General features: G+C 30.8%; 3 protein-coding genes across 10 annotated transcripts in view; all 3 read left to right on the top strand.

The window, feature by feature from the left end:
• The first annotated feature begins 39,221 nt into the window (after positions 1 to 39,221).
• Positions 39,222 to 42,696, top strand: LOC139905363 (uncharacterized). Its single transcript, XM_071888336.1, has 2 exons — positions 39,222 to 39,391; positions 41,971 to 42,696. The coding sequence occupies exons 1-2, from the start codon at positions 39,371 to 39,373 to the stop codon at positions 42,694 to 42,696; spliced, it is 747 nt and encodes a 248-aa protein (XP_071744437.1). The 5' UTR covers positions 39,222 to 39,370.
• Positions 42,697 to 43,297: 601 nt separating this feature from the next.
• On the top strand, positions 43,298 to 59,795 carry tau (microtubule-associated protein tau). Of its 6 annotated transcripts, none has more exons than XM_040713267.2 (12): positions 43,298 to 43,522; positions 43,574 to 44,075; positions 45,184 to 45,300; positions 45,490 to 45,744; positions 48,950 to 49,152; positions 49,201 to 49,273; positions 49,332 to 49,438; positions 54,155 to 54,325; positions 56,981 to 57,130; positions 57,207 to 57,392; positions 58,629 to 59,168; positions 59,343 to 59,795. In XM_040713267.2, exons 1-10 carry the CDS (start codon positions 43,298 to 43,300, stop codon positions 57,228 to 57,230), a joined length of 1,827 nt encoding a protein of 608 aa, XP_040569201.2. In that variant the 3' UTR covers positions 57,231 to 57,392; positions 58,629 to 59,168; positions 59,343 to 59,795. The 6 variants fall into 6 exon arrangements, with proteins under 6 accessions (XP_040569201.2, XP_071744424.1, XP_040569192.2 ...); XM_071888323.1 differs by having other exon boundaries at positions 43,571 to 44,075; XM_040713258.2 differs by lacking the exons at positions 56,981 to 57,130; positions 57,207 to 57,392.
• Positions 59,796 to 70,295: 10,500 nt separating this feature from the next.
• LOC121118632 (WD repeat domain phosphoinositide-interacting protein 2) overlaps positions 70,296 to 72,089 on the top strand; it is a 4,813-nt gene continuing 3,019 nt past the window's right edge. For 2 of the 3 annotated variants that reach the window (XM_040713237.2, XM_040713229.2), the window contains exon 1: positions 70,296 to 70,820. In XM_040713237.2, the coding sequence (XP_040569171.1) occupies positions 70,750 to 70,820 (71 nt within the window). In that variant the 5' untranslated portion in view covers positions 70,296 to 70,749. The remainder of the gene's footprint in view (positions 70,821 to 72,089) is intronic. The other variant, XM_040713223.2, reaches the window with a different exon arrangement.

The raw sequence follows: 72,089 nt of genomic DNA, 5'->3' as shown, positions 1-72,089 counted from the left end.
TTACTGTTAGCTAGAAAAAAAAGTAATCGTAATTAAATGTTTATCAGACATCCTTAACTATGGAAACCATGTTGAAATTGTATAAAAGTTAAGTTTTGTTGAAATATGGGCGAATTATCTAAATGTATTTACTTGATAATCTCACGCACAAAACATCCTGCAAGGGCCATAATGATTAGAATTGTGGCTTCAGATGGAAAGAAGATGCCACCCATCTGGTTCCTCACTGGTACCAGGTTTGATACTGATATACTGAGAGTACATCTATGACAGAAGGATAGAACACTAAGCCACACAGCTATTAAGATATAAAAGTGGCTCTTTGAAAACTTAGCCGACTTCTGGGAGAGTAAAATGTGGCCTTCATCTTCCCACAATCACAACTCTTTTGACTATGGCACCAGGAGAGCTATTAAATGAAAGGCTAGACGGGTCTCCTACTTATCTAAAAAAGCAGTCAAGCTTCCGTGGACCTTCGTGCTCTGTCTTCAGGAGGAGGTTGAAGCTTTGTGAGAAGGTCAATTGTAGCCATTTTGAGAAATAATATGTAAAAATCCTATGTAAATTTAAATTTGTAGTAAAACATACCAAGATTCATTTTGTGACAGTTAGGGTTCACTATATTGGAGGTTAGTGTAGGCCAACAAAAAAGGAAGCTATAATGATTTTTTTCAATATTGAATTTGTGTTATATTTGTATTTTTCGACGAATTGTTTTCAATTTTGATAAAAAAATTATCGCACTTAAATAAACAAAAAATTCAATGAAATCATTAAAATAGATGTATACCTTGGATGAAATGATCAATTTCGGGACCAAAGTAAGTTTCATAACTCAACTAAAGGTTTTAATATATAGTTGTCATTCTTGAATATCTCAACTCATTCCAGAAATTTAAAAATATGGTCTATATTTGACCTAAATATGAAATATTTGACTGTACATATAATATGTACATTTTTTTTTTAGGTGGAAGATTTTTTTTACCACATTTGTAATTAAAATTTGCCTCATTTATTCCTATCCAATTTTGAAAGTATGTTTTTGTTTTTTTATATAAATCCCAAATTTGGGCAAAAATCTTTTTTGGAAAATTTAGAATAAATAACTTTTTTATAAAAGACAAATGGGGGGGAATGGAAAATGGAGCATTAGCGTGTTCTTTAATTTTATTAGTTTGTAAAAAAAGAAACAGAGGGTGACGCTGTCTTGCCGTAAAATAATACAACTCCCTGAATAATAATATTGCAGAAAAAAATAAAATGCGTATGTTATCTACATAGAGGGCACTATGTGAAAATTATGTTCAACATGAGCTAATTTCTTTAAAATACTAGTTTAAACAAAAAGCTACAGACTGTCACACCACCTGGCGAATAATATATTTTATATAGTTTGCTCATGAAATTGCTATTATGAAATTCAAAATTATTTAGACAGGGTGAAACTTTTTTACTGCTATACAAATTCCTCCTCAAAAGTGGGGGGGGGCAATGGCTCCTTGACCCCAATGGTTCTGGTGCCATTTATTGGATATTCTTTTTGATATTAATGAGAACATTAACATTAATTAACAGTCCGTATTTTGCTGCCCATATCTGTCTACGTATACATTACTATTCAAAGAATAAAGATCCATTCATCATTCATAATATGAACATGACGCTCAAGGGAAGTTAACGACTGAATTAGTTTTTTTAATAATACAAGAAACTTAGACTAAGTCTAAAATCCAGGGTCATTTCTTTTGTGATTCTACGTAGATATGATATTGAGGGAAGACAATACAATCTTGACGTAATCAATTCTCTATATTTTAAGGTTGATAGCCTTTGCCAAACTAATAATGTTGCAAGAAGAAATGACGAATAGCGACGACTACTTGGACCTATTTAAGACCTAATGAAAAGAAATCAAATAGAATCAATACGCCTCTTAATAGTTACTCCCCATCCATCTGTAGTTAAAGGGTTGTTCGTGCTAAATTTATAACTCTTATAAGCATTAAATATTAATAACTCCCAAAATAGTTGTGGTAGATTAAGGATGATTTCATTTAACAAAAATGGTCCCATGGGACATCTTTTGCATACGGTTTAGTACCGGATAGACGTAATAAAGTGGAACCAATAGGTTACGCTTTGAATATAACAATTTAATATAATTTTATTAGTACAAAATGTATGCCCCATCCTCGCATATTCATACATTTTTTTGGCATTAGGGCATGTCTTGCAAACTAACATGTTAAAATATTATTACTTTCAAGATCAAGAAGCTCTTTCAATTATTGATCATTTGAAAAGCTGTAAGTTCTTTCAAAATCTGTCAGTAAAATTTGTACATTTGAATGTTGAGTAACTAGAGATCAAAGTATGTAATTAAAAATAATAGATTCTTGAGTTGTATTAAGATAATTAAAAAATAAAATGAAATTGAACTTTCGTGAGTTTAAAAGATGATGGTTACAAAGTCATATACCCACATTTACAAGGTTGGGTCAACCGTCGACTTATTTATGGGATTATTACTTGAAGAAAATACTTAATGATTCAAACTCAAATTGTTACCCAACATACATTGGAATCTATTACGGGAAGACCTGGGTTCAAGGTGCCGTCTTTGATAGCTTTTATTCACTTTCCACGCTTTATCATATTTATTGTTGTTTTTCTAGTGGTTTAATTTTACTAACAACGTCGTTTTACAAATTAATTTCGTGATTCTTCTTTGTGAAGTGATTACTTTATATACTCCATTAAACCATGAGGACATAACATATTCATAAAAAAACATTCATTAGCCCATTATAATCTTCCATTTTGAGTGGAGAGTTCTTATATACGTATAATATAGGGGTAATTACCTTGATTAAGGTCTAGGTATGTAGGTACATGCTTAATCATTAGTTAAAGGCTTATAAACTAATGTATAAACATAAATATGCTGTTTACAAGTTGTAATTTTGTACAAGTTACATTATTATTATTCTTTCATGTAGGACACAAAATCTGTAGCATAACTATTTGTTGAATTATTTGCAAACATTTTTTTTTTTGCAAATTTCAAATTATGTAAAATATTCTGTAAAATGATTTTTTTGTAATATTTATAGTCAACGAAAAACGCATGTTCCTCACTACTTAACCGTATAATAGTTAATGATTATATTTGTTAAGAAAATGTTAGAATCTCACCTCTAGAATAAAACAATTCCTAGCCAGCTAATACTTGCACCATCGGATTGCTTTTGAATCCTGTATTATTGTAAATTTTAAATAATAACCAAGAATCGAAAATGAATTATAGTAAATAAAATTATCGTGATAATTTGCTTGGTAAATAAACTAATACAATTAAGCAACGTTCATGTCCCATTAAAATAAGTTTAAGTTATTTTTAATATAGTGTAAATAGACGTATAAATATGTACTTGTAGAACATTCTTAAACAAATTGTAACTTGTACAAAATTACAACTTGTACACAACATTTACAATACGTGGGTACGTAATATATTAAGATTGAATGTTGAAATTCGGTACGAATCCGATTAATTTTTCGGTTCAGTCTTTAATGATTTTTTCTAGATTGATTTCGGTCCAGGCTATAGATCGAAATTAAAATTGTAGACAAAAATTTCTTTTTTTTTAAAGAGTAATTTTTTCAAAAAAAAAAAAAAAAAATGACGGTTTTTTGGAAGAAAAATGCCCCGGACCAAATTTGAACCGAATTAGTTAAAATTATAACTTTCTTATACTGGTTCGTATGTCAGATCAAAACCTAATTCTATTATGTGGGTATTAAATATTAATTTAATACCCACATTTCAAATTATATCAAAGTTGTAAATTTATAAAACATTGTGTCTAGTTTACCCATTTTTTTTCTTCAAACTGGATTTAGGTACATATTTAGTAGCAGGAAGATTTCTTTAAAATGCATTGCAAACATGCATTAATTAATGGAATGACCTAACTTCGCCCACAACCCTTTTCCTCTTGGCTTCTCAACATTTCCGCGTAGTGGGTTTTAAGCCCATTCCATAAATATTTTTTTTAACTTTGTTCATTTGCCTTGCATATCTTCTATTTACGTACATTATTTATTACTTCATATATACATTTATATTTATTTTTCAAGGATTTGACAAATTTATTTATTTGTTCGTATGTAAAAAAAAAACGCCCCATTTAATTAGAACAGAATATCCTTAATTAAAATAACTTTCTCTTCGAATGGACTATATAAATGCTATGTAAATATATATCAATTCTAAGATATATGGTATTTATAGCGGATGTGACGTTGAAATCTAAACTCTAGGTTATTGGGAGATTGAGAGGTTCTTGTGGGTTTTTCACGTTGAACATTTTATAAGAACACTGCGAAGAAATTTGATTTATTTGTCTCTTTTTAAGTTATCAAGAAAATGGCATTTGAACATGATGCTCGCTTAAAGATCCGCGCAGTTCTTCATGCAGGAAATAAATGATGGAGACTTACTCCGTCCTGTGGGTTCAGGCTAACTTCCCAGATAAGAATGTGGTCCTGCAACAAGATAACGCTCCTACCCACACTGCCAAAGATGCTCAAAGATGTTGAGCAATAACATCAATTTATGTCCAAAGGAAATTTGGCCCTCATATTGAACCGACGCGAACCCTTTGGACTACGTCTTTTGGAGAGTCCAGGGCCTTACCCTTAGGCACGAAAATATAATTAGCCCATCTTGAATGCTAGTGGAGGCTACATCAAAGATTATAGAAAATAATACAGCTGTTCTCTATTTTTTTTTTTTACATGTCTAGTGGCTATGGAAATATATTTGGGTCAGGTTAAAAATATTGATTGTTCAGATTTCAACGTCGTCCCGGTAGAGAGGGTTGAAACCTCTGTCACCTTCAAAATATGTCTAATGGTTTGCACATTCGAATGTACCTTATATAAATACCAAGTATATGCCTTGTGGTCTAATTAGTTATGTACTTCATTCTTTCTTTTTTAATTATATGTTACTCTAATTACGTTATTAAATCATTAGGGATTTAATATAGGATGTAGAAGATTTGTATAATTTCAGAATACTTTGGTATATTGAAAGGCTCCATTGATTGTATTGTAAGAGGCAGGGATTCAAATAATATGAAACAGCAGTGTGTAAAAAAACAAAACAATAATCAACGTGGCCAACCTGAAAATATGGAGAATGTTTGGCAGTAGAGCAGCTTAGCCGTCATGCCCATGACCTGAGAGAAATTAATACAAACACCACTTTATATCTTATATCATATATGTAGGAATTACATCAATGTTAATCCTCAATTCTACTCCGAGTCCAACATTCTTCAAATTGTCAGTATTACCACATCACGCCCCTTCCGGAGACTTTTTTATATGCCTATGAAATGCCCATTTTTATTTGAGAAATTGTCAAAAATCTACTATAAATAAAAATTTAATAAAAATAAACAAAAATCAAAAGTGTTGTATTGAAAAATTAAAATAAACAGGATACCAAAACTGATCAAGCCATAAGCCCTCTTTTCCAAAAATAAAATTAGGGTCAATATATTTGACGGCGTTAGTTCGATAGCACAAAAATATAGAGTGTGTTTTGTTTGCAGTTGTCGATGTTTCTACTTCTTTTCTCCTAACTAGTAATCTGAACGTTAATTAGAATTAATTCTTGTTAAACTGTTAGCAATCCTATATAATTATTGGTAAATATATCAGATTTAGGACCTTTTTTCCCAGTTTATATATATTTACATTTTCTCGACGGACTCTACTTCAAACATAATAATTTACAGACCAGAAATGAAAATTCATTATTCTTCATTGCTATAATTTTTGATATCTAATATATTTTCCCTAATTTTACAGCAATACTTATAGTTGTGTTAAATATGTCCTAGAGAGCGGGAGCAGCTTTTTCTAGTTGGCAATCTGAATAGGTTTTTTTTATTTTTCAAGTATGTATAAAGGGATGGAGTATAAAGTAGAGGGGACAGAAGGGATACCTTTTCCCCTAAATGACACTAGTCAAAAAGCATCAGTCCTCAATGAAAATGGTCAAAAATCATCATTATTGATCAATATTTACTTATAGGCGATCCTTACGAGGGCAGTCTAAAAAGTTTTCACTGTAACAAAGATAAAATGCAATTTTTTAGAATTTTTATTTTATTTTTCGACATAGTCTCTTTTTAACCCCTCCAATACTACTGGCGTTTTTCTCTCCAAAATAATTCTTCACGAAAGTGATTGCCTCTTCCATTGACGAAAATTGGCCTTGAGCTTTTTGTGTAATGATGCATAGTATGGTCCTATAATGGTTTTTCCTTTTTGAAAATAATCGACTAATATAAATCCATCACTCTTCAAAAAAAAAAAAGTTGTCATCACTTTTTCGGCTGAAAAAAAAACACAGTTTTTCTCCTTTTTGACAAAAACACTCAAATCAACTCACTCAAACGACTGTTACATAACTGCACCTCCAAAATGGCTGATACTTTTCAGAAAATCCTCGTATTCACATATTGCGTTAAAATTGCACTTTAATCAACAGTATTTTCAAAAATTCATCGGGAGAGATACCCCCAATAATCAGAATCAATCGCTGGCCAACCTTCCTGGTTTTATTTTACAACTCTACCCCTGGTATAGGCCTTTCTTGGACTCAGAGTAGAATCGAGGATCAACATTGGGGTAATTCCATCCTACATCTGTTCTTGCTATATAATAAAAGTGGGATTTGTTTTTATTGTAAATTATCGAAAAGTGGGGTCGTCATGGCCCTCCAAATGCGCAGCCCCTGAGGGATTATCTTACAAAATGTAGTGTTTAAGCCTCCGACGACGCCTTTTCCCCATCCTTATTGTAAAAAAAAAAAAGGGGGGGGGAATAATAGGTTATCTCCATATTACATTTGCCAAAAAATATAAAATAAATACATTGGGCCTTCAATGTATGTGTACGTACTCAAGAACTCTACTCTTCCGCCTTCACTCTTATCCCTCTTAGATACTAACTTTAAGAGGCACGCCTCCTCCTTCTCCTCCTTTTGTGGAGCTACACATTGGAATTGAGAATCTTATATATAATTATAGTGTATGATAACTAGAGAGAGAGAGACATCTAGGAGTTTTAACGGGCATTAAAATATAGGAATAATTTAACGCAGAAAAAGTTATCGAGACTGCTTTACAATGTTTATGTAATACTATTACAGTAATTCTTTGGATAACGAGCAACATTAGTGTACGTTAATTGCTCGTTAATAAACCTGATCTAGAACTTAATACTCCATAATAATATAAACTAAATAAGCTAAGAATTCGTACCATATAATCCAACTTGAACCATATTCAAATAACTCAAAACATCTTTTTTCGATAATTTGGAGTTGATATTATTAACCTCCTTGTACAATATGCATACTTGGTGTACCTACATGATGGTCATTAAAAATATGCGTAAGCTTTTTGGTTAGAATGACTAAAGTAAAGAAACTTGCTTTTACATATTCCAAGCCTTCATCCAAATTGATAATAGCGGCTCATTTATTATAAGACTCGTTAACCCAAATTTCATAAAATTTCTAATGTTAATGTATAATTATTACACGAGTCATGTTATCCCTGAAAATTTAATATCATATTTCATTAAGAAAACATTTTCTCACGCAAAATTACTAAGAACTATTTGATTTCGTAATAAGATTTCAGCTTTATGAAAAACACTTAATAAATATTGTTATTATTTTTTAAAAGACATTTGATAAAAAAAAAATGATTGGCTATTGTTGGGGATATTGAAAAGATTTCTTATGAATAATCGTGAGTGACTAGTTGATTATTACTTGATATAGTCTAAAAGTGTAAGCTTAACCATTTAAATCAACATAAATAATTAACTATATAAAAGTAAGTGTAACTTCAATCTTTGTAGTTCCATTATTTGACCCATAAATTTTGATTGACTTATTTTATTTATAAAAAAAATTGTTTATTGAGCTATTAATCAAGAGGAGTGTTAAATATACGAAATGTACTTGTTGGTAAAGAAACAAAAGATATCTCTTCTTGATGAAATTATTCGTTGATATTATGCACAGAGAAGGCTCATATAATATTCTTGGGATTTCATTTGATCACTTAGATATTGAATAGGAGATAAGTAATCTATGGAGCTCTTAATTGACAATCATAATTATAATCAGATATAAATTTAAAAGAATAAACATTTAACCAAATAAATATACTAGGGTAAGTTTTTACCATTTGATTATGTTTTCTGCAAGGGGCATACCTTTTTATGACTAGTTTGAACTGGTTGGATCAAATAGTTTGTTTAGACACAGCAACTGTTTCAGCAAACATCTTTAGTATTTTTTTTTTTAAATTGAATATCGTTTGGTTATAAAATTCATCAGAAGTTGGCAATAGTTTACGGAAACTCTGCTTCTTCCTTGTCAAATGTTAAAAAGTGGGCATCAAAATTCAAATGTGGTTGCACCTTCTTTGTAGATGACCCACACGAAAGACAGCCAAAAACTGCACCAACACTGGAAATTATCTTGAAAATTACAAAACAATTATAGGCAATTATTACTCCTACCTTCTTGACTAGCTGGATGGTAAAATTTACAAAAAGTGGCCTGACTTTAAAAAAATCAAAGTTCACAAGAACAACGCATTTGCACCCAAAAATGCGTTGGCAATGAAAAACTGCGGGATTTGTTGTATTATTTGCTCGGCCATCCCCCTTATTTTGCACCCTCAAACTTCCATCTATTGACAAACCTACATAAATTTGTTTCCGAGAATATTTCCATAATTATCATCCAGACTTTCACTGTCGGGAAGGAATTATGATGTTGGAGAGGCGCAGGATCAGTGTGTGGAAGTCAAAAGAGATCATGGATTAAAATAAAATAATATTCTAATTAAAAGTAGCAGTTTCTCATTGTCAAGGTGAGATCTTATCACCTTACCCTCGTATTTTTATATTTTCTTCTTGATGTAATTATTTATTAGGCGAGGCATAATGTAACTAAACAAGGACAAAATGAGTTGAAAAACTGATGTAAAAATGAGGAATGATCAGTGTATAATTAATTGTCTTAGAAACCTGATGATTTACATCATGTACAAAATTATTTTTATTATACCTTTTCTTTAAATCCATAATCAAATATAGAAACGTATATTATATTTGAATCATGGTAATCTAGAGTTAAATTTATATTTGAATAAAAGTTTGATAAATCTATTTATTCAAAAATAGTATTGAGATATGAATTTTATGATAATGATTAGAAGCAGGATATACAAACATATGTATGTTTTATTATTAAAAAAAATAATTTATTCTAGTTTCCATATAACCCCCTATTAATTTCTTTATCATCATCATAAATTACACTTTCATTGTTATTCAACATATAAGTAGGACATTAAAATAAGTACATTACATCTAAATCGTAAAACTTATAATCGTATTCTATTATAAAGATACGGAATAAACCTTTTGACTATTTATTCACGCAACCTATGTATATAATATTCAATTTAAGTAATGAGACATCATAGTCAATTATTATTGTCAATCCTACTGCTCTTTAATCTTAGGAAATGTCAATTTTATAAGAAGATTTTATGAAAAAATCTCCGTGTATTGTCATTTGACGTCATTATTATTGATGTTACCATGTTGGGGACTAAAGAATTAAGTTTTATACGAATAAAAATCTCTTTTTCATCGATAATTATTTGGTAAATAATGAAACATTATTTTTTTTTGTAATGTTGAAATGGGATTACTCAAAATATCAGTTAAATTTTACTAATGTCTATCAAAAATATATATTTTTAAAGTATAGCTTTATTATAAATATTTAACTATTATCTTTGAAAGTATAAGATATTTTTCTCTAATCGTTCTACTTTTATTCCCCCTAATCGATCCAAAAACAACATTATTTGTACGAAATTAATCATTTCATACCGATTTTTAGTTCATTAACTCAAATATCACTGTCTATCTTTGGCAATAAGATGTATTCAATGCAAGTTTCACGTCATTCTTTTATTCATAAAGAATAATGGAGTTTAATAAAGATTTTATGGAAATATGTTCATTTTATGTTTTAAAAATATGAAATTTAGCCCCCCAGAATCCCTCATTGTATCACACAACCTTCAGGACCAATATCAGTTGTTAGTTAGCCAATTCTTACCAAATATAGAATTATTATTCAATAATTGTTGGGAATTATTCACTACTTAAAAGGAGATCATTATAATTGAACGCAACGATCAGAATACTGATTAGAGGGGGGAAAAAGTAAGAACATCGAACGCAAACAACAAAATACACTGTACATTTTAGAATTTGTGAAGTATGAGCGTGTTAAGTCATTTGATGAGATTTTTTGGGAAATTTGTTTTTTTCATTTAGTAAAAGCATCAACTATGAGACCCAAAATGGCGTTGCCTTCCATTTTGATTTAAATTATGGCCTCAAGGAAAAAGATCTATATAATATTAAGACTTTGGAGGAAACCAACTTCATGATAACGTTTAAGTAGTGACAATCTCTGAAGTCTTTTATTAGAGTTAAATTGCCACAAAATTCCATGGATTTTTGTACCAAATATTTTCTTAGAATAGACATTTTTAAGCATCTCAGTAGAAAACTTTGTAATTGTTTCTCATAACTTAATGGACTTATAAATGATCACAATTACTTTTGTGTAAGTCAAATTACATTTGATTTAATAACTATGGATTTATGCATATGTATTATGTATAACATATAAGTTAATGTAGAATGATAATTAATGATCTAAATTATAATTAATGAGTTATTTAAAAAGAATAATTCATTCAGTATTTGTTATTTTAGATCTTGGATACATTATGGATTATTTTGCAGTTATATACTACAGGGAGGAATAGTATAATTATAATGTATATTATATACTGCGTTTATAAGTAAAAAAGTACGGGTTTTTTTCTGCAAATATTGTATCTAAAGTAAGGACCAATATACAACATAAAATGACGTCAATAGATGCGTAATGTTGGTTTATTTTGAAGAATTCAAAAGATTCAGGGATATATAAAACCGAGTTTACAGCTAACTTTTTAGTCTTGGGTGTCAGCGTCTGATGGAAACGCCATGTCTCTACATTTCTTCCTAGGGGGTGGAGTTATTTTGGATAGATACATCCAGATTCTACAGGACATTGAAAAACTCTGGATAATTGAGAATTAACCAAATTGGAACTATATTTGTCAGCAAGACAGAGTTCCATCACATACTAGCAATGTTTCAAAAATTGTGTTTTAAAAATTTGGGGAGATTCTGGTCTAAGGAGAAATGCCCGCCATCACCAACAGATTTAAATACACTGGATTATTATATTGGGCGTCGACATTGAGAGAAAATCCTCTTGGACTTAACACAAAAATTTCAACAATTTAAAAGCATCCATTGCCCAGGAATGGGTATTTGTTGATTCTGCCGAAATTGGCAATGCATGCAAAAGCTTTTAACTTCGTTTTTAGGCATTTGTAGCTGCAGATATTTTGTTTCTAAAATAAAATTACCAAAATCAAATATGTCTAAAGAACAGAAAAAAATTTCTTCATAGAAATATTTCTCCGCGTGGTAACAATTCTTTGATAGACTTTTTGTTCTTGATATATCTAGTAAAGTGTGTACATTTTTTTATTACACCTGGTACTGATACTCAGTTGGTTCATTTTTAAATCAGTAAATGAAATCACTTTTTAAAATCTATTTTTGTTTTTTTTATTATTGCATTTGAATCACTATCTAACGGAAATTTGTATTTAACTTTGTCGTTGAATACAAAAAATGAGAGGATTCAAATTTATAATCCAGATTTTGCGTAAAGTAGTATGCATAGTGTTTGTTATTTATCCGCAATTGTTTATTTCATATCAAGTTTATTTTACAGCAGAGGTTGGGGAAAAGTGGGGTAAATTACCCCCAATGGTGTGATTTAGAAAATTTTGGGGTTAATGTTTAAAATGAGGGAAACGAATTGGAAAGTTGGAGAAAAAAATCATGCCACAAGTTTGGAGTAAATTAATTTTAGAACAATTTTTTTTTATGGGGGGGAACGCTAAAATAAAGTTACCCACCCTTTTTCTAGACCAATTTCATTGAAAATAATTATAGGTATGAAAAGATAGGGAAAAAATCAGATTTAAAGACATGACTTTCCTTTTTTAAATGTAGAAAGATTCATTTGAAATATGGACTACTAGAGGAAGTACTCGCCATTGCACCGTATAACTAGTGTGAATTTTTCGAATTTTGTAGCTAAAAATTTAATATTTTAAATTACTTCCGAAAAAATTTTTTGTATGGCTATGGATTTTTTTAAATTTTCTTACAAAAAGATTCCAAACCCAAAAAAACCAAAAAACATATATATAATTAATTCTGATAGCGTCTAGAACGATAAATATTTTCTACTGATTTTCTTCGATGATGCACCTCGACTAATAAAAAAAACTTTAATCGCATTCGTGTTATAGTAGAAGAGAAAAATTTAACTTAGATTAGGTTCCAATCAATCAAATTGCAAATAAGACACTTTGCCGCCAAAATATTATGTGCCAGATCTGACAGGCTTAAGACTTTTAGACAACCCTATATATATATTTTTTTAAATCTTGGAAAAAAAATAGCAGTTAGTATAATTGACTTATTTGGCTAGCTACCGAATGATTCAATGCCTTTTTGTTCATTCTTTTCGGAAGAAAGGCTGCGTTATACAATAAAGTTAACAAAGTGGTTTTTTTTAATACAATTCCCTCTAGTTCAGGTTGAGTGACTGAGAGCCTAGTTCCACTCCTGATATTTCTAGAACTTATGGGTACAATATACATAATATACAAGGGTGGTCTCAAAATTTCCCGACCTCAACGTTAAGATGGCAACAATTATAAATTAGTCATTTTGGAGAAACAGTTATTATGCAATAGTAGTTTGAATGTAACTTGTAAATAAATTCAAATAATAACAGACAAATAAATGTTTGTTGTGTTAAAATTTGACACGTACAAGTCGATTCAACTCGGAGTAATTGAACCAAAAACAAAAGCTGTCTTTTGAACAGTTATTTTCCAGGGAAAAAACGCTGAGTACTATTTGAACAGGGTAAAGAGATGAAAGCATTCCTTGGAGAAATGTGTAGAGTACAAGGAGACTATGCAGGGGCGTCTCTAAGTGTCGCTGGTGGGGTTGTAGAATTTTGATCGTTATTCGAGCAAATTATGATTAGCAAAGCAAAGAAAAAAATTTCAAAAAGCCATAGCTATTCACAAAAAATTAAATTTTAGAAATTTTTTTCCAAAAAATTAAATTTTTGAAATTTTTTTCCAAAAAAAAAATATAATATTCTGTGAGTGCCTATGGATTTTTGAAATTTTTTGTAAAATGCTATGCATTTTTGAAAAAAATTTCAATATTTTTTGATTTTTTTTCTAAAAAAATCAAGCATCTTCCAAAATACAACCCTCTTTTGTTGAAAAATAAATTAAAAATTTAGAAAAAATATCTCGCATCTTTGTAAGGTTGGATACTTTTCAGATCACCTACGTAAAAAATAATGTATTAAAATAAGTTGATATCTTTTTATGAAAGACTAAGACTTCATTATATGTTTTCTCTTTATTAGCATTTCAATGGAAAACAAGTTTTATTGTCCATCCATGCATAATACATATATATATAGATTGAGGGGCTATTTATCATTGTTATGATCATAATTTCCAATACAAATTTTTCGATCTATAACTTAAATGCATTGAAAATACAGTTCAGTGATGATAAGTTTTTGATACGTGAGAAGTAGAAAGTAATTGAATAATTTGTTCTGATGGATTTTATATATTTAAAAGAGTGTCAAACGAGTATATAGTAGGGATCATAACGTTTGATATTTGCATCATGAGAAGTAACAATATTTTGTATCTTTGGAGTGAGAATATTTTACTATATACCACTCAGATAATGCGTGGGTTGAGATGGAAAAAGGTCAAAACATTATTAATTTATTTATTGTAGAAATTATTCGAGGTTCCGTGCAAAATATCAAAATCATTCCGTAGAAATTATTTTTTATTATAATTTATATTTAAAAAGGAAATTAGTGAGTACTTATTCAATTGAATTACTATATTATATTAAAGCAACCTCACGGTATTTTTGGCTCACGTTTTGAAAACCAAATATCTGTATATTTATATCGTGGTACTTTAATTGTCTTTCTTTTACCCTCTCAACACGTCGTTAACTTTAATGTATAACGCAACCTTTCTTTAAAATAAAAAAGGAAAAAAACTTGAAATATGTGGGTGTTAGCCAAATAAGTAAATCATTCCATATGATTATGTAATTCTAGCCTATATGTCCTGGATATATACGGAGTGAAATTTTTATTCATTTTCTTCCTCTCACGACTACTTGTTGCGATCCGATAAAAAGGTCATGAAAGCTAAGCTGTTTTCCTCCCCAAACTTATTCAAATTGTCAGGATTACCACGTTCATTTTCTGTCTCTTTTATTTTTGAATACCTGGCAGATATATATTATGCATCACTCGTAATTGTTTTTTTCAAATGTTGTTATAAGTATTCGAACGATCTTTAAAAAGTAAACATTTATTCATTTTTAAAAAGTAAACATTTATTCATTTGTGTATTTTAGCAATTTAAAAAAAAAAAACTCATTATTGGCAATTGCATATGATCTGAAATTATTTATCCTAAGTATACATAATTCAGGGGCGTCTTCAGGATTTTATTATCAAAAATTAAATTTTTTTGGAAAAAAAATTTAAAAGTCCACAGATATTCGCAAAAAATTAAATTTTTGGGGAAAAAAATTCAAATGTCTATAAGTATACAAAAACATTAAATTTAAAAAAAAAAAAAGTCAAAAATTAAATATAAAATATTTTTAAAAAATTCAAAAATTGAATATCAAATATGAAATGTTTTAAAAAAAATTCACAGCTATTCACAAATAATTAATTTTTTCTTTTTTTTTTAATTTCAACGATTAAATTTTCTAGTAATAAGTAAAAATTCCTTAATTTGGAGATGGATTCAGCCCCTCAAACCACCTCATGCAGACACCCCTGTAATTTTATATCCTTTTTTTTGTCGTACTGTCCAGGAGAGTATAAATATTCTGTATTAATTAATTAATCTAACTTCTTTTAAGATTTCAAATGTCTTATTTAATCCAATTAGTATAACTTTCAAGTCTTTGTTATAAAATGATAAGGTATTTTCTTTCTTATAAAGTGTATACCTATATTGATCTTTTTCTTCATTTGTATTTAAGTCACAAGTGAAAGTTTTTATTTATTTTTTTTAATATAAAAATATGATAGAGGCAAATTATATTTTTATTATAATAGGTTAGTTCGTATAAGTTCATGTCTATTTATGTAGAAACATCATATAAGTAAAGAAAAGACGGGTCTTGGGCACGGATACGATTACCTGGGTACGGTATACGTAACGTGTATGCTTTGAAAAGATCCGAGCCACTAAAAAGATATATATCTATAGCTCCTATAACTATTAATGTCCATGTTAAAAATCATCCACTAGTCGAATAAATTTAACTGTACATTTAAAAATATTTTTATGTTTCAAATTATAATTTTTCATTGTTAGTACACAATGCATTTAAAATCTGGCATTTTTTACCCTTATAGGTTTATCTAGATAGAGGTTCAAAATAAATATTATGTATCTTCCAAACTTATATCTTTTAAAAAATATCCTGTGGGCAAGGTTTTTTAAATGATAATATGGATAAAAAATGAATTTTTAGTAATACAACTTCTTACATGTTTGTCAAATAATAAATATCCTACTATGATTGGTATATAATACAACCAAACAGAATAAATTCATTTTATTGGTCAGAAAATGACCTAACTACTCCATAGTGGACTCTTTTATTTAAATTACCTGAGAGCAGCTATGAGATGAAGGACATTAATACCAATCACACTCCGTATATAACAAGAATAAATAAGCTGGCATTATGAATTATGAAAAATGGCCTAAACCCCATTACAAGCTAGAGTTGGGTAGACGAACAAACAAATTTTGCTTTAAAAATATACAAGATATTACTCTGTTATTATTATTTTATTCATAATAGGAGAGAACATCAACAAAGTGGAAGGAAATTAGGGTAATCCAGAAAAACTTAAATAGCAAGTTTATCTTTGAATTGAAGACATTTAAACATTGTCCATATCATTTCTATTAAATTTTCTGTAAAATATCAAAAAAATTATTAAAAATGGCCACCCTCAGCATTCAAAGTTGCCGTGAGAAGGCCTTGACGGCGCGGGTGTACGAACAACTTCATGAGCGATTTGTTCCCATGTCTTAACCAGCAAAACTTTCAGGCTCTAAAAATTCTTATGAGGTTTCACACATTCTTTTGCTAAAGAATGGACCACAATGACTAAACCATAGGATGAAAGATTGGGTGGTTTTGAGACGATTCTTCCTTGGGATTTTTGATTATTTTCTTCCTCTAACGACTGATTGATTAAAATGTCAAGACAGGTATGCTTCTCTACTCCCAAACATTCTTGAAATTAACAGGGTGACAATGTTCCTATTCGGTTTCTTTTATTTCTATATACCGTCGTCATGCTATTTTACGTCAATAATTAACGGAACAATCACTTTCCGCTAGCTTTCAGTCAGGATCATGTTGGTGAAATAATGTTTTCATGGTGTAAATAGATCAACTGGTCAGTATAAATGAGTATGCAGAAGATTACCCTCATATCACAAAACCCCGACGAGCTAGATAAAAACATATTTAAGATTATCCTAATTTATGTACACCCTGTAAGAATGGAGTAACTATGTACGTGTGAGTGCTCTCATGGAAAAAAGGAGAAGAATTGTTCATTTATATTGGTCATCAACTAGATAGTTGTGAATTAATACTTTTTCATTTCATCAATGCAAATGGGTATATTATATTATGCCTGAATAAACAATTATAATCAAGGCAGGGTCTTGAAGTATTATTAATGTTTATGTACAAAGGTAAAATTATAGGGAATACAAATAAATGTTAAGGGTTTTTGGCAGGATTTATTATGATTTTTTGAATTTTTTCTTGTTAGACGTCATTTCTTCCTATTTTTCCATTATACATAATTTTTTTACGTATCTAGTACTATCTACCCACAGACATATGCACTTATGTAGATATGTATTGAAACACAATATTTATAGGTATATTTTCTGTGTTCAATGTAGTGTAATAATGGGAAGAAAAATAAAAAGATTTTTTATTGCTTCTGAACAGATTTTACTTTTTTTGCAAAAGACGTGATATCTAGTCTTAAAAAGAAAATTTTGGTACTTGTATAAGAAGGGGCATTTTAGAGAGGTTAGAGTCAATTTAACTCTCCCTGAATGCAAATTTGTTTTTAAATTAGTTTGAAACATGATCAAAATATGGAAATATAGTTTGGTAAACAATCTGACAAAAATGAGTATTTAAATAAATTAAATATATTTATAAATACGTTTGAATCTATGCATTCTTGGCTTTAATAAACGATAAAAAAGCTTTGTGATATTCATAATACATAAATGACTTATTTTTGTTATGTTTATAAGAAAACATTTCATCCCATACGTGTTGTTTTCTCTCTGGAATAACTAAATATTCTTAGTTGACTTTTTAAGATAAATGATGTATCTACCTTTTTCTCTAATAAGATTTATCCGTGTATAATAGGTCACATTGAACAGTAAAACTTCAGTTCACGAGTGATTTACGCTTGACTAGTTATATTGCAGGGTATGTTTGTAATAAATAACAGGTTTTCTCAACGTAAGTTACTCATTCAAGAAGGCCAGACCATACTGTTTCAACATAGGAATTACTCGGATGTCGATCTTCAATTCTAATTCGATTCTAGCAGGGACTTGTAACCAGGGGGCAACGGCAGTTAAAATTATTATTATTAAAACAGAAGTTAAAAGATATTGTCTGGAGATCCTAGTTCTTCATTAGAGTAATATCCCAATATGGGTACAATCAATTTAGTTGCTTAGAACTGGATTCCAGACTCAATACCAACAAGGCTAATCAATTATTTATTTAGTAGTCTTGTGTTTACTTGACCAGAATATCACAAAATTTGAACTACTTATGTACTTAGTACATTTATGGAGATATTTGATTGGCCAAGATTCGAAGGCAAACCTATATGCTATATCATTTGTCCAATCAGAAACAAGGATAGAAAGAGTTATACGGAATATGTTAAATAAATCGGTTGGTTTTGGAATTAAAATTTACAAAGTGTTCCATGCTTAAAAATGTTTTCAGTTTTGTAAATAAATAAAAAATTTCCAAACTACACAAGCAGTGAAATATAGCAAAATTTGTCTTTTAAGAAAATTATTTCTTAAAAATCTCATATAATATTTGTTTTCAATGTCTAATCGACTTATGAGACGTTGAAATAAGATAATAATTATGATTTGAAACCAAATTTGCCTGTGTATATGGGGTATTTAAGGTACTCCATTACGTACTCAAATGGGTTATATACAGGCCATCCTCCACCATCCCAACTGGTTTTTACTGGCACGGACTAGTGAGTTAGCGTTTCTATCTAGCCCTACTTATATCTTCTCAGCGTCACTTTTGTGTTCAGCTATGCCTATATGTTTTAAAACAGTGGTTTTCAAACTTTAGTTTGCGTGCTCCCTCAAGTGATACATAAAATAAAGTCATAATTAGGCTAATCTTTCGCTATTGCGCCTATATTAAACATATCATAATATGGATATATGGAAATCTTAATCCTTTCTTAGGTGGCACAAGATTTAAAATTTTGACAATCATTGTTTTAAAACTTGTGTTGATGTAAAGTCAGAATTAAAAAAAAATATATATTAAAGAAAAGACATCATTACAAAGAAGTAAGTTATCAGTTCCGGTTTAGAATAACTACATTGCCAGGAATTTTGCTCACAATCCAAGGTATTACAGTACACTTTACTTCAGCTATTACAATAACTAAGTAAGTAAAATTATTTTCCCCCTCAAGTACAACAGTTTGATTTTTAAAATGACACCCATAAAAAATGACATTCGTTTCCATTTTACATGCACATATATTGAAGGCCTTCACCACATGAAGTCAAATTTATGTGTATGGTTGTATCTACTGATAGTTACAATCATACCTAAAAAAAGAATAATAAATCCACCATTTTTTAGAAAATATTATCACCTGAAACCTACTTTTGCAAAATTTAATATTTCTAAAAATATACTTCGAATATTTATTTATCTTCTATAAAATATCATTAATTCTATCAAATAACTATGGATTTTTTTTTACAAATATACATTTTCTTTCCGAAAAATGTATAATTTAATATTTTAAAATAGATCCGGAATGAGACATTCTCCACTGTTAAACCCCAAAAAGTTTGAGTAATGGACCTTTTTTATGATAAAAGTGTAGATCAATCTAGGAAGTAAGTGCTGTTATTATTTTAAATATCAGCAGTTGTATACATTAGTCATGATAAATGGATACAACGTCGTTTTCAAATCCATGACAACGGAAGGTTAACTTTATAAGTAAACTAACGGTAGTATTGCTTAACAATATTCACAAATCCTTGAGTTTGTCTACAAAACAAAAATGTATCTTTGTAAGCTCTCAAATAAACCATACAAATAGGGCATTGCTAAATATTATCTAAAGTCACGTTCATTTATATATATAAAGTACTTCCTTTTTTTAATATTTTAATGAGTTAGTTAAACTCTGCAAAATTTAATTTATTTTATACAATGCTCCTTGTATATCATACTCCCCTTTTTTTCAAACTGTATTGATATACATCTGGGCGCACTAAATACAGTAAACGTTGTGCCTGATTTTCGTTCATACATACAGTTAAACTTTCTGGTTTTTTTTTTAAATATTGATTAGGAAATATCAAAATGTCACCATGGATCCAAAATGTTAATAAGATGATGCATTTCTATATTATATACATTGAACTCATTACCAGTTAGAGTAGTGGCTCCCAACTAGGACTATGCAGTGATCAAAAAGTTTGGGAATAACTGAATTGGAGGCAGAATTGTTTTTTTTTTGTTTTTTCATCATTGTTTAGTACCTTTACATTATTATCGACGACGTATTGTTAACTAGAATCAATATGTTTAAATATATAAAATAAAAATAAGCAGTGTTATTGAGGCAACGTTATTTTTTCTAGGTAATTGGCTACAACCTGCACAATCCGTGGGCTAGAATTTACAATAGAATATAAGAAGGATTCCTTCATGCCTAGAAGCACTAAGGTAGTAGATTTTAAAGTGTGTTTTTGCCCTGCATTTCACCTGTACCACTTGATAGCTGGGGTGTATTTTTGGATATTAGGTGTGTTTCTCTATGCTCAGAGAAGTGGCGGCGGGTAAATTGATCTTGACTTGGTCCCATCTGTGCATCTACACAGCCCGTGGGCTGGAGTATATTAGAAGGGTTCATTGGCGCCTATAATCGTGGGTATGGTAGATTTTAAACTGTATTTTAGCCCAGTACTGCACGTGTATAATCTGAGGGTGTATTTTGGGTATTAGAAGGGTTCTTTGATGCAGTGGTGGAAGAATTCAGGGAACACCAGCTCATATGCACAACCTGTGGTCGCGGATGTATTTTTAGCATATTAGAAGGGTTTTTGATATTTAGAAATGCTGTAGTGGTCCAGTTTAAACTGCTTTGAGGCCCAGTACTTCACTTGTACAACTTGAGAGCCATAGTTTATTTTGGGATATTAAAAGGTTCTTTGGTGCTCAAAGAAGGGGTGGGGGAGAAATTCAACTTGTTCCGGGCCCAGCAGTTCACCTACACAACCTGTGGCTTGAGGTGTACTATAGATTATTAGAAGGGTTCCTTGGTGCCCGGAAACACGGTGGTGGTAGAGTTTAGACTGTATTTTGGCCCAGACTTATTTGGCAAGACTCCGCCTCAGGCTACAGTATTAAAAAAAAACATAAAAACCTCAAAATTGGAATGAAGACAACTCGGTGAATTCTTGCTCCGGTTAACGTGGCCTCTGTCCTCACTAGACTGCAACCCTCTTTACTATGGGATTTGGGGCGCCATTGAGGGGAAGGACTGTGTCACTTCCTATGTGGATTGCTTAAAGGATGCTCATATATCAAAGAAGACATGTAAGGCCAATGATCGAGGACTGGTAGAGGGCAAGAGTTGCCACTTAGTGATTATATTCTCATTGACTTACTACCAGTACTTTTTGAGAATCTTGATAAAGTAAAATTTGTTCACGAGGGCACACTGCATATAAAAAGTATGTAAATAAATGTTATTTCCCCCCCACCCCCACCCCCATACAAATTTCAAACTATTACCCACTCCCCCATATAAATTTAAAACTATACTTATGGTGTTAATGTCTTAGAGTAGTGTTTTGTCGATCCTTATTTAGGGCTGAAGAATGCAGTCCTGTCCTAAAACTAATAAAGTTTGGTCCTTGATAACGTCCATCAACTTCATTTATTATTTTTTAAAACACTTCTACTAGTGACTGTCCTAAAACGGATGAACTTCAGTACTTTATGACGTCACTCAACTTTATTTATTCTTTTTTAAATCATTTCTAGTACTGACAGTCCCAAAGACATAGTGAACAGTCCTTGAGACCGGTCCTTAAGACAGTCATTACTTCGGAATGTCTTTCCTAAAACTGATACAGTTAAGTTCTTGATGACGTCACTCAACTTCCTTTTTTTTTTTTAAATCAGTACTGAAAGTCCGAAGTCCTTGAGACAGATCCCAAGGAGTAAGAGGACCGGTCCTAATACTGGAATTGCCCGAACAAATAAGCAATTATACAGAACTATCTCTGAACATTCTATCTAAGAAGTTTGACTCTAAAATATTTTTGTATACCTTATTTTGTTAAATAATAACATTTATTCATCATTTACAAATATATTTTTTAAATCTATCTTTTATTTATTCTTTAGGTAAGAAAATGCATCAAGTATAATTGGGCTTTTCGTGTGTCGTTTGTTCCGTACATTTAATACACATAGACTCATACATACACACACCGGCAGATCGCGTACTTAATAATCAAGAGTCTTGATACGTAAGTAAACCAACAGGCTGCACACAAGGTCTTCTTGGGTTCACCGCTCGCCTAAAAATACTTTTATAAAGAAGTGTTGTGTGTAGTTGTTGTTTTTTTTTGTTATTTTTTAATACCCAAGATGATGATTATTTCATTTAGTTGATTTCATATTCCTTGTGCTGCCGTGGTGACTCATGTGGCGTATAGTATCATTACTATTTCCCTCATCCATGTTGTTCTAGTAAAAACTATTCTGATTAAAATTTCACATGGATTATAGTTCGTTGATATTTAAAACGAGTGAATCACTGGCTGTACTTATTTTACTCATATCCTTTCTATGCTTTACACTTAAACAAGAGACTTTAGCCTCCCCCTCACAATCCCTACAAAATGAGGAGGATAAGAAGAAGAGGGAAAGGAGGAGCTGTTGTGGGTGTTCTGAGGATGATCACGACGATACGGAAACGGAAGAAAAAGACTGCGGAGATGAAATGATTGGTAAGAACGGTTAAGGTACACAGTGTTCCTTTTAAAAGCTGTTTAGAAATATTTTTATCTGAGATTTATAGCTATTTTTCTGATAGAATGTACGGACATCCAAAGGTTATTTTGTTTTGTTTTTTAAAGACACTTGCGGGGTGAGGGTTGGAAGAGACTGGGTGTTTGAAAAGTCTTGGAATGTTATTAAAATGAAAATCTAAAAAATTTCGTAGGCATTTCTATGTAAAACCTGCGCTCTAAACTTTTTGCTGATATAGTTTTAGAAGTAAAGTAAGCTATTTAGGTCAAATTAAATACTTTAAAGTGGATAATGGAAGCCAAAAATAGTGAGGTTGCCGTTCTAGCCCATGCTGGTCACTAGTATTATGATGGGTATTATTTATTCGGTTCATTCCTGTGTTAGGACCGGCCCTATCGGTGCTTGAGACAAGTTTTTAGCTGTTGGCCCTTAGAATTTTTCATAAACATGTCCATGAGTTATTTACGTAAATAAGATATTTGAAATATATGAAGTAGATTGGGCATATCCCGTAAAAAAAAAAAAAAAAAAAAAAAAAGATTAATTTTTCATTATAATTCATCACAAAACGAAGATATTATATTTTTTACGTAGTTATATAATTTATTCTTTTATATAAGAAAGCAATTAAAAAATTAAAAAACACCCTCGTTGACGTCACAAGAGATCGATTTTACGTTCTTTAAGGCCGAAAAGTGGATCTGGGCTGAACTGCAATTATAAATAAAGAAATACTCAACACTACCGTCACGTGAAAATCAAAAGAAGTTAATGTCGTGTATTTTAATTAAATGACTGGTAAATCTAAACCCGTGTTTACCCGATGTATGAATGCAATAATTTTAGTAATCTAGCTTTTATTGCTCTACCTTTTTGTGTATGTACACGTTTGTGTTAAAACAGTGTCTATTAGAGCTCAAGAGCATATAGTCACATTTTATCTTTATTCCTTGTCTAGTGGCTCCTTTACTCCTCACTGCCATCTCATCTAGGCGACGAGACATAATAGTAACAGTATTCTAATTAAGTTAATGGTAATACACCACCTGTTAATTTCAAGAATCTATACTTTAACTAATATCCTCTAAATTCAATTTGATCAAAGTCCCATGATTGTGAGAAGAATCGATACATGACAACATCATGAACATACTCTCTGTCAGCAACGGTCTAGAGGGTCAGGAACCGATTTGAAGATGGATATCATACTGAAGACAACCCTCATAGCATTCATATAACCAAACTAACTTCGGAAGCTCCTTGAGAGGCCTTTGAAGCCAAAATGACAGAACTGAACAAGAAAAAGTCATTGCCAAGTTCGTAATATCAAGAGCCGTAGAAATAGCTGGTGTTAAGCTCTTAAGGCTTCAGAAACGACCTCTACATAATTTTTTATTTGAATAGCATACCATGACTTTTCTAAGGCCCAATATATCTCTGAATATTAGTCGATTTAAAAATCTTTGAATCTTTTGTACATGGCAGGAAACATTAATTGCAACTGTTAGAGGAGATAATTTCAACCTAGTGCTATATACAGTCAAATCTGAATCAAGGAACCTGCTATTTTTCAGAGGAATAGTTGACTATATCCGGATTTTCTTATTTTATTTTATTTTGATTTTGACGGATCATCAAATATCTTTATCTTATCTTGCAGCAAAAGTGTTATTTATTTATTTTGGGGGTGAGGGGTCACTCATGATATGTATCCATATTGATTGAAAATCAATTTGAAATCAATTGAAAAGAAACATAAAGAAAAAAATGCTGGTGCCAGCTTTCTATTTGTTCCTTTCAAAAAGAAATTCTCCTCATGGGAGATCTTCATTCTTATTAATTTCTATGAAATTAATACTCAAAAAGGGAAAAAAAGTTGACTTAATATGGATTTTTTATTTTATGTTTTTTTTTTTTGCGAGTATCTCCTGTATTAAAAAATTGGTCGTAGATTTCAAAAAAAGAGGACAGGTGGTTTCATGAGTTTTAGTGTTTTTTTTATATTTTGACATTAATAAAATTTATGAAAACCTAAAATGTTTATAAAATTTAAAAAACCTAAATTATTCATATATTTAAAAAATATTTTCTTTTGGACTTCGTCAAATAAAACAAGCTTTTATCTTGGTCTTTTAATCTAAGTCGAATTAAAATTGGATGAGCTTAATAAAACTAAAGTCTCTAGACGCTTCGTTGACATCAACATGTAAAAATATGACATGCCTAGAGGATGGAGGGCCACCTTATTGTAGACCGAGATGGAACAGATTGTTTCGTACATTTTCCACTTATTGTTGTCATATTTTATTTATGATAGATTTATCAAACATATGTAATTTTTTTCTCAAAAATTTGATAAGTAATTATAATTAATACGTAAAAAGCAAAAGTTTTGACTAAGGACTCAATCAAGCCATTCAAAGAGCCTGAATTAGTGTGATAAAATCCTCTCTTTTTTAATCATTATTTAGAGTGGTCATGATTTTTGTATGACTTTTTGATAAGAAACGTTTAAACATTGGATTTTCATGTTATTTAATATCAGTATGATGGGATGTTAACACAAAAACCAGCTATAATGATTTCCCACAAAATTGAGCCGGAATTGTATTTGTATTATTTGACAAATTATTGTCAAATTATATCAACAAGTTATTATGATTAATCTTTTGAAAACGTCGCGAATTGGAATCAAAGAAATCATCGTTACAATGAAATAATTAAAATGGACAGATTTTTAATTGTATAAGGACCATATCGGTTCCAAAGTAAGAGATATGGATCAAATGAAGGTTTAGCACTAGAGGGTACTTCATTAAGTATAGTAGCTTATGCCAGTAATATGAATACAAGGCCTATAATCGATCGAAATATGTCTATGAAATATTGGCTGCATGTTGTACATGAAAGATTAAATTAGATTTTCTTGATTTTTTTTAAAGTTTGTTTTCTGTTGACTCATTACATAAGTATTACTCCATTCATGAAATGGAGTATTTTAGCCTCTTTGATGTAAAAGCCTATAAAATTACTTTTAATGTAACGTGAGTCTTTTTATTGTGTTTTTGCACAATGTAAGGTAGTATGGAGCAGTTGTACAAAGCCCTCATGAAGCCTTGAAAGTTGCATTGTAATACACAAGGCACAGAAAAACAGCCAGATGTATGCATTTATTACAAGAAAACTATCAACTACATACTTTTTCTGTTTGCATTGGGTATCTAGAATGTATATATGAGCCATGACGTCTCCCCCATGTGTCGCATACCTCGTCTCTTACTCATCCCCATTATTTTTAGGAAAAAAGACCTTAGGATTTAAAAAAAATGTATTATAGATAATAAGGGTTCTTTTGGTTGAGTACTCTACGTAAACATACCGGTTTTTTTTGTTGGTTTTTTTGCAAGTATTTCCTTATAGGTCTATTAATTCTAAAATATATATTTATGGAAGAATAATTATTTTTGTTACGTAAATCCCAGTAGAATTTATATTACAATATGTATTTAAAGAGGATTTGAGTAATCACTTCTTCAGCTAAAGAATCCGTTATATGTGAAATAAATATATACATATTTTACTTTAACCAATTAACAAACTGTAAACTATTTAAAAGAGGGGAGAAAAAATCCTTACACTCTAACCTGAGTCTCAATTTTTTCCTTACTTCAGTTTTTGTCAAACCAAGGATTCACGACGTCCCAAAGCACACGGATATATCCATCTATGTTGCCTTTCATGCCATTCTCAGGGAGAAATAGGGAGGCCCGGCTTTCCCATAGCCGGAATTGACTCCAAGGATCATTATTGAGGCTACAAATTTCGTCTTCGTGACTGGGATGACGTCATCCTTTTTTGGGCTAAGAAACAATCGTTTCGACGGTTATCATACGGGTCGACTCTAAAGAGCTTCTTGTCTGAGATTATTTTGACGATCGAGCCATTTTGTTTCGTCAATTTCTAAAGTTATTTAGATCTTTCAAGACGTTTATCTCTCATGACTTGATAGAAAAGATGATCTTTCGTCTTGACAAACATTTTGAATCATATGACGACATACATAAATCAAATATTTATCGTCCAATGGATTTGTTCGATCTTATGCAATCAAAATAAACGATTTTGGCGATAATAAAGTGAAGTAGCAAGTAGCTCAGCTCTGTCATTAAATTAAAGGTTTAGTTAAAAATATTCCTGTGGTATATTTATAAATATAGATAATCCAATTATCTATTTATTTTTGGGCCCCTATTTATTTGTGTTTTAGTAAATTTAGTAAAATTTAAACCTTAGTTAATAAAATAAAGTTTCACACCTGGGTGTTGATAATAAGATCAACTCTTGCTTTCCTTCAAGCTAAAAGGATAATCCATTTTGGGAATTAAGGCGTTTCATTATGTGACCATGAGATCCAATTAGAGCATTCAATGAGTTGATACAATTTGAGTAAATTGAGTGACACATCTGTTCATTTGGGGAAAAATCTTCATAACTGTAGTAAAAAAGTCTTTAAAAAGGGGCATTTATTCAACTTAAGAGCCATGAGCGAGTTAAAAATAGTGTTTATGTTTGAATAAAAATATTTTATAATCATATACATATTTTTGATCGATAAAATAAGAACGTAGTCATATTAATGAAATCTTGCAGGCGTTTTGCATGTAGGATCGAGTGTGTAGACGGTATAAGGTTATCCCTGATGTATATCATATACATATTTTTGATCTAATAAATAACAATGTAGTCATATTAATGAAATATCGCAAGCGTTTTGAATGTATCATCGAGCGTATGTAGCTAAGGCTTTGCCATTTGCGCTCTGGCTCATCAGTCATATAAATGTCTTTCCCTCAAAATTATTATTCTCCCATTCTTGAGGAGAAAACATCTTTCATCTATGTATTGAGTAACTACGTGTGAGTGTGCTCATGAAAAACCGTGATTAATGCAGAGGATTTCTTTGGTAGTTATCTTCTATATTTTTTAAGCAGAGTTTGTCTTTTCGACAACGCTTAATAACTCCGGGTAATGCTGGTTACTACGACTACTACTAAATATTTGCATTAGATTCACACATACATAGATTTTTTTTTCTCTCGATCATGACTACAAAATTTATTAGTGAACCTTAAAAATGATTGTCTTTACTTCTATCAAATGTATTAAGAATGTAATATTAAATAGAAAATAAATTATTTAACGATATTAATGTTTTCAAGTACCTATACATACATATATATTTTTATTTATGACGAAAAAATTATCAGATAATGGTGAAAGAATCATTGTTGAATAAAATTATATTTTGTACGTAGGGGTTTAAATGTAATAACATATGAGTTTTTTATACTTTCTTTATTCATGATAAGTCCTTGGTCTATAAGATTTCATTTGGACCTTACTTTTTTTAGTTAGTATAGAAGTTATTAAGCAAGATTAAAGTGGGTTTCAGAAAATATCCAATATACAAGGATGTTCAAGCTAAAAAACTTCGAAATAATATCTTCATTTTCCGTATTTTAAATCATAGATATGTACATTAGTAATAATATCATTGTTTATTAGTAGTGATGCATTAAGGTCCAAATGCATATCCTGTCGGTATGTAAAAATAAAAGAAGCCGAAAATGAACGTGGTAATCCTTATAATTTGAATAAGGTTTGGGAGTAGAGCAGCTTAGCTGGGATGACGGCCTAGTAGTCCTAAAAGGAAGGAAATAAACACAAATCGCACTCCGTTTATAGGCTTGAATTACTTTGATGCCGATCCTCAATTCTACTCTGAGTCCAACAATGATTTACACTTATAACTCACGAGGAGCAAATCCTCGTTCTTCATGAGCATAAGCACTTGTTATTACTTTATACTTGGATATTCTGCTTCAAGAATTAAATAAACACTTTAGAATATATAAAGTTTCTTTTCAGATTAACAACTAGGAAAAGCCGATCCTGCATTATTTTTATATACCTCATCTATTAGTAATTTTTTTTCAGAGAAAACTCTCATTTTTTTTTATGACTAAAAGAAATAAATAGATAAATATAAACATTTTTTCAGTGATCAGAAAAATTAGTTCATAGTCTTCTTATATGTAAAGTTGTTTTTTTTTAATTAATCTCATTCTTTTTTGTTCTATACCACCACGTTTAAATATTTTTTAGTGTTGGGTATCAGTCTGGGAATCCTAGATCAGTCTAAGGCCTTTATAATTTTAATTAAATCAGCCAACTTCGATTTAGAACAGAGCATCATAAAAATTGGTCTTGATCCAGTTCCACAAAAAAAAAAAATGACTAATAGGAAATTTTGGTCTATACCAGAATATTGGGCTATAAAAGATACCCAACAAAAAAAAATTGGTTTCTGACAGAGAATAAACACCAATATCTATGTAGTTGTTTTTTACCAAAATGGATCACTCTGTTAATGACTTTTCCACTCATATCTAGATCTTCAAAGGAAGAGTATCTCTAGAGATCTCCTTTACAGAAATTGAATGTTTTTAATGATAAAACAGGATTGCTATCAATTTTTACATTAGTTTTTGTGAATGAAATTGAATTTCTTCATGATATTTCCATTTAATTTGGACCTTAGAAAAAGGGTTTTTTAAAGTTATAATATATTCATTTTTATATGTATGTCATCGTTTTTCTGTTTTCTTTCATTCGAATAAAATTAACTTTTTAGGGATAATTTATATTAACGTCTTCATATGGGTTAGAAACGTGGTATTAAATTTAATTATGCAAGGTCTTTTGAAAGTCTATAGGGTATATTTATATTTATACAGTAATATCTTGACATACGAGTTTAATCAGTTGCTGGACGGAGCTCGTAAGTCAAAGGAATTTATCCCCTAATAAATAAGCAGTAAGTGGTTCTTGTATCCTGTCGCCAACTCATGACTAGAGATAGTTATTTTCTAACAACCAGCTCTTATCTATAAAACTCGTATGTCAATGCAATTTGTTTCTCATATCTCAAATTACAGCATACAAGGTAAAATATTTGTGATAACGAGCAAATAGGGTAAACTTTTGCAAGAATGAAAAGGAGTACAAAAATGAGTCTTTATCACAGACTTATTTATTGATCTATCTTTCTATTTTTCAAAATGATTTCCTTTGACTGCTACCATGGTTCCAACCTGGAGTTAAAGGCAGAGCAGCACTTCTTTATGAAGCCCTTTGGACATGGCCACCCACTGCTGCAAAACGGAGTCCTTAAGGTCCTCCAAATTTTGTTGAGGTATAGAACAGGCTTTATTTTTTGACTACTTTTTTAAGGACATAGTTGAAGGGGAACATTCTGGGGAGAACTTCTGGTGATTTCAGTGCCAATGTCCTCCATGACCCCGATTTTTTGGCGTCTGCCACTTCCAATGGACCTTTTAAGGCTCTGACCCAAGCCACCATATTTTTAACCTTGTAAACAAGAAACCGGGAACACCCTACGACCTTCAATATCTCCTCGACACTCCCTTGGGTCTTGAGCAAATGAGACACCCTTTGCCTTTTTGCCGCCATGCAGACAAATGTTGATTTTTGAAAGTTTTTTTTACTGTTTATTAACCGAAATAGTCCTTACTTTAAATAACGCAGCCTAGTATTTTAAAATATTCACCCACAAGTAATGCAGATTGATATGTATATGTACAATGTATTCGTATTTTGAGCCACTCGTATCTCAAAGTACTACTGTATGTAGGGATATTAAACATGAAATTCTACTATGGTTATAAAAGTGGATTTTGGGATGGTTTTGGTGCGATAAGAAAAAAATATTTTGTCCATACGTCATATATATTTGATCAGGAAGCAAACTCCTTTCAGACAAATATTTTGGCAAATAATATGCAATGCTTCTCCTTTGATAATGTGAAAAATAAATAAAACTTTATGTCTTTGATTTCTGATTTGGCACACATTATATCTGTGTTGTAAGGGCGTGCAATTTATTTGCAAATATCCTTTTGAATAAGTAAATATATTCATTGTGAGACAAAAACAAGGCATGGGTTCAATAAAATACTAATTCCTTGTGACTCATTTTATTATTGTCTATCGTTTTTGTTTGTTTTATGTGTTACAACGTGAATTTGTGTAGCAAGTCAATACTATATAATTGAGTAACTTGCGCTTTTTGACAGAACGAGTTCTAATATTTACATTGTACATGATAATATAGATAAATCCATTCCATAGCTTATCATTTGAACGGATTTCAGCGTGACGATTACATATTATCAAAATTTGGCCTTTCTTTAATAGAAGAAAGTATCATGAGTTATACAGGGTGCAGCAATGTAACACCCTTCTATTTCATGCGTGGCAATCAGGCAGTAGGAGCATGATGGGTGAGACTATATTGTAGATACGAAATTCTAAAGTTTTATTGGAAATACAGTCAATTCATTACCTGCGTTGGACTAGTGAGGAATAGTCATTCGTTTACAGTTTGAATAAATATCAATAAAAAATGGTTTGGTATAATATTTTATAAAATCAAAGTAACTACCAATTAGCTGTTGAGTTTTTATTAGTGATATTTATAGAAATATATTAATTGCCTCAAAATTATAATGTTCAAAAACGATTTTTTAATTCATTTTCATTATTTGAAATTTGCAACATTCTTTGAATACAAATAACTCCAGGAATAATAATGGTAGAGAGCTAAAAATCATTGTATTAGATTTAATATCATAGAATGATTCTAAATTGAGTCAATTGATTCAAATCAAGTAATTAAACCCATATTAATTAAGGAACAACCAACATTTGTAACACCTTTGCGAAATCGACAATAACTAATTACTCAATCAATACACAATTATAACATAACATATTGTGTGCTTATTTTTGTATAAAAACATCTTACTTTCTAAAGCCTATTAATCACAAGTTATTTAAAGAGAAAAAATAAATGAAAAATTACTCGTACTCTGTATTAAAGTATTAAAGGTTCGGTTTATCCAGCGATGGGACACATACCTTGTCTTGTGTTGGATCAGTCTAAAAAAACTAAAATAAACAGCAGTCCTATTAATCCGGTCCTAATAAAGTTTGTGAGTTTTAGGACCGATCCTTATCGGTCTATTGTAGAAACTACATTACCTGAAATGAAGTAGTTAGTACTAACTATGTCATTTAAGTCACTGAGGTTATATCATAATTGCAAACCTCTTTTCTCATTCCTAGGAATGATCCGATACTAACCCGATCTAAAATGATTCTTAAAACTATGTTAAATGTTATAAATGTGTACTATCAATATGAAACAAAAATAACAAAATTATCATTAATAAACTTGTTTTTTTTTTGCCTTTTGGAAAAATAAAGTAATTGTGTTACATCCTGTTAAGGCAGTACTCTTGTTGCTCATGATTCTCATGGAATTATCTCACGCCTATACGTGCAAAATCAAGATGTATATCATGTCTCTAAATCATATTTAAATGTACTACATATTATAATATTTTGCTGTAGAGAAACAAATTGGAAGAATGAATGATCATTATCATAAAGATATGGAAAAGTAAATCTTTATTAAGATAAATGAGACTAATTATGGCATTTATCTCCAGATCCCGTGCACGCTTGAAATTCACATATTATGTGAAATGAAACTCTGGTAGTCATAAATTTCCCCTAATAAATAAGGTTTCAAATATCTTATAAAATATATTTCATGATGAAAATGTAATGAATAGAGAGTCGACTCATAGATTCATTACATTCGTACGATCATTAACAAAAGATGAATAGTCTGCATTGAATTTTATTTTATATACAGGGCGTGTCAAAACTATTTACTTAACTTAATCCAGAACTACAGGGTGCATAAGTTATCTGTGCCGCGAAAATAATTTTTTTAAACACAATTTGCTCTCCCAGAAATAAATCAGATTAAAAAAAATAATTATAAAAGCTTGATGAGTTATTTTATTGAATAAAATCACCTCCAGTCTCTATACGAAGACGAAGGAGTGAGTAGGCCTTTTTGATCCGAGTTATAAGTTCATATTTAGTATTGCAGAGGGTTCCATTTGTTTTTCGTTTGATCGCACCCCATGCAGAAGAAAAAAATCCCTTGGATTCCAATCTGGTGGTTTTAAGGCTAAAAGTTGGGCGAGATGAAGTGCCTTGGAACCACATGATACTTTTATTGGAGGTGTGGTAGGGAACTGAGTCTTGCTGCCACATGCAAGCCCCCTATTGCCAACCATCTGGATCCAGGGCTTCACCTTAGTATCAGTGCTGCCCCCGAGGTCTTGGGGGAGTATATGAGTAGGCATGACCTCAGCCCGCATTGTAATTGCCTCAAAATCACATTTAAAGGCCTCAAATTCCTCCTAACCTTTCGGACAAACATCTTACTGAATCCCAGAGTTTGAGCAATTTCTATGTTTTGGGGAAGCTGGCCTTAACCTATAGAATTAGCTTTAACCTCAACTGGATGATGTAGTTGGCCGCTGTAAGCCACTACCCGGCAGGAAACCAAATCATGATTGGCTCTTTTATCACAGATGGTGAATTTTTAAGGGGCTTGTTGTCTAGCTATTCTTCAACTTAAATTTGTTTTTGACGCTGTAGACGGTCTGCTTGATAATGCTCTTTTTTCGTAATCCTGGAAGGAGAAAAGTGGTAACTTTAACGCAATTTACTGGCTCCATAGTTGTAGAATAGCAAAACAAGTAAGATCAACAGCTTAGACTATTAGCTATCATCTTCCGTCGAAAGTTCTAAAATCAGTCAATACAACCTCGAGATATTAGTATTTAAAATAATTGAGAAATAGTTTTTATACACCCTGTACCTTTACTACAAATAAGGGGCATTAAACTCTAGGCTACAAATTAAATAAATATTGAGTTCCAATTTAATTAGCCCATGAGTTAGTCATTTAATTCTCTTTTTCTTTTATAGATATATATATTTACACAGTGGAGCGTGTACTCATTTGATTATATTTTTGAGCCTTACTTTTATCAGTTAACTTTCTATCAAAGTGATTCTTGATAATGTTGGCGTCACTTTAAAAATAAATGAAAGGGATCTTTTTAAATCAATATTGAAGAGGAGATGCATTTGAAACTTTATATATATGATAAACTAACAAGTTACCTTGTACCTGCTTTGAACGACATTTATGTGTATGTGCTTGCACTGTCTACAGAATAATATTCAGATAGGTATGTGTATACAGGGGTGTCTGCAGGACTATATTTTGGGGAGTAGGGCTTGGTATTCGGAATTTTTTTGAAAAAAAAAAATAAAGTTTTCTGAACAAAAAAATTCAAAAATCTTTTTTGAGAAAAAATTTCTTTTAAAAATAAAAAAAATCTTTGATTTGGGGGAGGGGGCTACGGCTCCTCCAGCCCACCCCCTGTGAACGCCCATGATATATACTGAAGGTAAATGTACATTAAGGTGAGACTAGTACCTAACTTATTATTACATTTTAACGCATAACGGTTAATCCAAGATTAATAGAAATAAAAGGTTAGACAATAACGTAATCGGGCTGGCTAGAATTTTCAATTTGATGTATCCTACCGATTGCTGGGCAAGACAGGTAGATTTTGGCAAAACACTTAACCAATCATAGTCGATGACGTCACGGCTGCTAGAATTGTCAAATTGATGTATCATACCGACTGCTGAGGAAGAAAACAGATTTTGACAAACATGCAACCACTCATTCACAATGACATCAATATTAAAAAGGGTGATGGAAGTCAAACATCAGTCGTACACGTGCTATGGGATAAGCTTGTACTTTTATAAACCTTGGGTTAACCTTTTTGTGGGTACTGTCTATGAACCTCTTAATGAACATATCTCTGCAATTTAATTGAAATGCAAAGTGGGAACCCCAGACTTGCCGTAACATGACTATGTTACATAGAACGTAATTTTGATGGAATCAAGAAAATACAACTCCAACCCAATTATGAACATATTTTTTACAATCCTATTCATAAAATCGCAGAAGAACATCATTCTTCCTTCATTGAACTCCATTTGTTGAACATTGTTTTACCATTTGTGAGCTTACAAGCTATATATATTTTTATAATGATATGGTGATTGTAGGACTATATAATTAATTCCAAATTAATGGCTTTGTGAACAGTTGAATGGTTGTAATAGCATATTTTTCCCCAAGGTACTGATAGGATTCCAGGATTTGACCTAATGGATCGTTTTAGGCCAGAAACAAAGACAATTAGTAAACTTATAGCATGAACTGAATCTGTGATATCATTTTTGGAAATGTTGGAAGATCATAGCTCAAAAATTTTCTTTTTGATTTTGGCTCCCTCAATAACAAACTTGTAAGACAAAAAATTATATTCTTAAAAGAATTGTTGAAAATCCTTTTTTATGAAACATCATGAAAACTAAGCTGTTTTCCTCTCAAGCGTTCTTTAAATTGGCAGGATGACCACATTCATTTTCAGTCTTTTTTAACATTCTTATGGATAGTATTTTGTTCATCTATGGGAGTATTGATTAGTGAAGAAAATCGAGTACATTTTTTTAACTTGTCCTTTTTTTGGAGTTACCAAACTTAGAAGTAAGTGTATTTTCTTTTCCTACACTGTTTTCATTATTATTTAAATTCCTAACGAGTGAGCATTCTTTTCTATTACATATTATAATATTCAATCCCGGATTAAGCATTCCTGTAGATTAGTTACAGAGTTCCAATTGTAAGTACTTGTTGGAAACCGAGTTAGAATTGGGTATCGACATCGGAGTAATTCTTTCCACTGTACCTGTTTATTTCATTCTCCCCTTCCTCCCTTGTCACAGCTGACTAGTTGATCTAATGAAGCGCCAAAACAGCTAAGCTACACTCCTCCCTAATATTCTTCAAATGAGGGTTACCATTTTAACATTTGTAATTTTAACATGACCCAAATACACGCAATTATCATCACTACTAATAACTCCTTTTTCCACAGACCATGTCAATAGTATAAATGAGATATATATAGCTTTTTATATGCACATTATTCACTAATCAATAGTCACACAATTTAATTAATAATGAGGGCCTGGAGAAAGAGGTGTAGAAAACCATTTGCTTCTCTTTTAAACCTTTAAAAGGTAGGTATGTGTCATTACAAATTCCTTTTCCGATTGAAAATACATACATTCGTATGTGTTTGTACCAATGGATATGAAGGGGTAGTCACTCCTTCGAACAAACATAATTTATTATTTATTGCACTGACATTCATTTCTTGGATGATTTATACTTAAAATAATAGTAGAGCATTATGTAGGAATGTTACTCACATAGAGGGCGCTTTAAACATTATTCTCATCGAGTGGTATTCATTTCTAGACACAACTTCAAATAGCTATATTAGATAACATTTTTTTAAGAAAAATGATATATAAATTTTAAAATACCCAGTAATTACAAAAAAAAAAAATAATCCTTCAAGTTTTGAATTCGATTTAATTGAAATCGTCTACTTAACTACTGAAGATTATACTTCTTAGTTAATCGCTCATTACTACTGACTGAAGCTTCAAACAAAAAAAATAATTAAACTTTTGTTTAGTTTTATTAAATTAAATTGAATATTTAGACATTTGTATGATTCTACAAATATATTATAAAAACCATAACTGATGAGTAAAATAATAAATAATAAGACTGAGGTCTTGAATACAATTATTTTTCTATCAAAGGAAGACAAAGTTAATAACATTTATTTACTAAAATATTAATGGCGTCATTTACATTAAATATGATTGAGTTTTACATTAATACTAATAAGAACGTTTGTCGGACAGGTGGTATACTGCCTGAACGGAGAGGCAGTCCAAATTAATGCAAATTCAGCTCATTTTGAATAGTTGTGTTATTATATTATCATTGGATTCTGTTTTATTTGAACAACCACTATTTATATAGAATTTGAGCAATATAAATTTTGAATATCATTTGGCATATGTTGACAGATATTCAATTGTAAACTACAATGAAGATCGATCATATATGTAAATATTTGAAGCACCACCCTCTATGTTACTAATATATATTTGAATACTTTTCTCAAAAAAATGGTGTCAATTTTTCTTCACATTATCACTCTATATTTTTATCTCTCTATGCTCAGTCCTTGCATTGAAAATTAGGGGAGTCCAAGAAATGAAAGGAACGACTTTTAAAGCAAAACAATTTATTAAATTAACTAAACCTTCGATTAAAAGTTACTATTTTTATCAATATAACTAAAGAATTGTATATAATCAGATTTAATGTTTTAGGAACATACTAAAAAGTATTGGTGAATAAATGTAGATTCAAAGGAATAAGAACAATTTTTATAAGTCTTGAGCTTGAGTAATATCGCAGCTCCCTAAAGAAGGGTTGTTAAGAACCTTTCTTCCTTAATTTGACAGTCTTTAATCTGCAAAAAATCCCAGTTGTAATATTAATTTATTTGGGAAAATAAATAAAACCATGTTGTGAAGCAATAAGTCCATGTTGAACATTCTCCCGATAAATCAATTAATTTCCATGCGCTATATATTTCTTCTTTTTCATGACTTGAAATAGTAAAACAAAAGTACATATGAGAGCTTAGAGCAATAACAATAATGGATTCTAAATTATTCAAAGCCATAAATTGTGATCAAAATTTTCTAGAAAAGTATGACGCTTGTTTTTTTTCTAAAAAGGAGAAAAGCATGTTTGAAAACAATTACAAGAAACCCAGAACTAGTAAACATAATTTTTTATTATTAAATTCAGGACTCGACGATTAAATCCGCGCCCTCTCTCGTATTTAAATATAGATATATATATATATCAATTGGTAATTTTAAATTCTTTTTTTCAAATATAAAACAAAGTCAATGGAGGTCATGTGTCTTCAGACTTACTCAATATGATTGCACTCACCCTCGACCTTGGTATCGATACAGCTTATGAAGTGGGAGCAGGCTTTGATAACAAGGTCCCTGGGGTACCAACCTTGCCTCAATTGTGTAAAGGCGTATATTGGTGTAAGCCTCAAGGTAGCCACTGACAACAAATTAGATTCAGATCAAAGCTACGGGGGAGGGGGCACTGGCCCTTGGTCACGGAATCGTATTTTTTTTTTTTTTTTAAATATACAATTATATATTTCAATACTTTTAAAATGACATACTTTTGAAAATAAAGAAAAAATTGCGTTAATACTCACCACTGAACAAAAAACAATACTATATAATACGAACTTAATAATTTGTAAAAAAACAACTGCTAAAACCTACGCCCCTAAGTAGGAGGGATGACTATGCAGCAAGTGGATCATTGAGTCTATCCATAGAGAAAACAAGGGTTCCTTTTCCTAAAAGATGAGGTACTTTTCCTACCAACTTTTCGAGACCTGTATGAATCATGAACTTATTTGAACGTACACCATAGAGGACAAGTAGGAATTTTGAAATGATTAGTTCCATTTTGTTGATGTTTGTATAGGAAGGGGATGACATCCCCAAGCAATCAGTCTTGAAGATCTATGTTTGAAACGAAACCTCCAAGAGCTCGATAGTCATGCTTACCATGTGGCTTACTTTTGGACTTTCGTAAAATAAATGAAAAGAGGTTTCCTCCTCAAAGCCAGAGAAGGAATAATTTTTCTTCAAATCCTCGAGTTTCTTCCTGGTTTCCTGCATATATCGTATTGTCAGCCCAGTGTTATTAAAGATGTCACGGCTCCTGATTTGTCCTTGATTATTAATTAGACACATAACTATGTACAGTGCATCTTTCTTCTTCCACCTGAGCTGAATCTCCGGTAGCTCCAAGTATAGTTCTTCTAATTTGACGAAATTAGACTGAATGAATGTGTTGTGTCTGTATATTACTCAGGATTTTTAAAAAAATGATATGAAGTCTTCATTTGGAACTAAGGCGACACAAACAGGTAGCAGATTTCGTTTTCGAGCCTTTTATATGCAACTATTACAACAATTGGTTGAAGAAAGGCTTTGTTGACTCCTTAGACTCAATTTATGTACATATACCATCAATAAATAATAATATCATTTATATAAATTCATGTAGAAAAAATCTTGTGGTTATTTTTTTTTATGTTTTTATGTTCACAAAACACACGCGTTTCAATCGATTTGATTATAAATAATTAATAAAAGTACGTAAAGGGATACATCAGGAGAGAAATGAGAGTCATAAAGTGTGTTCAATAGGATTGGCACCTCTCATAATTTAGCCATTAAGTTAAAATATAATTATAAGTGTATTATTTTATTTTAAGGTAGTTTATGTACTATATATATATATTGCATGATTAATCTCCCAACCTCCAAAATTAATTTTTGTATCATCTCTACAGTGATTAGACAATGGTTCATACTGTACACAAAGTAGACAAGAGATGACTTATATAATATCTTCTTTTCAAATACCAATCAGAGTAAAGATTGGCTCCTTTCATGTTTATAAAGAACAGAACATTTATTGATAATTATATTTTAAGAATTAGTTTATCTTTCCGGAAGCATCGGATATCTACTTTACCTGTTAGATTAGATTAAAGATAGATACTTGATTTGCTTAACAATGAGTGGGCAGGAGATTGAGGTAATGTAATTTGCTCTATTTTTTGTTTTTGTTCAGCTCTAAGAAGTTCTCTTGAGATTTTCCTCGATTTTGAAACTTTTATTCTATTTTTGATGAATCATTTATAGATTATATTTTTATATAGAATTCTGTAAATGAGTCATCTTTATCAGATTTAAAATTAAAGAGAGTCTTTGATTGAAATGTTACATATCAAAAACTCCAACCCCCCGGGGGGGGCCTGTGGACTCCCTTTATGCATTATGTATAGGCCTTAGCCCATTAGTTCTTGATTTTAGATATTCTGAGGGGCATTGAAGAAATAATATTGAAACGAATATGATTTTTTCGAAAAATATCATAATTATAACAAGATCATTTTTGTTTTAAATATTAGGCTTTTATTTAAAAAGATCATTCAATTTCGCAGTAAGAAATTGAAATTCTGAAATTGAATAATTTAGGTTGAATAATCTTTGTCCCAGTACGGGCATAATCCAGATTTAAAGTGACAGTAGTTCAAATTAATGACACTAGGATGTATCTCTACATCTGTGGTATATTTCATAGATTCATAGATACATTCATATTTATATATACATGATTCAAGGCATATAATATCTAATTAGAATAATTAGTTGGCATGTCAGAATGTCATTATATAAGAACCACTTTTTCATCTCCTTTAATTGGATATCTCTCTTAACTACTTAGGTTTTAAGAAAGGTTTTGAAATTATGTACTTATATATGCTAAAGGCCTATTGATTTACATCTTATTCTGAGCTTACAATGTTAAATACTAAATTACATACCACATTCAAATATAACTAATTTTGTACATACATAATGCGTCAACTTTAATCCAATAATGAAAACAAATCAAGAAAATGGAGAAATTTTTTGGGTATTGTTTCAATCCTTTATTTGATTTAAGGGACTAATTTAGGCCCTTATAGGGCCTTTTAAACAAAATATGTCAATTTATCATTATTTTATTGTGACCATCTATTTTGACTACTTTATTTGTAATTTATATGCCTCAAAAAGATATATTCCGAAATATATGAATGGCATTAATTTTATAATTCCTTGAATAATAGGTATTACTGGATACCTCCACTAAACGGGTACTTTTTGACATATATGAGATAAATACAAATTATATTTTAAAAATTCAAATGGATATTAAAAGTTGAAATTTGATCACAGTTCAGCATTTTTTTAATCATACTTTCAATAAAGCATAATTAAATGTAGTTATGGCTAAAATTGTCTAATATTTTATAAATTAGTGTGCATTCATCTACAAATATGAAAATGAAGCTTGAATTCTGGTTCTGATTGTAAATTGAATATTTTAGATTTTTTTTTTTTTTTTCATAAATCGTTTTAAAAAAAAACAAATAGACACACTTTTTGTCAAATAAACCTACTACAACACTTAGTTAGAAAAGAAAAGCCTCTTAATATTTGAAACTTTCCAGTCACTAAAAATTACACATTTTTAGTGGGAGAAAGCTGTATACTTTAACCACAAAATATCGAATATTCAAAAAAAAAATCTATTTTTTTCGTTTGTAATATTATCAATTGAAAAAAATTTTAATTTTTAAATATATGATTTCCCCGAGATTTGACTCCATAGTCTAAAATAGAAATAACCAGTTTCTTACTCCCGTGATATGGGCTATAAATTAAACATACCAATATGAATATCTGATTGATCTCTATTTGTTTAGTCTTAGAATATTATGCAGACACATAGTGTTGTGCCGATACTTATTTAGGACTGAAGACTACAGCCCCGTCCAGTTTAGCTTTGGTCTGGTACAGTTCAGTTCTGCATATCAGCCCTTAAACTGATATAGTTTGGTCTTCCATTACATATCTCTACTATATTTCTTCTATTTTTAAATCAGTTCTAGTAATGACTGTCCAAAAGACTGAGTTTATTAAGGACCGTTTCCAAGGACTCTTAGAACCCGTGCTAAGAATGGTCTGGGGCGAATAAATGAGGACTGACACAACATTACTTATAAATCTATAGGACTAAATAATTGATTGTATAGACATTTACAATCTTGTTGATTGCTGTTTCAGGATTCTTCATGATGTAATTTACTTTATTATTCATTCAGTTCAATTTAATTTTTGAATCTACTTTTATTATATTTGTGAATTAATTAATAACCTAGAATGCACACACTTGTATCAACTTTGGACATGGTTATATGTGTCTTCCTAAAAATTCGTTGAGAGAAGGAGAAAAAAAGGAGATGAATAATTTATGAAACGTAAGTCTCTAAGTTGTCGGTTTATTTTATATCTACAATGAAAGTTAGTACGGGTTTCTGGCACTGAGAAGGCTCGAAAAACTTTGAGAGAAACAGAGAAGAGAGCCCCCGGCCCCCCTCCCTTTTCGTATTTATTCATATTAATAAACCTAATCATTAAAGTAATGAAATATCGATTCTTAGAGAGCCGTATTTTATTTTAGTGCTATTCCTGAGCTACTACTAGTTAGATGTTCCCAAAGAAAGAGGATAAAAAACTCATTGTTTTTTATAATAAATTAACCTCTATTTTTTACTCATATAGAATTCCCATTCCAACCCCGAAGAGGCCAGTGATTTCTCGAATAACGTAAGTTTAAACGATTTTATACGAAAGGAAGAGAAATACAGCACACTTCGTCATAATATAATAGCCAAGGAAATGAGTAATGAGAGCATCAAACGACGGGAGTCATCCCTCTCCGTTGCAAGCTATAAGCCCCCAAATAGTGATGACTATGAAAACGGGGATTGGAGAAAGGATAATGATTCTGTGAAGACTTTGAGAGGAGAATCTCCCGTTTCCATCAAATATACAAGAAATGGGGATGCGGATTCACTCAAGTCAGCAGATAGTGGAAGACCACCATCTAAAAATGAAAATGAATTGGAGTCTAGACCCAATTCCAAATCCTCTACTCAGTCTCATGATTCGAAAAATCAAAATAATTTACGTCTTAATTCAAGAGACAACTCTGTCGCCTCGTTAGAAATAAATGCCATAGCAAGTTTACCGGATAATGAAAATGTGCAAACAGATATTGAAGATCATCATTCTCATTCGGATAAAGTATCTCGATCATCCTCCGTTAAATCACAGGAAAGTCGACCAGGGTCTACAGATTCTAAAGTTGTATCAAGGCCACTCTCTGCCAGTTCTAAAAAGTCATTAGAAAGCAATAAGGTAGAAAATGAAGGGTCACTCCACGAAGAAGTTTCATTAGATGGAGGATCTATGAAATCCCTTTCAGAGAAGCAAAGGGAAGTTTAATTCAATGACTAATGTCTGAAATGACCAAGTTCTGCTTAACAAAATTTACTTTTTTATTCGGAAAAATCAAAAACAAAAGAAAACTGTGCGTTAACTTTTTATCAATAAGAGCAGGACTTAAGTATTTGGGCATTAGTCAGTATCACTAAATATATAACACAGATCTTCGTCTGTAAATGAAGAGGTAGTTAGTCCAGAACATATTGACGAAATAGATCATGAATCTGCATCCATAAAATCCAATGCACCCTCCTCTCTTTTGAGAAATGACTCGAACATCTCTAAAGCATCATCAAGAGTAGACTCTGCCCAAGAGTCTCATACAAATGTTGAAAATAGTTCCTCACGACCGCAATCCCCTCAAGGAGATTCGAAACATTCTTCACGACCGCCATCCTCTCAAGGAGGTTCGAAACATTCTTCACGACCGCCATCCTCTCAAGGAGGTTCGAAACATTCTTCACGACCACCCTCCTCTCAAGGAGGTTCGAAGCATTCATCAAGGCCCACATCAAATACATCTCTGGCTGAATATCATCGTCCTGACTCTGTAATATCCAAACAAAGTTTAAAGGATACCACATCCAATGGTTCAAGACCCATGTCTTCAAAATCAAATGTTTCCATCCAATCTAAGCATTCGACAAAAAGCTCGAATTCAGTCATTGGAGAGGTAGACGCAGATGAAAATGATCTTGTGGATGAATCCAACGACGTCAACGAAGAACTTATAGATCAACAGGCTGAAGGAGCCCCACATAGCGACATGGAAACGAATGATAATGATCCCGAAATAAATACCGATATTCATGAGGGAGAAGAAAAGGTAAATTTAGGGTAGTTACTTTTAATTAAAAGGTTAATCATAATTAAGCAGGCGGAAGAAGTAGAGGAACCGCTGATTGAAGAATCTAAAGCCATTGAGTTAGGTTCAGAAAAGGATGACAAAGAGGAGGATGATGATGATATTGGGAGTGTCCACTCAGAAAAAGTAAGTGGAGATGCCACAACAGGTGTTACTGATACAGGACCTCAATCAACGACTCAAGAGCAGGATGATGAAATGGCTTTAGGTAATACAAATGAAAAAGAGGGAGAAGAATTTCCCAGCCCTGAAGAGGAACGAAATGAGATGGAGGAAACAGAGGTTGAAAATTTAGAGAGAGATAACTTAGATTTAGAGGAGGATGAGGAAGAGCATGAGATAATTCCGTCCTTGGAACATAGTTTATCCATACCCGACGAAGATAAAGCCGAATATACCGTTTCAGCTCCTGAATCAAGAAGAAATTCATTGGCTGAAGAATCTAATACGTTTAAACCACATTTAAGTCTCGCAGAGAAAATGGTTCCTGCAAAGTCATTAGTTTATAAAAAAGGTATTTTTGTTTTCTTTTTCTGCAATATACAATTAATGGGTAGTTGAGACAATTAAGAAAATATAGTTATCCAGGGTTTTTTATTAAGATATTTAAATTAAATTATGTTTGAAAAAAATTTAAAACAAATCTATTTATGTACTAATGTTGAATAAGTTCGTGAAGATTTGTTTTAGCTTATAAATTTATTAATTATCATAAAATCTTGTGAAAATGATCAAATTGTAATATAAATTCATTTTAAATTTTATATTCGAAATAGCCACCATTTGCTTATATTACATGGCAAAGACGAAGAGACGGAATAGATAGTTTCTTCAGAGATATTAGCTAATTTCCTGGATGAGAGCACGCTTTAGAGTATCTTTGGTGAGATGGTGCAAGCCCTGGCCTTAAGGATGAATCGTATAGAAAAGTACATGGGATTCAGGTCAGGGCTGCTAGGAGACCCACAAATTGTTGCTCTAAGAGGCCTTGAAATTTGTTTTCAACAGTTACACGTTTTTTGCAGTGCTAGAGGGTGCCCCGTGTTTGTGAAAAATGTATGGGACATCATCGGGGAAAGTACTTTTAAGGTTTTTGTCAACCAACATGGCCTTGTATACGTGTGGGTTGATCTTCACACCCATCTCAATGTAAATGAGGGGCATTTTCATTCCGTCTGACATAATAGGCCATCACACTGTGCGGCTTCTAGTACCTGCTACTGATGTGGTGCTCCTAAGGGATGCTGTCAATGGTCAGACCAAAAAACACAGTAATTTTTGGAGTTGTGGATGTCCTCAACAGAGAACAACTTTATCCTTACTATCTCACCCCAAGTGTCTCTTCGTCTCCGCTATTTAGTCCAAGCAAAAAAGTTTTTTTCATAATCAATTTATACTAAAATTTGATCACTTTCACAAAAGTTTATGTTAATTCATATATTTATATTGAATTTATAAACTAACACATATTTTCCCAAACTTATTCATCTCCCTGTATGTACATTGTACACTATGACACCAATCCAATCTTTTAAAGTTCTTAATCTCTTACTCCTGCCTTTGTATTATCTTAATAAAGTATTCCATCCATGGATAATCGTAATAACTAAAGCGAATTTCAGTTCACCGAGGAAAAACTCCTTATTACTTAAAGAATATCCGTTCTACTATTCATCAAACCTTTACGTCCAATCTTAACTACGATAAAATATGTTTACCTAAACTTCGAAATGATTCAAGTACGTAACCCCTACACAGAACACGAGTTTTTTGACACTCTCCTTTAGATATCAACGATCTATTTCCCTATATGTTGTTCCTATTATAAGATTATTGTTCGTGTACAATTGCCTGTGTGTATGTGTGTGTTGTAACTCTAAGGTCAATGGAAAATATTCCATTTGAGAACATCTAAATAATTATTTCAGAAGGTGACAATGATAGTGGTGTGGATGAAAGCACTCAAAACTCTGGGATATCTTCTTCACCGAAGAAAAATCTCTCCGGAGGTGCAAATAAATCAACTTTTTCTCCCAATGGATCTCCTTTAAAAAACCGTAGCGGGCGCACGACATTAAAGCCGCTAAGTCATGCCCCACGTTTTGCAAGGAGTAAGTCGGTTCCTAAGCCATTAAGTAGCTTTAGCTTCTCTCAACAACAGACTCCTGAGCCCATCAAGAAAGGTAAAAAGTGTTTCATCTTTGCAAATTGCATGCATGTTTTTCAAATCTTTAGTACCTATAAATATATATTGTGTCGTTTCAGTCCCTATTTATTCGGTCCAATCCAGTGTTAGGATCGGTCCTATCAGTCCTTATACTGGTCCTTCAGACCCTTGGTCCGTTGGCTTGTCAGTGCTAGAACTGATATAAAAAAGAAAATAATCTAGGACCAAACTTTTTAAGTATTAGGACTGAACTGGACTGGACCGAGACTGAACTGGACGGAACTCCAGTCTTCAATCTTAACAGGATTGACACAACACTAAATATCGAATAATCTGCTTTGATATTCTTAACCTGAGTCTGTACTGGTGTTCAAATTATGTAGTTGAAATCCCTTAGTTTGTTTTCAGGCTCGTCATTTCTACATAGTATTGCGTTGTAACTTTTGGAAGCTATCCCAGAGACATAATGTAAAGATTAAAATCGTCATTGATTTTGCAGAAATAAAAGTCAACTCAAGAAGGACAATTTTGAAAACACTCTTTGCAAAATTTCCTTACATAAACCATTGACTTTTTTTTTACTCAAAAACCTATTTGTGTTGAATGATTCTGATTTTTAAAACTATGTCCCCATGATAGTTTGCCAATAAATTTACAACACAACACTCAAAGATACATAAATGAGACTTATGTACCTTGCACAATTTTTTTTTTTTTTTTTTTTTTTTTTTTTTTGCATGAAATTGTATGACATATGTGGTGAGTTAACACAGAAACAATCTTGAACAATAATTAAGAAACAAGGTAATGCCCTAAAAAAATCATCTTTTTACATACACGCATACAGTCTAATATTTATTAGATCTATTTGGGCTTTATATTGAAATTTCTGGGACGAGTTGAGGCACCCAACAATTTTAAATATTGTTAAAAACCCTCCTTTGATGAATGATACTTACTTCGGCTCCAAAATAGTATTTCTTATAAAATCTATTAAGTTCTAATTCTTTTATTGTGACAACGAATCCTTGATACTTTAAGTTTAATTTGGGGAGCTTCCAAAGGATTAATTTAAATAGGTTATTGATATAAATTAACGATAATTCATCTATAAATACAAATGTATTCCCAGCTCCATTTTGAAAAACAAAAAAATTACTAGCTTGTTTTTTTGTTAATGACCCACATAACCTTTATTTTGTTATAGAACACTTAGACCCGAAAGTACGACCTCGACTTAAATTCAAGAGACCTGAAATACAGTGGTGCCATAAGTTTCTACCTTAAATTTTAATTTTTAAGTAGATTTGGTGCAATTGGGCCCAATTGGAGTGACTAACGTCCTGTTATTTACAAATTTGTATGTAATTTAATAAAATGTTGGGACTTAACCATATTTTTTCAAATTGTAAAAGTTTGTTCGATAGGCGAATTCACAATTTGATTTGCCTATGTTGCAAAAAAAATAGATAACCGTATGAATTTGAGATTTGTATATTTTTGACGAAAACGAAAAGTTATTTTCTGAAATGTAATAGGGCACAATTAGTGTTGTGTCAATTATTATATATTTTTGGTTCAGAATATTCTTAAGATCGGTCCTTTCAGTTCTTGGGAACGGTTCTTAATGCACTCAGTCTTTCGGACTGTCAGTACTTGAACTGATTAAATAAAGAATAAATAAAGTTGATTGACGTCATGAAAGACCGAATTTTTTAAGTTTTAGGACTGGACTGAGACTGAATTGGACGAGACTGCAGTCTTTAGTCCTAAATAAGAGCTGCCACAACACTGACCACAATGTTCCTAAAAATGAATCGCCCTTACAACACTTTTAGATTATGGTTTTGATATTCGAAATATCAAACAATGCATATGTTTATCAACTCAACCTACAAAACAATATATGTATAGGTTATTCAATTATTTTAGTTTCAAAGAGAAAAACAATATATTGAAAAATTATACCCTTTTTTTTTTTTAAATTCCAAACAAGTTTCATATTCTTTAGTAACGCCATTATTCTTTTTTTTTTTTGCCCAGCTGAATGCCTTGGCTTGGAAATTTAGCCCAATTTCATATGTTATTGAATTGTTCTGATTTGTAGATGATATTATTTACCAGCTAGTTTATCAAAAGATATATAAAGTCCCTCTTTTAAGAGATTACATCTCTTTATACTATTGTCAGAGGGATATTTGAGTTTTTCACCCTTTTGCTAGGTTCTTTAATTATATAATAGCTATATAACGAATGATTACAGGTAAGAGTTGAACCTTAAGTTATTTTAAGAGTATATAGATGACTGCATGGTATTCAGATGCGACCTGTATCTCTTTAAATGTTTTATAAACCATTGGTATTTGTCTAATACTTGATTCACTGTTTGGGTCATTTTGATGCTATGAATTTAATTTAATGTGTTGTTGCATAGTCCAAGCAAGAGTTAGAATTGTATTTAATCCTGCATGAAGTTAAATAATTAACAGCAAGGCTCGACGGTCGTTAAAATTAGCCATAAGCCAACAGTGAAAAATTGTCTTGCCCAGAATACTACAAATATTGATTTATTTTTAGATTAGTATAGATGTACTTTTGTTTTAAAATAAGGTAAGTTTAGGAAGTACAAAAAATAAAGTCATATATTTTCTGGGAAACACAATTTATATTAAAATAAAAGTACAACCAAAAAATTGAAGTTGTAACCTAACAATTATTATTCATGTTACATAAAATGAGATTCTTTCTTAAAACTAGCATGAGCTTTATGTTCTTCATTTCAAAGTAAGTAAGCTACTCTGTTTGTCTCATCTTTATCAGAATAGCCATTTAAATTCTCTAATACTGGTTGTTCAGGTTGCACCAATGGATCTTCTGCAGAGGTTCGTTAAAAAAAATATCCGAACAACAAAGGAAGTGAAATATTACGAAATTTGTCTTTTTAAAACATATTTTACATAAACTCACTTATAATATTTTTTTTTTTTTTTCAATGTCTATTCGACGTATGAGACGTTGCCCCAAGGTAGTACATATGATGGAACCCCAAAATATGTGGTATTTAAGATAAGGCTAGATACATGCCACCATGAACTAGTCCAACTGTTTTTAATAGCCACGGGCTAGTGTGGCTGTCGAGTCCTGTTACTGATAACTATTCTCCAATTTATCAGTTTTCAATCCGAATAAATCATCTAACTTTTTTTAAATTTTACTTTCAGTCTCCATGAATAAGATCAAAGTTGGAATGACATCCTCACCCAATTTAAAACAAATTCATAGTAAAATTGGAAGCTTAGAAAAGGCTCATCATCGTCCAGGTGGTGGAAATTTCAAAGTAGAGAGTCGCAAATTGGATTGGAACAGCTCATCAAAAACTAACGCCTATAATAAAGGATATGTTCCCTCTGGCGGAGAAAAAAAAGTAAGGGATTGGGTTTTCATACATTTCTGATTCATTTATTCCTAACAGATTGAGGTCCAAAAACTGGAATGGAAAGCACAGTCGAGGATCCGATCTTTGGATAATGCTGCTCATAGGCCTGGTATTCTTTTTTCTTTTCGCTGTATTTAACATAGGTCTTATTTTTTTTTATTACTTAGGTGGAGGTAGCAAAAAAATTCAAGTGCATAAAGTGGAATGGAACGCCAATTCTAAAGTTGGTTCAAATGATAACGTTAAACATAGACCTGGTGGCGGAAATGTTAAGGTAATTTTATCTTACTTAATGTAAAAATATTTACTTATCTTCATGATATGTTATATAAATATAATTCATGTTACATATTGCAGCAATATTTCAAATTAAGAATTTTTTTAGATATTGATTTTCATATGAAGTAATTCGTCAATAATCCGATTAGAGGATTAGTAAAATTTATGATGGTATGTGGATATAAATTCATACACGAATTAAACGCTCAATAATGCATTCAGTTTTTATAACAAAAGAGATAATTAATTTAAATATTAATTATCTTATTTTTGGTCAAATGACGAATTTATGGTTTAATTTATTATTTAAAAGTTATCGAACTGTGGATTTGTTGAAGGTCGAACATTCTTTCCATAAATATAAAAAATCAATTAAAAAGATAAATTATTAATCAATTTTTACTTATTATTTTTGATATTAATAGTTTCCAGCAATTTATCCATAAATAAAGGGATTCTATTTCTACTCCGTATTTCTGTGTAAGGCCTCATATTTACTAATTTTATATGATTGAAGTAGATGATAGACTTTTTTTATGATTAATTAACAAGTGATTGGCTTCTAAACATAAATAAATTTAAAGTATTGCACTCTGCCTTCTCTTCAAAAAAAAAAAAAAAAAAAAAAAATCAGTAGCTGCCGTTCGTGTGTGTTATTTGTAGTTTTTTAAATGGACCTTAATTATAAATTAATCCATCACCAAATAGGTTGAATGCAAAGTATTAGTGTGTGTGGCTCAGAGTTTATGGGTGAAAGTGCGCTCATTGATTTAAAAAAATTAGCAAAAAAGGGGCTCACGGATTTATAAGGTGAGCCAAAAAAAATTGCTCCTTCGCTCATTACAATTTTGAAGAAAATTTATTTTCTAAAAAAGTAATTGCAAAAATAATTTGAGTGCCCGATTGATTTGGAGCGCAAACATTGATTCTAAAAATTTCTTGAGTAGCACTAATGCTTTTCAAAAATGTAAATCGACTTTTTTGATGTCTTTGAGTGCATCTGATGTATAATTTTGCTTACATAAATTGTTTATTTAGAGCTTATATATAACTAAAAAGCCATTCACCTCATTCCTGACTAAAATAAATGGGACTATTGATTTTCTTGATTTTAATCATCAATTATTTGCTGAAACAAAGTGGGTTGTTTCCATGTTAACAAAATATTTATTACAATATGATATATATTAATTGTGCCTTCCCGTAATCGTAAGTACAATAACTTTTGCGATATAAATAGGAATAATGGAGGGGTCATTTTTGCAAGTCTATAAATAAGTTCTAAATTTATGGATATAAGGATTGCTAATCGATGAAAGTTGGGATATGCAAAGTATCTTAAGATAACAAGATATTGATTTAGATTGCAAAAACATGTTGCACCAGATTTAACCCCTGTTTATTGAAAGGAGCTAGGGTTACACCCCATCCCCCTCAAACGACTTGAGGTATCATTCTTGTCTAGGGCCATAAATGGGATGAAAATAGGTTCATAATAGCAAATACTAGGGTCATCACGATATCAAAATTTGAGGGTTTTTTTAAAGGTTGAAATTTGTAAATCTTGTTTTGAACGAAGTTCCTAATTCTTGAGTTACTAGTACCTAGTTTGTGTGTAATTACCTAGTAGGGTGGCCCAAAAACTAAAAAGTTGGAAAATCGAATATGGCTAGTTATATTTCAATGTTATGCATAAAAATAAGCATACATACCAAATTTCATGTGCATGGGGAAACGTTTTTAGCTCCCGAAACAGGATTCAAATATTAATGTCCCATATTATTTTATCATACTTCATTTTTTAGTAATCATTGCATAGTTATTCGAAAAATTTAAGTTTAATAGTGAATAAATTATCATATTTTAAATTGGTATCATGTTTAGAAGAGTTTCTTAATTATAGACCAATGGTTCTCAAACTTTTTTTCATTGGCTTACCCCCTTCGTTTTTTTAATTTTTTTGTTTGTAGTAAATAAATATGAACAAATCAAAGCGAGATTATTCATTTACTAATGTAAAATTAACTGATAAGCTCTACAGAATCTTAATTTCGGAACCAAGTAACAAGTATTTGGGACATTTTACACCAAATACTCGAACAGCTCGTTGCTTGTGTGATGGAATTATCAGCTTTTTAAGAAAAAAAACCATTAGATTGACTTCTATTGTAGCAACTGGATATGATGGAGTTATAAGGTTTTTGGAAGAATAACTTCAAAAACCTCATTACTGGTTTATTTGTATGCTGCATCCGAACAAACTTCCTCTGCGCCATTTAATTACAGAGATAGATGCAAAAATAGCTAGCCCTCGTGGATTTTCTGGACCCATAGATAAAAGGCTTGCAATATGTTAAATTTTGCCAATCGTTGCCTTTGTTCCAATTTCAGTTTCTCTTGCATTAAAAAATTATAAAGAATTGAGTATAAATCAAAAATATTTATATTAAATTCATCATGCTATATCGAAAGGACATATAAATCACGCAAGATAGCTTACTACTGCCAATAGGATTTTACGTCTGTATGTTTCTGAAGAAAATGCTTCTGATAACTTTGTCTGTCTAGTAAATTTTGTAAGGTTTGTTTCACCATAAATAAGAGTTCATTTGTAAAAGATGGGGCAAAGTATATACTTCAAGCAATAAAATTGATTACAAATCAAGAAGAAAGAGTTCAAATAATTGATATACCAGTTATACAAGGAAATGCTCATTTTTTTTCATTCAGAAAATATCTTTTTCAAGGTATGATTTGTGATGATAGACCTAAGATTTGAAAAACTGCACGGAAAAGAATTCGATCTTCACGAGCTAGTCCTTCAAAATCGTGCCCTAGTGTTTTTAAAATATCTGGGTTAAATTTTAATTGCAGTCAATATTATGGAATTATTGACTGGAGCAAAGTAGAGGGGACTGAATCCCCCTTTACAAAATATTTATCCAGTGAGCAAATTGGTAACTATATCAATGAGGAATGATGCTCATTCTAGAAAAATATCCATTATCTACTCAAGCTGTCTAAATAGAAGTTAAAAATGTGAAAGAAGCATAATCAAAAGATTTCCACGACGTGACAAGAGATGGTGATATATTTGCAAAACTTGTATCAAGTTTTGCGTATATCTCTGTTTGATTTAAAAAAAAGACTATCTTTAAGTTTTCAGTAAGTTATGTTTATCGTAATTAGATTTTTTCTTGTATATACTATATAATCGTTTATTTAGATATTGGTATAAGTACTATATATGAATCGTATATATGTATGTGTTATTGGAATTAATCAAAATTCTGAATATTAGTATTACTTAGACTGATAAGTTATTGTTATTCTTCATATTGGGAAAAATGTACGAATAATAAGTTTACTTTGATTGATTCTCATGAAAAGAGCTGTCGTCAGGCCAATTCGTCTCAATGCTATTGGTTACTCAAATAAAAAATATTTTTTTCTGTAACTACCTATTAATATGATTAGAAATAACTATAAAAATATAACTAATTTTTTTTAATAGATTATTTTTGGATATAATAAAAATCAACATTTTAGCAAAATTATAACATAGAAAATTTTAATCGAGTGTCAGCAGCTAAAAAAAATATTTTTCAGAGCTGAAATTATGCATACTGTTTTTCAACAGTACGTATCAACTTTTTATCACTAGCCATTCATCAATTTCCAAAAAAGTGGTTTTACGCTCTTAAAATGGCCCGCCCTATTACCCAGTGGCTTTTTAATCTTTTTATTTACATCTTCATCAAATAGAAAGAAAATTAAGCTGCTGATAATAAGAGTTTTCAAACTTTAAGAAAAGTACCAAAAAGTTGAGAGCCACTTTATTGATGAGTAAATATCATTATTTTGAAATTAATAATTTATGTATATATAAAATGATTAATGAAAATTTCGCCCACTTAGGTTGATAATCAATTATAATGTTGTAAATTATATGATATATTTTATAAATAAAGTTATAATTATTGTACTATTGCAATCTGTTTTGAATGTTGAATTGGGTAACATGGAGCTTACATGCAATCCAGTTTTTTAAATATAAGTTCTTTAAGTTGGGAAACATGCTTTTTAATATATGCCATAACCTTGTTCATTGAAACTTGGAGGACTGTTTCATGCTTTAAAGTGACTTGAGTGACTGACGAAAGTCCCACCTTTTCTAATCATAGGGTTTTGCCAGGTTCTGATTAAAATGACGTACAGTCTTTTTCTTAAATTTGGACTATAGAAATTCCACGAAACCACCATCATCTAATCTCTCAAATTAAAAAAAAATCAGGTCTTTGACCCAATTTGGGATTTCGCTTAAAGATTAAAAAAAATGAATTATATGTATTTTCAATTTATAATAATTTATTGTAATATTTATTAATCAATATGCTAAATGCAATACTCTATATTAATAATGACCGCTCTTAAAAATAGCACAAAGTGTGTTGATGTTAGAATTTAATTGTTATTTTTACAAGGCTTTCAACACTCTGCATATTTCACAATTTTTTAAATAATAAATGGTTTGATTAAACATCACTTTGCACGTTTTTAAATCCATGAGGATCATGGCTTTTCCTTATTTCTCTGTTAATCTCATTTACTTACCTGTATAGGTAGGAATTCCATCAAATCATTGACTTTTTTCTTTCGTTGTTTTTTTCTCTCTACCTATTTTGGATTTTTTTTTTATTTCTTTTTATAGATCATCAATCAAAAGTTAGATATCAATGTAAAACAAGGTAAAGTTGGAAGTCTGGAAAATGTGAAACACAAGCCTGGAGGTGGAGAAAAGAAGGTTTTTAATGATGTCGAGTATTTAAAACAAATGAGCGAACATTCTAATATGTCCTCTCGAGTGCATTCTAATACAAACGTAAGTCTATTTGTTTTATTATTATTTGCATTTTTTTGTTGTTTTATTTATATTGTAGAGATCTACAAATTTGAGTACTTGAATTTTTGAATATAACACAGAGGCTGAAAAGTTCCCAGGCTCAACAAAAAAAACACTTTTTTTTTCGTTCAAAATTGAGTGGAGTCCCCATTATAACACTTTTCAAGCCATTGCATAGCTTGAACAGATTTTTCCCCCGTCAAGAAACATTGTAAAATTAAGATAAGATTTTTTTTTATCCATTGTTTTGGAAATAACAAAATTAGCGTCACAATTAGCACAATAACTCAAAAACTGAAGAACAGATTGTCGTGAAATTTTGACAGTTGTCTTTTGAAGGTCGGTGTAACTGAAAATGAGCTGAATAAAAAAACGCCCCCTATAAGTGAAAAACGGGACTTTTTAGCCAATGTGTTATACATAGATGCATGATGTGTAATTTTTCATTTCAGTTACCCTATGATGTTTACAAAAATACATATAGGACTGTAATTTTTGGACTATAGGTTTGATATGCGCACTTTAAATGTACACTCACTTCAACCAACTAATGGGGCGTAACCATATATACTTCTATTAAATTATTTCAACCCAATATACGATTTTTTTAATAAGCCAAAAAACATATAAGAAAGCAAAATAATCAAGTTACTAAAATGATATTCTAACTTTTCATCAGGTATTTACATTGCTAACACAAAAATATCATATATGTGTTGTTGCCTGCTGTTGATTCTTTCGTCTCACTTGTGATGAATTGGCTTTTTTAATAAAAAGACGAAGTAATTAATTATGTTTAAAGAAGGGATGTGTGTAAAGAAAAAACTATCTGAAGATGGGGGGAAAAGGAGAAACGGTTGATGCACGTGATCTTTCTTCTTTTTTATTCATCATTCAATCAGTTGTTAATGTGTTAAAATCTCCTTCTAAAAGAAGAATTATAACCTATTTTTGGTGTAAATTCATTTAAAAAGGCATAATAAAGTAAATACAAATGAATTTAAATATAATTATAATATTTTCCAAGCACTATTGTTATTTTAAATGTGAAGGTTTTGCTCTTTATAGTAGTAATTCATTTTCTTCCCCACTAATCATAGAACAGGCAGCTGTTGTTATCAATGGTTCTAAATCAGTCATTCCTTTAAGTCTCCCTCCTGCCTTCTCCTCGTACTCAAACAAAAAAAAACTATCTCTAGATAAATTATACTTATGATCCGGTTCCAAAAGGACAGGAATACAATTTTGTAGTACATAAAAATATAGATTTGTCTTCTTATTATTTCCATACAGTAATTTTTGGTATCATATACAAATGTATAGATATATAGCTACGCTTTTTATAAAAATTTACTAAGTAATAGTATGATACAGTATCGAATAAAATACCATGTAGGATTTTAATATTATGAAATGTATATATAGGGTGGGGATTATAAATCCGGAACAAGCTTAGACCTCAATTCCTTGGCAACCCTGAGATCTATGCTTATAAAAGTGTGCTCATTAGATTTAACTGACAAAACTGTCTAAGGAAAAATACAAAAATCCTTGAGATCCACTCTGAACACGAATATCATGCAGCCATTATTGTGTGCCTCCATGCTAGGTGCACGTTAAAGAAGGCAAATATCTCCATAGATAATGTGCTAAAGAGCTGAAATTGATATGGACAGATTTGATGGCATTCTAGAATTTTAAATGATTGCAGTTTGTCCGTATTGAGTAATTGAAACTGGATTTATTCAGGAAAACACAACATTTTTACGTCCTTTATGTTACTACTATTAACTACTATTTCTTGTAGAGAGAGTATAATATACTTGCGCATAATAGTGCTGACTCATTCCGGGCTTCCCTTCTCTAGGTAGTGACCAACATGAACAAGAAGTTCCTCATCAAGGTCTTTCCCATATTCAGGCCAGGTTGGAAGCTGTGGCTAAAGAGTGAAGTGGTTGTTGTGTGTGATTTACTTAGCTATGGACCCCGTCATATAAGAGCAAAATATTTGTGAACTCTGAATTAACTTTGGGAAATAAATTGTAATATATGTACATCATACTTAAATTTTCCAGATTTAAAATCCCCACTCTGTATATGTAATTCTTTTTTAAAAATTGTTGAGGAATAATAGGAAAATAAATAAATTTGAAAGTTTGGGGGTACTTACAAGATAAACAACAGTTGGCCTGATTGACTTATTTAGCTAACTACCAAGTGATTTTTGGCCTTTTTTTTTTTTTTTTTTTTTTTTTTTTTTTGTATATTATCTGAAGGAAAGGTTGTGTGATACAATCCAGGTAACGACGTGTAATGCATTGCTCCTGAAATATATTTCAAAACAACAGTGAGATCAACATGATTTAGTGATCATAATTTGATGTAAATAAGAATCGTATATATATTTTTCTTAATGTTTATTAGCTATTAAACGACTTAAAGTCCGAAAATTACAGATTATCCATTGATTTTTGATACATAAAGAATTCAAAAGTTATGCACATGTAGCTTCTTTTTTCTTTGTTTATTCAACAGTAGAAATTGAATGCATCTCGTTTTGTTATCTCTTTAATTTTCTTATGTTTATGTTTTTTCGTTATGTTTTATGTTTTTCCCTGATTCTTAAATGAACAGTCGAGACGTAGAGAATCGATTTCATCTAATCGAAGCTCTGAGGATAGTGGGCCCACTCGTCAAATGACGAATTCTTCCGTGTATGTTTTACCTGAGAAAAAGCCACTCTATAAACCTCATTCCTACCAATCTCAAGTGGCTAGAAAGATGGTAAAATCCCCATTTTATTTTGTGCATGTGTTTCTATTATTTATTTTGTTTTTCGTTTGTTTTCTGTTACTTTCAGTCACCGATGAGTAGTGGATTCTAAATGGATCCTGAAACATGATCATTTACAATCATATTCTTAAGCCTTTAACTACATTATGAACCCTACATTTAAATAGATGTAACCCTCTTACTAAGAATCAAATCATTTTCATTATTTATACTTATTATCCTAATATGTATTTAACTATATTATTTATAACAGGTAGGTGTCACTCTATGTTCATTCAAATATATTTAATCTAAAGACAGACTTGGATATTGAGCTTAAAATTAGCTCTCTTATTTCCTTCCGTTCATTTTTGAACTCTGGAGCACCTCAAATGAGAAAAAAAAATGAATGATTAACCGTGAAAATCTTTGAACAGTCTTCATCTATCCGTTCATTTTTTTTTTTTTTATTGTTCTCCAATTATATTTTTTATCGAAAAGAGCAGACCTAAGATCAATGGCCAGGCAAAGACCACGTGATCATTTTTTTACAAATGTAATTGGTTGCAAGAATACTTTTTTAGCAAGAGAGGCACTGATGCTATCATGAATTACTCCATAACTAACAACGCAACCTCCATGAATTCAATAAGAGAATTCGGCAAGAGAAAAAAATGACATATATAACGAACAAAAGTGATTAAGTGACGTCATTTGTGGAACCTGAAAATGGACATATTGCGATTATTTAATTTTTTTCGTAGACAACTATATTTAGACAAGAATTGATCACATAGTCGTCTCGCTTTTAAAAAAAATTATTAGGAAAGAAATGAACGCCTGAACAGCAAAAATTGAACTATTAAGGAGGAAAATCTTTAAACTGCGTTCATTTAGCCGTTTTTTCATTTCTTTTTTATTGTTGCCAAAATATATTTTAGAAACAAAAGACCAAATTTAAAATCAATGGCCAAACGGCCACCACGTGATCATTAAAAAAAACGGCTGTAAATATACTCTTTTGGGCGATAGTGTATCAATAATTACTCTTTAATTAAACACACAACTTTCATGAATTTACAAAGTGAATTCTACAGTGCAAAAAAATTCAATACGTAACGAGAGAAAATGATAAAGTGACGTCATCTGGGATGCTGAAATTGTACATTTTGTGATTAGTTTTTCTTCGTAGGCAACTAAATTTGGCCAAAAATTGATCACGGGGTCGTCTTTTCGTTTTCAAACAAATGAACAGAAGTAAATGAACACCCCTTGAGCGAAAAATCTTTGAACAGCCTTAATTTAGCCGTTTCTTCACTCTTTTATTGTTCCCAAAATACATTTTAGAACCATAGAACCAAATTTAAAATGAATGGCGAGACGACCACTACGGTATTTTTACAAATTTGATCACGTGGTCTTCGTTTCGAACGGAACGGTGAACGGAAAAAGGGTCCAAGTCTGTCCAAAGTAAAATATCGCTTATTACTTTTCTCTTTTTCTCTTTCAGAGTCCAGAACCTTCAATCTTCGTCGAATCTACTGATTCAAACGGATTGGTGCTGAATTAATATTTTTATTAATTATTTATTACCTATATTTTGTAATTCGATCGGATAAGAATCAACCAAAAGACAATTATGGAACATATTTATATCACTACTAATTATTTATTGGAACACGCATTTGACAACAAAAAAAAAAAATACAAAAATCATTTTGAAAATTATGAACTTCGAAATAAATTCGCTGTGAACATTTTTTTCCCCTTTTCTTGTATACCACCATTAATGTATATATATCTATTTATATATATTTCTTTTTTTTGTATAATGCATTATGAACAATGTATCTTTGTTTTGCTTTGATGCTATTGCACTTTTTTCTAAATTTGATAAAATGTTTATCTTTAACAATGAATGTATATTTGAAAGCCAGCATTTTTTGTATATTTATCACAATCACATCTCATTCACTCATTCACAGTCAGAAAAATCACACTTCTCTTTTGTTCAATCCTCTCTTAAAACCATAATTGGATCTTTAATGTGGTGAGTATTTTAAAAAGGTTTTAAATAACAGAGTACTGCATTTGTCATTCGGTTTTTTTTATTTTTTTTCGAGAATTAAAATTAAGGAAAAGTATTTCTTCCTACATAAATTATCATAAATATTCATACTCCTCAAAGTACTCCAAAAAACTATATAATTTTCAAAATTTACAGGAAGGAGATTACTTTTCTTCAAGCCTAGGAGCGAATCGACTATTGCTTGACAAGCTGGACAAGAACAACATCCTTGGATCAGCGAGTGAAAAACGTGCTAAGCGAAAGAAAAAGAGATTGGATAGCGAAGGAGATGATGAGGCTGACTATGTTGAGAATGGGCGTAATGGCTCGACTACTTCTTCTTTAATCAAGGATGGAGAAGATGAAGAGGGACTCCAGATTGAAGAATAGTTTTTCCCTCATTTCCTTAAATACATTTTTTTTTTTTTTTTGACTTTTACAGTCTAAATATATATTATAAGTACATGTTGAATGTCTACCTAAAATATGTACAATTAATTGAAACACACTTAACAACACACCCTGTATAAATATCTATCTTATGAAAGTATAAATTTATTTACTTAACTATTATGTTTCTTTATATTGAAATATATATACAACTGATTATATCAGTGTTTTATTAGCGTTTAGTGAAAATACATATATAGTGTGCCAGGTAAATGATGGACTTTTTGATAAGGAACAAATAGGGGGAAATTTTGCAAGATTGAAAATATGTACAGCATTGAGGCTTTATCACAGACTTTTTTATTGATACATCTTTCTATTTTTCTTTTCTTTTTCTCGGTGAAGACCTCAGACATGTCCGCCAACTGTTGCTCCAAAGAGGCCTTCAACAGGCTCTCTTCTTGACTACGCCCTAAATTGCATAGTTGAGACAGGGGAACAGTTTAGGGAGGAGGATAGGCTGTTTGTCCATTATGCTTTACCCAAGTCAATAATTTCTGGCCTCGCCTTGGTTGTTGTTGGAAGGAGTTGCCGATGTCGTCGTACATATAAGGCCTTCTCAAATCCTTCACATACCTCCTTACAGTCCAATTAATGATGTTGAGAGACTTTAATGCTACCTCATCGACTTGGCCGGACTTTTGGTGGCCGCAGTGTCCACGTCTTCCATGATCTCGATTTTATCCCTAGGGATCTCTCAAGGCTATGACCTGAAGCTACCATGCTTCTTTATCTTGTAAACAAGACTCCTGGAGCACTCTACGATCTAAATGGTCTCCTCGATACTCAATTGGGCGTGGAGCAAATCAGAAACCCTTTGCCTTTTCGCCTCCATGCTGATAATTGTTGACTTTTGAAAGTTTTTTTTATTTTCCAAAATAGTCATGAGTGGGGGTGGTTTATGAACACCCTCATATATCCTCTTTCTCATATGATCCCTCCTCGTTATCTGATTTTGTATTCTATCAGGAAGGAGAAAAAGCTCATCTAATGAATTTTCTGAATCCAAGAGTTCGTTACAACTTTCATCGAAAGAATGGCCAAGAGTTCAGAGATAGTTGTTGATGTAATTATGAACATACTATGGAAGTTACAAGTGAGCCTCCTCCTCAACAAAATCAAACAAGTGTTTTTCAATATTATGAGAAAAAATATCATAGTCAAATTGAGGGACAGTTCTGTTCAGAGTCAAAAGAGGCTATAAGACAAGGAAGCTATGATTAGTAGAAAAATAAAAAAGCTCCAATCCACATCAAAGTAATGTTTAAATTAAATATATATTTATCTTGAAGTTTTTATTGCTGTCCTTTTATGTAAAAGAAGGTATCTCTTATTTGGGAAATATAAAATCATATAGAATCACCCATCACTATACAGCATATATGGCATAATAACTTGCACGAACTAATTGCTATAAGATTGATATTGATATTATAAAAATAGTAGCAATATCAATCTTATAAGAATTAGCTCATTCAAGTTATTATGGTATATATCAGGGGGTCGGCAACCTATGGCACGTGTGCCACTGCTGGCACACGGAGGCATATTCACTGGCACGTGCAAATTAAAGCATATTCTCGTAGTTTGTGTGTGTGTTTTTACCATTGTTGTTGATAGTGGCACACTCATTAATTAGAAGTGTTGAAGTTGGCACTCCATGTCTCAAACGTACCATGCTATATATGCTAGTATAGTATATGATTTTATATTATAGCCAGGTAATAGGTGTTTAGACCATCTTTGGTGAATGCGTGTTTTTTCTTTCCTGTCCAGTAAACTCTAGAATTCCTTGGACAAACAAATAAAAGGGTATACACTTTACTGGCTATCAAAAATCGATCCTTCTATTGCCTAGTTTTGTTAAATATCTAACCCTAAATGCATTTCAAATATCTCATTATATCTTATTTCGGTGTTGAAGATCAAAATTAACTATTACAATGGAAATAATAATGTATTTTTCTGCTAACTATCCTACTTTTCTAGTCTTAAGTTGATCACAATAAAATACAAATCTAGCCTTTTATAGGGATTTTTAGTACATATTATTACTTTTATTAGATCCAAATATCAGTCTTTATCATTGACATCAAGTAGTATTAAATTCGTAATATATTCTTAAAACCATTTGATGAAGTTTCATAACGATATCTTGAAAATTTGCACATTTTTTATAATACAAATATCAATTTTCAGCCCCCAAGATGGCGTTTTCTTCAATTATGATCCATTTTATGACGTTGGTTAAAATTATCTCTACGCATATATTTCTTTCTCTTTTGTGTATATATTTTAATATTGTTTAAACGGAAGTTTTTTTGCCACCCAACCTCTTACAATTGGTTTAAAACTGGGAATTAAATTAGTTGTTTTTTTATTCAGATAAAAACATATATAAATAATACATAACGCTTGAGGAGATATTGTATCCCAAACTATCATAATTTTTATTATACCTATTCTATAACACAGCATTTTAGACAATAACAATGTATAGAAACTTTGGAGGCCTTGTGGGCACATTACATATACCAAAAAATAATTGATTACATTTCTATTTTGGGATTTGTACAGAAATTATTTTGGGTATATAATCAATTTTTTAAATTATACAAATGATGCATCCTAGTGCAGTAGAAAGATGAATAATTTTCTCTAATTCAAAATACATTTTGGAACAAAAATTCAAATATCTCTGTTTTAGTAAGACCAAAATATATCAACATTTTGTATTGTTTTTTTGCCAGTTAGGAATACACACATATGGATTTTTTGAGGTTTTTAGGATGATACTAACATTATTCAAATTAATAAAAAAATTAGCTCATCCTATTTGCATAGAAAATTATGGGAGTTCATAACTGATTTATTGAAGCCATCATTTATTCTGTGGAGACAAGGAAAAAAACTGAACAACATATTTGAATAATTGTTTTGTCGAATGAAATATGCAATAAAACTTCCCTATGTCTATAAAAACTATTATAAATGATAGTATTGCATAAAATTTGTAGCAATTTAGCATAAATAACCCAATAATTACTAATTACTTTAATAAATTATGGAAAAAAAATAATTAAATGTTACCGTTTTGGAAGCAATTTCTATCTTTTAGTAAACATATAGGTACATCACACGCATACAATCAACAAAAGCTCTTTTGTATTTATGTTATCTTACACAATACACAGCAAATTTTGTCCGGATATTGTAAAGTTGTTGAAATTTGAAATATATTTTTATTGGCTTTGTTTTCCATCATTTATATTTAATTCAACTGAAAGTACTTAAATATCAAATGTATAAAATATGATATTAGGTAGAATAAAACTATAACATACCAGTTGATACATTTACAAAAAAAGAGTTCCCTTCACATCCAGAGGTATGCCTGTAGTGTCTACTCACTCAACCCCCTTGACCCCTTAATATAAATCTACTCTTTTATTTATTTGATTATATGTACCTTATTTTACAAATGCAATTTCAGTGTGTGAATCTCCAGGAGGATGTTGCCAGTCCTTGTATCTATTATATCTTTATATAGAATTTTTATTTCTTCCCGACGTTCTTATCTTCCTGGCCCCTGGCCTGGCGACGAGTTTAATAAAGAACACTACAATACCAGTGCCCCAAAGAATTCAAACATGGATAACTTCGTATGTATATTTTGTGTACAAGTTGCGATTTATATACAAGGGACAACTTATATAAGAATTGTACAAGTTGCGATTTATGTACAAGGGACAGCTTATATAAGAATAGTACAAGTTGCAAATTTCTTCGTCTTTAACTATCTTATTAAATTACAACATTGATAATTCTAATTAACAGCTATCAATTGATACTATCATTTCATTTTTATAAATCCAAATCGCATGGTAGTTATTTTGAAAATATTAATAATATAACTCTGGGCATTTGAACTTACTAATGTGCCACATAATACTTATACATGTGACATGAACTATTAAATAATGAACAAAAAAGAAGAAAGAGCACACGCATCAACCGTTTTCTCTTTTCTAATCCCTGTACTTGGTTTTTTGCTTTACATACATCCCCTCTTTACATATAGTATAGAGCAGGAGTTTTCAAAGTGTGCAGGGAGTGAGTTTCCTTTCTAGATAATAAATGCTCCCCATAGGGGCCTAAATCAAGTTACTATTGCCATCTCGCTTTTTGAAATACAATAACTTTGAAAAGTTGTTTGATCCCTGAATATGATTTCATCAAAATATGGCGTCAGAATTCAAAAGGGATACTAACATCACTTTTGAATTGTTTATGACACGCCTGAGCTCCTTTCTCAAATACAATACAAGATTTTCAACATTTTCTTTTTCTTCTGTTAGTTAACAACTTGTTTACATTTACCAATATTTTTCTTCTGCTTTGACAATTCTCTTGAAAAACTTTAACGCCATTTGATGGAGTTTGTTTAAGATTTATGGGAATTTGTCAATTTTATGTAGTAAATATATCAACTTATAGCTCCCAAGATGGCGTTTCTTCCAATTTATGACGTCAGTGAAAACACTGAATAGGGATGTTTGATGTAATAATCGGTAGTTATTTCTTCATAAAATATACAAAACTGTCAAAAGATTTCATCATCCAAATTTTATTTTATATTGACCAAATAAAAATTCCTCATAATATGAACCATCATCAATTTTTCGACACAACTATTGATTATATATATTTAGGACTAAAAGTTTTAAATACAAATGCCATATTTATCCGTGTGATCTTATATAATCAACCATATCAGTTCTGTGACATGAAATGTTCAATTTTCCAAAAAAAAAAAAACGTGTATCTTAAATTTTCAAAGATTTATCGAATAATTATTAAATAATTTTGAATAAAATTGGGTCATTTTATCCGAAATAGCCTTTCTTAGAAAAGATTGATCTTTTCCTTTTTTTTAGAGAATGGCATTTATTAATTTTTTTACAAATGTTTTTTTCCTTGATTCTTGGAAATATTAAATTCAAAATCCTCTTACTGAATATAAAGCATTGAGAAATATCCATCTTGGAATATTCTGATTAAAATCTATATCCATGATTTATTAAAGGGAGACTATCCATAATTTGACAATCTTCTTCTATATATTTAATTATACAGTGATGGTTTCAGAGGTCCTACCAGTACTCATCCAAAAATTTCGATATTTGCCTTATCCAAATTATTTTTGTAAACGTTCATTGGTGTACTGAATTGAGTACAATCATTTATTGTCCATTTATAATATACTAGTGGTTGTATCCGGGATTGCCGGAGTAATTAGGCGTGGGCTAAAAAAGCACATTTTGTATGAATAACTTAAAAAATAACTCCGCAAGAAATCCTCAGTGTTAATCTCTCTTTTTATGAGTACACTCACGCGTAACTACTCAATACTTATATCAATTCACATGTATTCTCTCTTGAAGAATGAAAGATTAATAAAACTAGTTGAAGGGGGAAAGGCTAGGATGACTGATGTGTAGTCTTAAAACTACTAAAAAACAAATAAAATTCAGTTCAACATACCAGCGTTTATATTCATTCAAATCTTAGCATATACTGAAAATGAACATGAATATGATCCACATAAGAGATCAATAGAAGAAACCGTCTCGTTGTATACATGGCACACCCTTACACTATTTCATTAATACGATTACATTATTATTCATTATATAAAATAATAATCTACATCAGGGAGCACTATATACCTCAATATCTCATTGATGCGACTAAATTTTTATATCTTAGATCAAAATATGTTTATGTGTACAACGTTGAGCATTATATACAGTGCATTGTGATAGTAACATCGACTAATAGGTTGATTAGTTTTAATGAATTTAAATCCAAATTGTAATTCAAGGACTACTAACGACAAAGACTTTATACGTTTCTTATTTATTGAAAAATAGTAGATTCTTGAAATTAACTTATTGGGTTGTTCAACTCATCTTTGGAAGAACCACTTGGAGTCAAGAATACTTTAAATTTAATTATCACATGCATTAAGTCTCAAATAATAATGAGTAACAAAATTAAAGGACTTTTGTGAGCAGGGGGCTCAACTTCGTCTGAAGTCTTTCTCTAGCTAGTAGCTAGTATTGCTTGGACGGATAATCATAATTATTATTCAGAGAGGTTTATTATTTTTCCGCAATGTGGCGCTACTTACTGTTGATGTGTTTACAAACGAATATAAGTGAACAACGCACATGCCCTATAATTATATAATTTACGACGTCAGTTAATATGTTCCATAGGTATAAATCCAGAGTGGATGTAAAGGGGCATGCCCCCCCCCCTTCTGAAAATCGGCTCTCCTCATAGAACACAGTGAAAAATAGATATACTGTTATTCTTCTTTTTTTCATGTTTATTGTCCCCCAGCTGGTATTTTCGTACCTGCGTCTACGTACCTATTTAATTTGAGTTAACTAAATTGTTATAATAATAATTTATTAACAAGTGTAGCTACGAAAACTGTAAAGACTGGCAAAAAAACATACAGTTTCATGTTTCTAAAATAATAATTAATGTTGTGGGAAAACATTTTGAATTTCATTACTAAAATAATTTACGGGAAGTGTTATGTACCTTCAAGGAGGATGCAACAACTATTTTCTCAAATTACATTCTTTAGCTCAGAAATATCTAACCAAGAGGAATCCAGACATAAATCTTCTTTTTTAATTATTCAAAATGTATTAACTCACTTATTTGAGTCGTAAATTTAAACAAAATTACATATACATATTAAGACTTAAGGTCTGTATTTAAGAGCAATCGTAAAAAAGGTGATTTAAAAATCTAAATCTTTCTTTATTAGGGATGCATCGGTCCAAAGATTTGAGGTCTCCTCATAAATTTTAAGGGCGAATAAATTTCCCATTGGTTCTAGAGCTCTTACTTCCCTAGACGACTACCCTCCATCATTTTACCTCTGTAGATTTCACTCCCCGAGTCTTCTACACACTAAACAATCTCCAGGATTTATCCTACATATATTGCAATAAATAGCAACCATACAAACGTAATTCTTCATTTAATTTAATGACGTAATTATAAGTGATGTATCGGAATTCCTTTGACGTCATCTATTCTCAATGCGGTTTACTTAAGCTTCATTATTTCTAACTTTATCTGGGATTTGGTAATCCTTCAATCCATTTCATACTATGAGCAATATTTATTTTTTTAAATCTTTTTTTTCCCTTGTATTTATCTACTTGAGCACGAAAAAGCTCGTCTCTGAGGAGGCAACTGTAACATGTAGAGTGTAGGCTATCCTGAGAACTTCCCAAAGATTTAGGCAAGCTCACATATTATTTTCTCATTTTTTATAAATAAGCGGTAAAAAAAAAGGCAATTAAAGATTTGACCTCGGCCGTTTATACCTTTATTAAGTAAAAATGATCTCAACTTAACTTATCTTTGCATATATCTTAATAGAAAAGGGATCCCGAATACTCAAGGGTTCAATTCCCTTTAAATATTTTGCCTGGGCCTCTCTGATGAATTTAATCTTTTGCCTCTCCTAATTAGTAATTACTTTTTGATTCAAAATCAACAGTAGTATTGCCCAACAACAGCTTCTAATAACTATAATAGTTAATATTAATCAACCCATTAAGACCAAAGGTTTTTCCTTTTTTTTAATATGAACAGCTCGTTCTTTTAAAATGATAATTTTTCTTAATAATCAATTAAAGTCTCAAAATTATCTGATATTGTAAGTCTCAAAATTTGCACATATATTCTCTGACTATTACTTAACAATTAAGTATTAACATGCAAAAAGGTATGCCATACCAAAAATTACAAAATTAACTCTTTTAATTGTTGTCCAAACAAGAAGAAAAAAAGCCTTCCTCATATCGAAATGATATTTTTAAACATATAATGGATTTACGTGGCTCATAATTTGTACAAACATGATATATCCCCTTTTTATTCTTCTAATATACTATGTCTATAGTATAATATTATAGTTATGTGTATGTATGTCACACAGATTACTAAGTTTGCCTTAGTGTAAAATCTAGTTTGTTTTGGTATGTATTAATAAAATAATTCGAAATAAAATCTATAATACGAGTGTATCATATTCATAGTATCGTATAAAATAAAATAAAAATTATGTCTATAAAAAAGTAAAAAATGTCGTCATTCCACGTTTAAAATGTGAGGCGCGCCAATTTTGAACTTGCTCTTATAACTACAAATATTAATATTGAAAGTACTTCATATCTGAACAATATAAAAATAACGAATATATTTGTTTCATCATGAGCGTCGTTAGCAAAAACTAAAGTTACAATAAATTAAATATTCATGGAGATATTACATGTTTAAACTGGTATAAGTAGAAATGTAGAAAAATCTACACTTCGGTCTTATGGGGTTAAAGACTTTAGCTCTATCTGTTGCTAGCTGTCCTTCTCAATAATATTGATAAAAAAGAGTAAGGCGTAAAAAGTTTGGCGGGAGGTAGATGGCTTGGGAAATAGAGTGTTAGGGGGGGGGGGGAGAATTTGTATTACAAAGTAACGTCATCATAGATACCAACCAAAGACCAATCAATCAACACCATTTTCTATAAAAATAAGAATTAGGCCTAATTTAAAAATATTATCGTGCTTGAACGATACTTTTAAAGTTTTACTTAGCTAATTCAATTGCTAAACTGATATAATTACTACATATAATAGGTAGGACGGTGCTAATGTTATGTCCCTGATGAAGGACTAATACAACCTTAGTTTTTATCAATCTTGTCGAAATTGATATCATGAAATAAAAACTGTGTATACCTAGTTCAGTTTTTATAAGAATATCTTGAAATTGGATTGGTAATGAAGGTATCAATTATAATTGGATTTAAATACTCATTTTAGAACCTTTTTACTTACATGTTTCGCTTTTAGGCTAAACTTTATGTTTTTGACAACATTATCACCTTTCCTGCGAGAAACAATAGAAATACCATATTGTCGAAATATCAATGGTTATTTAACAGATTGCAAACATCTTGGATTTTAATAGTAAATGGTAATTAATATTTCTTTAAATATGTATTCAAATTTATATTTATTGGTACAAAAAATTACGACAAAAGTATTTCCGTCATAGCTTTCCATATGACACTGTTAAAATATATATAATGATTTTGACACAATTAATTGACAACACTTTTTAAATGAAACTTTTTATTTTATATTAGCGTCATTTCACGTCCAAACATTTAAAAAAATGGAACAATATATCTCAGAATTCGGTAATTATTAACAATATGTAGATAATACTTATTCCTAGTTATAAAAATTTGAGATCATTTGGTTATTTAAATCCAGAGATATTGACGTTCAAAGTTAGTTAATATATAGCAGTCGTTTGGGATATCGTCTGCTTCCTCGTTCTGACTCCTCGTTATTACGGTAACTTATTATGGTTAACAACTATTTTTGTCAAATGTAATATTGCAAAATTTTGTTGTACGGAATTTTATAACACCTCTAATACCAGCTGTCTCAAAATGGTAGATTTTTATATAATAAGGTTCCATAGAAGCGATGCTAGAACATAGGGCCATTGCCTACCTCCACTTTTGAAAATAGAGGAAGTGACTTAAACTAGAGATTCAATTAAGACTCGAGTTCATATTTTGAAGACTGCCAACTCAAATTGATTTCACAATCAAAGACTCGACTTGTAATCGAAAGTCATTTCAATTTTTTTTTCCTGGAGAAAAAGTACACTTTATTTTCTAAGGATTTGAACTGGAATCGATGAAAATATTTAAGAACTTAACTTGGACTTTGTGCCAATACTTGCAACTTGGATTAACAGTATAAGGCTTTTCCCACCTCTGTAAATAAGCTTTAATTTATATCCAAAAAGAGAAGTTATTTAATTTCATCGGTGAAATGAACAAAATCCGTTTAAATAATGATATTTTTCCAGGGGCATCACGTTACAGTCAGTCTTAAGAACCTCTATAAAGAAGATTATTCTCTGTGAATTTAAGAATGTTTTCAACTAGTATTAGCAAGCAAACTATCTCAGATTAACTCCCATGCTTTTGTCATTGACTTTATTAGAGTAACCCAATATTTCATTGATGTTTACATGTACTTAAAAATGTTGCAGTAAGCATAATATGTACATAAAATCCTTGAATCCATTTTGGGGCTTAGTTCAACAAAAAAATAGGAATGCACATCGTACACTGTGTAACAAAGAAATTATTCAAGGATTACTAAAGATTGCGCAACTAATGCTAACTTGAATCCATAAAGCTTACACAAAATTAATAGAACTGTAATCTTGTACAATTCATAATTAATGTATTAAATATTTGTCTAGCAACACATAATTAATTCATTTAATGTTTCCGGAAATGATCATTTAGTTAGTGTCACCGTTTGTGTAGTAGTGGACTCTTTAGCTCTCAATCCTTCGTATTACTTCGACCATCGTAATAAGTAGATTTAATAATTTATTTCGTTATTATTATAAAAGTGGTTACCTCATCTTTTGCTCTATTACCACAACACAGTCACACAACCGCCTTCTTTCTTTGTAGTAATAGGAAGCGTGTACGTAGCTACTAAGAAGCAGAGACTCTCTCACAAAATGCGCAGAATGAAGTAGTCGCTGCTGTAAATTCCAACTTCAAGCACCTAAAAAAAGAAGAAGAAGAGAGATTGATTTGGGCGAGCCATCATCCCTTTCTTTCAAACTCTGTTCCTTTGTGTAATCATTTTGTAGGTCTAGTTAGTAGTGACTGATAAAAATAGTTTTATCCGACATTGGATTCTGGAGCATAACGCGTATTAATATTTAGTTCCATTAGAAGACACTCCCACAACTAGATACATAAATTCATTCCTCCACATTTTGATTCGATTTCTACTTATCCTCTCTACTTTGACCTCATTACTCTTTATTACTAATTAGCAATAGTTACATTATTGTGTAGTTTATTTATCTACTGTATTTTATCTGTGAGCCTCTTTCAGTCCTGCTATATTACAATTAATATTATATATTTCATAAAGTTATATCTTTATTTATTAAACATATTACACCCCAAATGACTGGACATAATGAATCTCCAGAAGTATCCCCGGAATTGGTCTTTACATCATTTAATCAGGACGTAACGTATGTATTAATTTATTTTCGCCATTTTATATCCAGCTCATTTGGCTGAATTTCAATTGTTTTTTTTGTATGTTGATGTATTTGTTTATATTCTAAAGTAATTTTATATCATTTGATGAACATATTTGTACCATATAAAGTGGATTTGGATCGCGTCCTTGTTCATTTTGACAATTCTGCGTAGTTTTGGCTACTTTTTAAAGTTAAGGCGCGCCTTTTTATTTCCTGTTCTTATGTTTCGTACATACACAGACCTCTATTGACGATGAAGTATTATTTATTAACATTGTAGCCTATATCAATTGACTTGTTCATCATAGGGTAATTTCAGTTGAAGATTTCGGTAGATCAATTTGATGATGCATGTTTAGAAATACAGCATATTCAATGTATAACCTATATATATCACAAGTCCCATTTGCTTATTCAACCAATCAGCTCTATTTCATTATATTTCTGCAAACAATTTCAAATGGTCCCCAATCGTTTGCTTTACCTTGTCAGTATATATGTATTTTGACTGACGCAATATATGTATTAAAATGACTATTTGTGACTCACTCCTTCGGAGCAAATATATTTAGAATTCTTCCATGTACTACAACAATTATCAAATCCATTATAGAATTATGTACTTTTTTAAAAATAGACATGAATTCTTTTATAGGTCCATTTTTAACCCATAAAGAGTTTTACCTTCATTATCATTCATGTTTCCAAGGCTAGAATCCTTTTTATAAAATAACAGGTTATACTGTTGTATATTTGAGAATAGGAGGGCGGGCTGAACTCAAGTTTGAATTGTTGTATTTGACTCTGTCGATGAGGATAAAAAATCCAATTTGGATAATTGAAGATCATATATTATTTGAAAAATCATTTTTGCATATGCTGTATACAAGTTTAAGTTGTAAAAGTACGTCTTATTTAATGACCTACTATTAATTGATGTGATCATTTCATTTTGATCTATAAATAATATTTGGGATTTATCATGGATTTACGTGAATAAACCTGTTAGCATTTGACTTTATAATGCCCCACTACTTATTCAAAGCAATTAGTAATTTTCATCTAAACAGTCTACAACTACACCGATTTTCTAAGGAATATTAAATTATTCAATTGCCCTAATCACAAGTATCATTTAAAATTAATCATCTCATTTTTAGTTTGCAACTTGTACCTACAATTTTCTTAATTATATGCAAATTACATGTTTATTTATAATGTAAAGTTTTGTGTAGCAAAACATGTACTCTCGAGCCT

This window comes from Lepeophtheirus salmonis, chromosome 1, assembly GCF_016086655.4.
Source record: "Lepeophtheirus salmonis chromosome 1, UVic_Lsal_1.4, whole genome shotgun sequence".
NCBI lineage: Eukaryota > Metazoa > Arthropoda > Copepoda > Siphonostomatoida > Caligidae > Lepeophtheirus > Lepeophtheirus salmonis.
The sequence above is the reverse complement of the archived record's forward strand: the minus strand, read 5'-3'. Positions and strand labels throughout refer to the sequence as shown.

Coding starts and splice junctions, on each gene's coding strand:
- LOC139905363 (XM_071888336.1), top strand. CDS start 39,371: ATGAGTGGGCAGGAGATTGAG. Junction 39,392..41,970: donor TGAGTGGGCAGGAGATTGAG/GTAATGTAATTT, acceptor TTACTCATATAG/AATTCCCATTCCAACCCCGA.
- tau (XM_071888323.1), top strand. CDS start 43,298: ATGTCTTCAAAATCAAATGTTTCCATCCAATCTAAGCATTCGACAAAA. Junction 49,153..49,200: donor CCTCTGGCGGAGAAAAAAAA/GTAAGGGATTGG, acceptor TATTCCTAACAG/ATTGAGGTCCAAAAACTGGA. Junction 49,274..49,331: donor TAATGCTGCTCATAGGCCTG/GTATTCTTTTTT, acceptor TTTATTACTTAG/GTGGAGGTAGCAAAAAAATT.